The 72,089-nt window shown below is 35.4% G+C and overlaps 5 protein-coding genes across 6 annotated transcripts; 3 read left to right on the forward strand and 2 right to left on the reverse strand.

Moving 5' to 3' along the window:
* The first annotated feature begins 1,128 nt into the window (after positions 1 to 1,128).
* Positions 1,129 to 5,210, forward strand: LOC141676919 (protein Brevis radix-like 4). 2 transcript variants are annotated; one of them, XR_012557226.1, is made up of 6 exons: positions 1,129 to 1,485; positions 1,831 to 2,204; positions 3,837 to 3,975; positions 4,135 to 4,526; positions 4,655 to 4,897; positions 5,093 to 5,210. XR_012557226.1 is itself a non-coding variant. In XM_074482639.1 (5 exons), exons 1-5 carry the CDS (start codon positions 1,333 to 1,335, stop codon positions 4,731 to 4,733), a joined length of 1,137 nt encoding a protein of 378 aa, XP_074338740.1. In that variant the 5' UTR covers positions 1,129 to 1,332; the 3' UTR covers positions 4,734 to 5,086. The 2 variants fall into 2 exon arrangements, 1 of the variants encoding a protein (XP_074338740.1); XM_074482639.1 differs by lacking the exon at positions 5,093 to 5,210 and having other exon boundaries at positions 4,655 to 5,086.
* A 1,647-nt stretch (positions 5,211 to 6,857) lies between these two features.
* Positions 6,858 to 8,200, forward strand: LOC141678067 (protein BIG GRAIN 1-like B). The gene has a single exon (XM_074484273.1). The coding sequence runs from the start codon at positions 7,063 to 7,065 to the stop codon at positions 8,062 to 8,064; it is 1,002 nt and encodes a 333-aa protein (XP_074340374.1). The 5' UTR covers positions 6,858 to 7,062; the 3' UTR covers positions 8,065 to 8,200.
* Positions 8,201 to 10,151: 1,951 nt separating this feature from the next.
* On the forward strand, positions 10,152 to 10,720 carry LOC141679820 (uncharacterized). Its single transcript, XM_074486208.1, has one exon. It carries the CDS (start codon positions 10,252 to 10,254, stop codon positions 10,612 to 10,614), a length of 363 nt encoding a protein of 120 aa, XP_074342309.1. The 5' UTR covers positions 10,152 to 10,251; the 3' UTR covers positions 10,615 to 10,720.
* LOC141679819 (replication protein A 70 kDa DNA-binding subunit A) lies at positions 10,258 to 14,196 on the reverse strand. The gene is made up of 2 exons (XM_074486207.1): positions 13,751 to 14,196; positions 10,258 to 12,709 (listed from the first exon to the last, which is right to left on the reverse strand). Exons 1-2 carry the CDS (start codon positions 14,005 to 14,007, stop codon positions 11,101 to 11,103), a joined length of 1,866 nt encoding a protein of 621 aa, XP_074342308.1. The 5' UTR covers positions 14,008 to 14,196; the 3' UTR covers positions 10,258 to 11,100.
* A 993-nt stretch (positions 14,197 to 15,189) lies between these two features.
* On the reverse strand, positions 15,190 to 18,317 carry LOC141677440 (small ribosomal subunit protein uS3y-like). The gene is made up of 6 exons (XM_074483375.1): positions 18,164 to 18,317; positions 17,772 to 17,919; positions 17,102 to 17,273; positions 15,968 to 16,022; positions 15,754 to 15,885; positions 15,190 to 15,615 (listed from the first exon to the last, which is right to left on the reverse strand). The coding sequence occupies exons 1-6, from the start codon at positions 18,191 to 18,193 to the stop codon at positions 15,412 to 15,414; spliced, it is 741 nt and encodes a 246-aa protein (XP_074339476.1). The 5' UTR covers positions 18,194 to 18,317; the 3' UTR covers positions 15,190 to 15,411.
* Positions 18,318 to 72,089: the final 53,772 nt, after the last annotated feature.

The following is a 72,089-nucleotide window of genomic DNA, read 5'->3' on the forward strand; positions in this document are numbered from 1 at the left end:
AATAGAATTATAGAGTAAGATTTCATAACTGATTTAATTCTTTTTAACCACATATTGATTCGATTCTTTTTAATCACATAACTATTGATTCAGGCCGGACTTTGCCTAAAAATATATGGTCCGTCGAGACCCGAAACCCGAACCGGGATCGGGCCAGGTTTTGACCGGGCCGGGCTTGACCGGATCAGGTCGGGCCAGATTTTCAGGTCCGGGATCTTTGTGCATCTCTATATCCAATGGCACGAACAAATTAAAGAGAGATTTATCATTATATTTTGGCGTGTTGCTTTGTTTGTACATATTTGCATGCACATCTGTTTGTATATCATGCCATATAACTACACTGAACTAATTCTTTACTACAGATATAACACTTTCTTTATTATTTTACCATCGACCAGGTCCTATCTTAGCGGTAAAAGTTGAGGTTTTGTATAAGATATGTCAATATTTTATAGTTTTACTATAATCTAGAGATGAATGTGATATACAATATGTCAATATTTTGTAGTTTTACAAGAGTCTACAGATGAACGTGATTCCTGTTAATCGATTGTTCAACCTATCTATCCGTTATAAATTTCTGTAAATAGGATTGATATTTATAAAAACATTTTTGTGAATGCATGGGTCACACATCTTTGGACTTTTTTGTTTTCCGAGAAAAATTATAGTGGATAGATGACTGTCAACAAGCGATTATTGTGGACAAACTTTCAACTTTCATAGATGAAATGTTGATCATAAACATACAAACGATGATGAAAAATTAAAAAAATCACGCTAATCCAAAATATTGAACCAAAATTTGACTCTCATACCGGACATGTCAGATTACCAAGATGTCATTTTAACGTTCGAGCTGGATAAGTGAATACGTTTTTCCCCTAAAATTAACATGTCAGGTACACTACTAAAACGGTCACCATGAGTCTATGACTATGACTATGACTGCATCAAAACAAAAATGCATACGAACTTTGAAAGTTTATACCTTTGCTATGTGATCTTAAAGTCCATCATAGTAGTACAAACTATAAATACAATGCCATGCTAGTAGTACAGTAGTATTTATAACAAAGATAAAAAATAAAGAGACAAGTTGGCTTTTAGTAGTTTAATGAGGGTAGGAAGAAAGCAAGGGAAAGGAATCTCCTCAGTGTGGCTTAAATTCAGGAACTCAAAACTTCTTTAAAGCAACTTCATTATCTTCACCATTCTGTCATATTAATTTTCTTCACACAAAAACTCCTGTCTTTGTACATGTTTATTATACCTACTCTATGTGGTCACAGTTGAAGAGGTCTAACTGCAGTGTGGTGATCTCAGAAAATGTTGACGTGCATGCCGCGTTCGAAACAGTCTGGTAGTGATGATGATCGTGATCAGAGTGTTGCTGGTGAAATGCAGCTTAAGTTTTCGGATAAAGTCCCGCCTGTTCATCCGAATAGTAAACATTTGTCCAGCAAAAGAATTGCTTCTCAGGTGTGTGTTAGTATAATTCATGTTTATTCCGTACTTGTCACAGTCCCGACTGAATTTCAAAAATCGCCATTCTTTAATATTAGCAAATTTTTTGTTAGAAGTTTTTGTCGAAAATAAATTTAATTAGTTTCCGCTCTGTATTTTAGAATTCTGGTTCTGCCTCTGTTTTAACGAAATTAGTATTTTGTTTGTTATAGTGAAAGTAGTATTTTGTTTCGATAGTTATAGTTTTCTTAATTTTGTTGTTGTGTTAGATTAATTTCCGCTCAATTTTTTATAATTCTGGTTTTGACACTGTTATAACGAAATTGGTATTTCGTTTTTTCAATTTTGTTGTTGTGTTAGATAAGGGAAATGGCACTGAAAGCATCAGGTGCATACAGGAGCTGCACTCCATGTACAGCTCCAGAAACTCAGCCTCAAAAAAGTTTTACGGAGTCTAAGTCGGGATCAGAGAAAATTCGGTGGTCTTACAGTCGAACAACGAGCTCGAATTCGAGCTCTGGCAGGGTATGGGGGAAGGAAATGGAGGCAAGGCTAAAAGGAATATCGACACCAGCGTCGACATTGTTTTCGACTAGCGGAAGGCGAGTAGAAACGGTGGTTTTAGAGGAGGAAAAAGAGCCAAAGGAGTGGGTTGCTCAGGTGGAGCCTGGTGTTCTTATTACTTTTGTCTCGCTTCCTCGTGGCGGTAATGACCTTAAACGTATTCGATTCAGGTATTTTTTTTAATTCGTATATACAGTTAAATCTCGATTAATTGGTATGCAACTTGCCAGATTATACTATAAACAATCACAAATTAACTACATAGACTATGCCTCATTTAAAATAATGGTTGCAGAGGAGCAAGACTAATAAATTTGTGTTTCTGGTTCGTCTAGTTTGTTTTTATATTTTCTTGGATTCCCTTTTCGGTTCACTATATTAGTAACATTAGTGATATTTGACATTTCCATTGTGCTTTGATTTCTAGCCCAAGCAATACTAGATGTTTACTAAGAATTGGTTTCTCATTTTCACAATTTGTCGTTTGTTAAATTTGTAAGCACTGTGTGAACTATCAAGTTTGTGTTGTACCTAAATGTCGAGAATAGTATTGGGTAAACGTTATTGTATGGAACTAACTAGTTCTCGTTTGAGTCATACCCTATATATTGGTAACTGGTATCCAGTAGAGACCGGAGGGAGGGGTCGAGGAGAGTCTCCGGCCCCCTTGTATTTCCAACAACTATTTTATGTTTCTCTTGCTGTAGGTAGGGTTGTTAATCCTCAACATAATGGAACATCATTGGTTTCTAATAGTGCTTAATGATAAAATATAAGGTGAAGACTCACATCTTAGTTGGTAAAATTTGACCTTAAACAGGAAATCATCCTATTCTATTGACTAGCCAGTGCAGAAAATCTGTAACAATTATTGTATAAAGCAAAGAAAAGTGAATTAGCTGCACAAATTCTCAATAACAACAATGGTTTGTATAATTATTTCGAAATGCATAAACATTTTAGAATTTGTGAGCGGGCCTGGTTTGATTGTGTTGGAATTGGCTTTTCCAGAGTGTGTGTTTGTCTTGTCGGGCTGGCTCTTGCTTTCCCTTTGAAAAATCATTACACGCCTTGTCATAGATTTGTCATATTGTTACTATTCTCAGTCATTTCATTTCAAGGCACAGATTTGAACAATATTTGTGGCTTAAATAGCTCAGTGATGACAAACTCTGAACATGAGTTCTGGTCAGTTTACTAGTAACAACAAGTACAGATGTTTTACTTTCCTATTTACCAGGACAGACAGAGCATCTGATACTGTGATTTTCACCATCTTGTTCTACAGGGATGATTAAGTATATTTCAAAAGTGTCGAGAAATTCTAAACATGTTGCGATTTTTTAGCATTAGCTGATGACCGGTGCCTTGAATTGAGTTTTTAAAGAATTCGATAGGTGATTGTTGTTATGATATAATCGCGGTATTTATGACTGAACTGAGACCCAAATTTCCTCTTCCACGAGTTTGATACTTCTAAGCAATGTCAATATACAGATTTGCATAAACGGAGGATCATTTTTAGCTTGTTAAAAACACTTCAAATATGAGAAGTTTGTTCTTTCTTCAGGAGTTGATCAGTTTCAACTTTTTGTATGGTCATTAGTTTAGTCGAGGATGATTGGACTCAATAATGCAAGACTAGTTAATGTTAATGGGGTTTGGTCCCTTCAGCACTAGCTTGTTAATAAGTAGTATTATCATTTAGTAGGTATACTTTCGTGATTACTGTCCCATTATAACTTGATTTAAGTTTTATGATCCGAACTAGACTTATGATTTGTGATCATCTGCCTTTTTAGTCGAGAAATTTTCAACAAATGGCAAGCTCAAAAGTGGTGGGCAGAGAACTGTGAGAAAGTAATCGAACTTTACAATGTCCAGAAGTTGAACAAGCAAGCGTTCCCTCTTCCAACCCCTCCAAGATCTGAAGATGATCAGGTGAGCTTCGGATTTAGCTAGCAAAATATTTTACCTTGAATTTGATTACATGTTGCGTTTGTACATAGCTTGTTTATCATCATGACCTTAACGAGTGTTTTGTACAGGTTCTTTAAGTTATAATACTTTTTCAGTAATGTGATTCTCTTTATTTGACAGACCTTAAAAATCGAATCTGTTCAAGACAGCCCTGTCACGCCACCCTTAGATAAAGAACGCCTTCCCCGCACTTTATTTCCAACGGGGATGGGGTACTCATCCTCAGATTCCTACGAACACCACTCTATGCATTCACGCAATAACAATGACTCGTGTGGACTTAATGCAACACCAAAACTCTCAAGCATTAGCGCCACAAAAACAGAAACATCCTCTATGGATGCTTCTGGAAGGACTAGCTCATCAAGAGATGTGGATGGATCTGGAGAGTTATCTATCAGCAATGCCAGTAATCTGGACACTGAATGGGTTGAGCAGGATGAACCAGGTGTTTACATTACAATCAGAGCCTTGGCTGGTGGTGCAAGGGAACTTAGGCGTGTCAGATTCAGGTTAGCCCTTTTATCATCTTGACGCCACAATTACACAATTATAACGTGATTTTTTAATCGTTAGTGTTATCAGAATAGATTATAACGCGAACTAAGGATCTTGAACTGTACTCACATGTCTTATTCAGCCGAGAAAAGTTTGGGGAGATGCATGCGAGACTGTGGTGGGAGGAAAACCGAGCCAGGGTGCATGAGCAGTATTTATGATCACCTTACAGCCTACAAGTCCAGTTAATTCTGGGTAGAGTAAAGTGAAGCATTGTGCCTGCACAGAGAGCTGTTCTTTCTCAGTATCACAACTTATGTTGTTACAGAAAGTCGCGAAAATGATATTCAACTACCTTTACTGTCTGTAGATTCATGGGGTTGAGGTATACCATATTTAAGTAGGATCCTCTTTTGAAAGAAGTTTAACCTTTGTAACTGCTTCAGATCATATGAATCAGAAAGGTTTTATAAATTTGGACATTCTTCTATAGCTCTCATGCTTAATCAAAAAATTATGGATGAAGCATTTACATGATAGTTTGTAAAACACTGACACTTTGTGTCATTGAAATTCAAAGATGCAGGTGTTCATGAGATAGTGGAGCCTTACTATGTTTTGAAGATATTCCAGAAATCATTAATTGAAGTTAATGTAGAAGGCACTGAAGCTGATGCTGTAACTCGTGTTAGCATGTACTCCCTCCGTGTTGTCGTGTTTGACTTTTCGGTGGTCAAATTGACTAATTTTTTTTCGAAAATTAGACGTCATCGGTTTATTATTTTAAAGTACTCCAGTACTTTAAAATTAGTACTAGGCCGCTTGACATTGTTGCAGATCACCCATTCTTATTTGTGATTACTTCCTCTGTTTTTTTTTATTCGTCGCTTTGACTTTTGCACGTATTTCAATGTGGTTTGACCGGCTAGTTAGAAATATGATTTTAATTTATTTATTTAATCAAAATATAAGTTGTCTACTTTTATTTACAAAAATAAAATTTTATAAATATTAATTTTAACTAGCCGGTCAAAACACATTAAAATGTGTGCAAAATTCAAAGCGACAAATAAAAAAAACAGAGGGAGCCGATAGAGTGCCACCGGAATTGTGCAGTTGATAGGACAGGTGCTTGATCCTGCACAAACTTAAAAGCCTGATAAGCTTAATTATTACTCCCTCCGTCCCTCCCAATTGTTATCGTTTCTGTGAGAGTGTCCGGCACGCATTTTAAGATGAAGAAAAAGTATAGTTCTATAACTTTTTTTAAAAATTTTATTTTTCTGAATAAAAGTTTAAACATTCTATTTTTATTCAGAAAAAGAAATTTTTTAAAAAAAATTATAGAACTATACTTTTTATTCATCTTAAAATGCGTGCCGGACACTCTCCCAGAAACGATAACAATTGGAAGGGACGGAGGGAGTATTATAACTAATGCGGATTAGTTAGGCCTAAGCTTTAGTAGCTACTAGCTAGTACTTGGTCAGATAATCGTTTGCAGCAGTGCTTTATGTTTGCGGTATTTATTCTGGATTAAAAATAGTTAACTGTACATTCAAATCGGCGTGGAAAAAGTCAAACGTCCTATATTTTGAAACAACGGGAATATTATTTGTAACTTTTTTTTGAAAAATATTATTTGTAATTTATTTGATCTTGAAACTGGTATTCTTTGAATTTGCAATTTTACAAAAATTTCTTGCTGTACGGGTCCCGGATAAAAGAATATTTACGAAAATTAAGAAATGAATCATTGATGCAGATTGAATATTCTCGAAAATAAATAATGGTATTTTTTATATTACTTTCTCAATCCCAATTCACTTGTCATTGTTGGATAACTCCATTAATTTTTTTTTTTGTGAATAGTATTTTAAGATTAAATTTTATATTCACAATGATTTTTTTTTTTAAAATTATTAATGAAACTATGCGATAAATGTAACTTAAAATTTGGGATGTACAAGTAATTTGGCCCCTATGAAGTATTTGTTTAGGACAAGCAAATATATATTCCTATTCCCTTAACTTTTTTCATATCCTTTTTTTTAATGTGAAAAAGGGAATAATATATCTCCTTTAAATGGGGTAGTAAAAAACTTGTCTTTTTTCAGATATCAGCTTTTACTTTAAATTACAAAATTGTACAGTGAGTTCATTTACCTTGGACCTAAGAAAAATTTGTACAATTTGAGTGTTGAATATATATCAACAAAAATGTAGACAAAAAATAGATGATCAGCCCCCACCTTACAAGGAATCACACTCACGCGTGGGTCTGCCCCCTTCTTTTATTATTTGTACACACTCCCTCCTTATATTATGTACACTTTCATGTGAACTCATAACTCTCCTTAGTTTGTAATGTGATTTGTCTTAATGTAGTTTGATGGATATGTCTAGCATGTTTCCAAAGTTAACTCGAGTTCTGATATCATGTTAAGTTATCGGTTCTCTGGAATGCAGTTTTCCGAGTTTCATTGTTAGTACAAAATACTATCCTTTCCCCTCTCATTTTTTGCTCAAGATTTTTTCTCTTAGGAAAACATGACTACATTTTCTGGAGAACAGAAGTATTTACGACGAAAAACGCCTTCATTTTCTTCGTCTCTTCTCGACTCGATTTACAGATCGATAGATGAGCCGTTGGGGAATGAAGAAGAGAAGAGAATGAGAAGGAAGCATGAGGTTGAGTATGAAGAAGAGGTTCCAAGTCTTAGACGAGCTATTATGGTAGAGAAATGGATAGAAGATCATGGAAAGAAAAACAGTAAAACTAGTAAACATTCTCTGAGGAATTCGAATGGCTCGAATTCTTCAGATTCCAGCTGCTGTGGCACCTTATTTTCCTCGTCTGATAATGAGTCCTCTGTCACAAGATCTTTGCAAAAATCGTCGTCTGTTCACACAATGCAGACACCAAAGCGCGAAAAGAAGTTCATTACCACGACAAAATCTAAAGCTTTGCGGATCTATAGTGAGTTAAAGAAGGTGAAACAACCTATTTCTCCAGGAGGTCGAATTACGAGGCTTTTGAACTCAATTTTCAGCTCAAAAACCATGAAGAAGCACAAGGAAAATGAGAATTCATGCTCAGTAACAAAATCACGATCACTTAAAGACTTGAGTACAAGTTCTTATGCAGCTTCATCATTATCGACAACTTGCTTGAGCAAAAGGCCTGGTAAAATAGATAGCAATGGCATGAAAAGGGCTGTGAAATTTAGCGCTGTTAGTGTGAATAAAGTCAGTGAAGATTGTAAGAAACAGAATGTTTACAAGGATGATCCGAGGATTGTGTCGTTTCCAGTCATTAGGAACCCGGAGAAGAAAAATTACAATGCAGTAGTCGCAGATGTTCCCAAGTACAGAGAAACATTCGATAAGGCTGATCATGAAGATTTTGAGGATGATAATGCAAGTTGTTCTAGCTCAGATCTGTTTGAGCTAGATAACATCGGGGTGAAAGTTTATGCAGAAGAGCTGCCTGTTTACGGAACTACTAAGCTTAAAATTAACAAGGCCATTGCAAATGGCTATGCTTTCTAGCTCATTCAGCTTAGTAATCTCTTGTCTTATGTTGATTTACTAATACTTGAAATTTTAAAGTTTTGTATGTTTTGAAGACATTCTTGGTTCTAAATGTTCTGGCTCATACCTTAGAATTTCAAGGTTTTTTTTTGCCTATCCCGACAGAAAGAAATAACATCGACATCCTCTTAATTTGATTAACGATACTTAACATGTAGCGTTCCCTGTGTGACTGGACTCTTTCTAGACGCGGAGTCTGTAAAGATGAAATAAGGGCAATGTGATTAACGTTACATGATCCGACAACATAACAGATTAGTAGTGTATCTAACAGTAGAGTTAGAATTTGGGGTTTAGTGGAGGCACAAGAAAGGAGACAGTGACCAGAGTAAGGAATCTCACAAGTCAAAAAATGAAAGATCAGGTATGATAACGCACATTCAAACTACTTTTTTTACCAATGAAAAAGTAGATTTTGCAAAATCACCACTTTTCCGCACAATATAGTTTTTCTAATAATTACTTGTCTATTCATTTTCCACACATCAATTCCCCTTGTTTTCTATGGTTGTTGGAGACTCCTCCCAAAGCAAAGGAGCTCCAACACTCAAAACACAACGGTTTGGGCATAGCTCTGATACCATGTTAAGTAACCGGTCATTCTAAAATCATCATAAGATAACAGAGAAAGACTCAACCTTGCATAAAAATAGCGAGGATGGTACATAGAGAAGAGCTATTTGGTCATTACGATGACATTTGTTAATTGCGAAATGTGATTATAAGAAACTTATTAAAGTGAGAGAGATTTAAATAATTTGGATGTTAAGCTCTTGTTTACTTGTTAACTAACATGATCATGTCGGTTCAATTATAATGTAGGTTGAGAAAGGAATATGGTGGAGATAGCACGTGCATATGAATTCATTTGTGTTATGCCAGAGTTTAAATTTATAATAGTGAAGGTACAATACAAAAGCCAGATGCCTCATCTAACGTACGGATAGAACAGAATAATCTGAGAACATGACAAACACAATGAAGGTTCATGTATGTTACACAATCCGAATAATATATACTTCATATCAGTTTAAGAGAGTATCCACCGCAGCCTCCTATTGAGGGAATGTTCACTCGATTTGGTTGCAAAGAACGAGAACTTGTAGTTTAATGCAGTAGAATTATGCAAGACAAATGACCTTGGTCTAGCTACTAGCGTTTAGCAGTATCTTTCTCGCTCTCTGTATATCTGAAATAGAGGGTTCAAGAGTTGCCTAAAAACAAAATGGGATGTCGGAGTATGTTCAATTAGGAAAAAAATTAGTCAAGTAGTTTATGTAAATGTGATGTGTGAGATTCAAATGCAAAGAGACAAATAGTTCAGATGACCACCTGGTGTTGTCTTTAGCTGTAACTTATATTCTGCAGTCTCTCCTGCTCAGACTTCGTAAAATGCCTTGGGATGAGGATCATATAACGAATGTATTCATCTGTTCGTGTCAAAACTCAAAACCAAAAACTCATTGAACAAATCAGCAGGTTATAAATTACCAGTCATATTAGTAAAAATCACTAAAATGATTGGATTATCATTAATATATGATTGCGATGAATTGTTAGCTGTATAACTGACTTATATTGGAGTGTTTGAGGACAATTCTGAACTGTCCGAGGATGTGCAAGAAAGCAGATAGTAACTGTACAGATTCAAATATAAAAAACAATCTATTGCTGACAGTTACAAGAACTCCTCACTTTTACCTTTGAAGTATTGAGTTTGGAAAACTTGAAAATCGAACAATTAATCTGACAATTTTTCGTTTTATTTTGAAAATGCTGAGACGTTTATACAGTAGTAAATAAATTTACCCTTTGCATTCTTGAAGTACACAAGGTGCACACAGAAAATGAATAACTCAATGGAAAAATCACCAAAAACAATAACAATTATCACATATATTTACACACAGGTAAAAGTATGATGAATGCAGAAATGGCAATGACAAGTGGATAACCTTATCTACCTTAGCAAAGTGGAGAAGTTGCCACCTAGGACAAAGATGCACTTGCAAAATCTTCCCAAATTTTCCACCTCCCATCACAATTGCTCCCTCTAATATCTATTTCCATCTATCAGAAACACTACCATCCATTCAACAAAGCTTAGAAACAAAAAACTGACAAACAGCAAAAGAGAGGATAGTAATGGCCTCTACTTCTGCAGTTTTCATGGCTATGCCAATAACAACTGCAAGCCAGAAGAAGATACCAAGCTCTGAAGCCTTCTTCAAGCCATTGCCGGTGAGGCCTTCAAAGGCAATGGTGGCATCAAAAGCTACCGTAAGTTTTAGAGTTAATGCTTCTTTGAAGGAGAAAGCAATCACAGGATTGACAGCTGCTGCACTTACTGCCTCAATGGTGGTACCAGATGTAGCCGAAGCTGCATCAGGTGTTTCACCATCGCTCAAGAACTTCCTGCTCAGCATCTCTGCTGGCGGAGTTGTACTGGTTGGGATTATAGGTGTTGTAATTGGTGTTTCCAATTTCGATCCTGTCAAGCGGGGCTGAGCTGCACTTCATCCAATGCATTCTTTTCTTTTCCTGTACCTCTTCATGTTGAACTGATAACTTATGTTATATATGTGTAACTAAGAACATTTGTTCATTGTGATTCTGCTGAAACGTGTATTTTTACAGCTCTGTTTAAACATGACTAATGTATACTCAAGGATACGAACTCACAGCATTCAACAGAGTAGAATCACATAGCAGGAATTCAAGTACGGTAAAAAGAGAACTCCAAGCTGTACATAAACAAAAGCAGTAAGAAGTTACAGAGCATGAGATATAAAATTGTAACAAAACCGCAGGCTGCAATCATCCTAAATCAAAATTGCACGTCAAACCAATATAGATAAAGTGGACATATTGTTCAAATTCTGTCTAAATATGACTCAATAGATAGTACAAACAGAACATAATGTCGTAATGAAACCTCATCATTTGTTCAATAACTTTTACTTAGATTGAAGCTAACTACATAGCTATGTAATTTTAGCGAGACTTTGGAATCAAATCAAGAAGGTATCTAGTTTCAGCAACATAATTGACCTTCTCTGCTTTGACAACTGTTATTTTCAACTTCTGCTCATCGCCATATAATTCCTCCTTGATTTTGAGCTTCAACATGAATTGTCTAAAAAGACCCTTCAACATACTTTGTGCAAACCGCTCATCATCCTGCTGTTCATGTTTAAGCAAATACAACTCTTTTGCTGAACAGCCTAAAATTTCTTCACCGGATTCCTGGAAAGCAGTCATCCATGTTAACCCAGAGTGATCCTGAACCTGGAGCTGAAGAAGGTATCTGTAATCACACTCATCAAATTCTTGATTACACCTGTCACATTGCCATCTAGAGCCTGACCGAGTCACTTTCTTATTACACTGTCTGTCCCCAATCATTAATGGGCAAGCTGTGTAGCAGAAATTATCTGTCTTAATAAAAGTGATATATGCCTTCACTGTGACCCAATCTGGCTTATCTGATCTACCGAGACCTTCATCCTTAATCTGTGACACAGTCTTACGTATCTCATTTCTCGATGCACCAGGCACTATGTCTTTAGAAATGGACTGAGAAGCAAGATCTTTTCCACCTCGATCAAACCACTGTCTCAAGTTGATAGCTTCTGGAGAATCTGGATTTATAAAGAGCTGGCTAGAAGAAATAGTCCCAATGGACTTGCCACTGAAGTCACTAACTTTCCCAGCCTTTATTGCTACAACAGGAAAAAATCCAGAATCAATCATTTCTTGCAGCTTTTGACCTTCCTTGTTGCAAAATTCACCCCACATAGTCAACTCCACACTCCTTCCAGATTGGTCCTTCAACTTCAGAATTCTTCTTTGAGTTTCCATGCCATTCTTTCTCAAGATTGGCACAGAAGGGTTCACAGATACCACAACACCTATAACATCTAAAATAGAATCATTCTCAGCATTTTCAATTTCACTAATAGGTCTAAAGGAGAACTGCTGTTGTGGTATTGAAGCATCTTCATCAGGACAAAGATCCACAGTAGAAGTGGCCTCCAAAAATATCTCCCATTCATTTTTAAGGTGGTTGAAGTTCTTTTTTGCAGGTTTTAAGCTGCCTTTTGATATCACATATACTTTTCCCACCTCAATGATATCATAAAACCGGTCAACAACGGCATTAAAGCAGGTCACGCGTATTTCTCCCCCATCAGAGTCAAGCAGATCAAAAGAAAAGACTTTCCCATCCCCCTTTGAATTGTTGTAGCGTCTAAGGTCTCCTTTAGCAGTAACTCTTGCTTTGATAGCCCATCGACCCTGGTAAGGATTTAAAGCAGCGATAGGAATAATGCGGGCAGGTGCTTCATTTTTCATGACTGTCCCTTGGTTCCTGTAATTTGGAGGTGGCTGATATGCAGGCTGAACAGTTGGACGGTAGCCCTGTGTATTACTATTTGGTGCACTCAGGCCACTATAGTTATTTCGCATACTTGGAATTGTGCTTCCAGAGGTTACATTAGGCATCGGTTTTTGAGCTGCTGAATCAGGTTCAGGAACATATTTTGGGTTCCCGATTATCTCACATTCTGGTATAATCGTTTCCATGGTCAGAACAACTATAATCCTGCAACAACGCATAAATCACCACAAACTGTAAAAGCATTGTCGACTATTATCAACTTTCAATAAGACATCGAGAACTTAGCCCAAGTCAAAGTAGGTTTCAAATATCTAGAAATCTAGGTAAGTTCAATAAACTCGATTTCAAATTAAATATTACAGATATGAAAAAAAAATCTTCACAATATAATTACTACGATATAAGCTAAAACCAAAAAACTAGATGTGGTAAAAGCTTTCTTATATATTCAAATCAAGTGATGAAACTACCAGCAATTTTAGAGTTTGTTATGCAAGTCTATGTTATACAAAAAAAATCTCAGCCAGTAGTGATGGTCTAGATACTAGAAAAGTCGTTCAAGTATTGAATCAACACCTCACTAGAAGAAACTGAATATTGCAGAGATTCCACAAACAGATACATATAATACGTCTACATTATGTACAATTGTATCACATTGTATCATAAACATTACTGCAATAATTAGTTGACTTGTTTTCAATCAAAACAGATACATACACGTGTATAATCGCGAACATAAAAGCATCATATGCAGTATATTCTATCATCATGTATAACTGTATCACATCGTATCACAAACATAACCACAACAATAACTACACTCGCATATATACTATAACAAAAAACATCAAAATAAACTATGACACAGAAGTCAAAGGTAATATTTCAGCTTAAAATACATACTGAGTACATTTATCAACCTATCGAGATTATTTACTTATCGAGGTTACTGTTTCTCGAAATTCTTTTACCATAGGTACATAAATTCGAGTGAGCAATGATAAACAACAAAGTAAAATAAATACAAAAATCATAGCTAACATTTCAAATTAACACACATATACCGTAAACCCTAGCCTCGAAACAGGAGAATTCTATTAATCTATCGCGATTATACATTTATCGAGGTTACTAATTTCTCGAGATTGTACCTTACATACAAAATTTCAATTAACAAAAACAAACATATATTCAATACAGAGAACGTTTTAATTTATGGAAGCGAGGTTTAGAAAAACGTACTTTCGATTATTAATGGTGTTACAGTTATAATTGATTAACTGAACAACAGATCCAACTACAACTCGACCGGTTGTGACTTGTTCATTGAGCTGACTTGCCAGCATTGCGTGCTGAGTCATCACGCCATCGGATATTATTAAACGGTAACGCCGCTGAGTACCGATGGGCCTGATCTCTAAGACTTGAACGAGTGGCTTGGCGTTCAAATCTCCGGCGTTAATCGCCGAGATTGCGTTCGGTGTCAGATTCACAGGCATCGCGAGAGAGAGAGAGAGATTGAGCGAGAGAGAGGGAGATGATGGAGAGAGAGAGAGAGAGATTGTGTGTGTGATTTGGGGGAAAATTCTAGGGCAAGTTTAGTGAAAAGTAATGAAGATGGCGCGGATTGTATCTATCCAAAAGGAAAAAATAACCATATTTCAAATGGATTACATCACGACCATTGAATGGGATGTGAAGAAAACAAAATAGTACTACTATGAAATAACAAAAAATATTTTTTCTTGGGAAAAAAATTAGGTTAGGATTTTTCTTGAATTTTATTTATTTTTAGTTTCAAACAACACCCAATCAATTGCTCACTAAGTTAAACTTTTAATTTAAGTTGAAAAATGTAGAGTTAAATGGATAAGCTTCGCATAGATTTCATTAGATTTTAAATTTTATTCATCGATAGATATGTTTAACGGAACCTACGATAATAATTGTATACTATCAGTGCATATATGTTATTAGATTTTAAATTTTATTCATCGGAATACATGTTTAACTGAACATACGATAATAATTGAATTTTCATCGATGACATTCTTTGTTCTGGCAAGAAAATCAAAATACAATGTACCAATTAAATGGCATAAATCTTATCGAGTTGCAAAAATAAGAACTATTGTATTTGCTATTTGGCAAATGTAGCTGACTTCTTTGCTTCGCTAGTCTGAATTCGAAAAAATCTTGTCGAGTTGTAAAAATGAGAACTACTGTATTTGCTATTTGGCAAACGTAGCTGGCCTCTTTGCTTCACCAGTCTGAATTCGAGATTCATGCGAGAGCTGGCCTTGCATAATTAACCAAGGTCACGAGATTCATGCACCACCTGCATACTTTCAGAAACAAATCATAGTCGAGTGATGGTAGTTGAAACTAATGTCTACAACCAAACAGCCAAGTTACATGGCTACTTTTTTTCCCTCATATTTTTAAAAAATATAAGTCAACCGCAAGTTCAATAGTTGCAGTGAACACAAAAATGTGAAAACTGAAGTTTTGATAATTTTGTAAATGGTCCAAAATATATAAATAATGTTACAGAGCTATGTAAAATCTTAACAATCCGCAACATACAGTTCAATAGATTCTTATACTAAATATCAGCAGGCCAATATTGGATTGTTGCCGCTAATTGCTATGCTGTTTCATTACTTTAAAACACAGCCAAATTTCAATCTCAACAATAAAAATGAAATATAAGTTGTAATAATAGGGGAAGAAAATAAAGTAAAAAAAAAAAACTTAACTCCTGGCTGAGTACTAGGTCCGAGATATCAAACACAATATTCCCACAAAATTAACAAAACTGGCTGACAAAAGAACACTTAGTATCCGCTGCTACAAGTAAATAACATTATATCAAAGATTCACAGCTTCCATGATAAAATGTTTTAAGCAACTGGGATCTGGCCGGGAATGGGTGAAGCACCGAGATCGATATCTGCTGGCACTATAGTGGTGGCAATAGGCTGACGATATTCTTCTTCCTCCTTTGGTGGATGAATGGTCACCAGATCTGGAAGAGGAGTCATTGGTCCCTGCTTTCCTTTAGGATCCCATGCAAGCATAATCTTAACCTTGATGCCGAGGACTCCCTGCATTAAAATATCCAAAGCAATTACAAAAAAATCATTACAACACTCAAGTATTAAAACTTCACTCAGTTGATACTGTATACTGCATGAGTATGTTTTCAGAAAAAAGCAACAAGTTTTAATGAAACACACACACACCTGTCTGAGAAGCACATGTCGAACGGCTGAGTCGATGTACTCTTTGACTGGCTGACCGGAAGAGATCATGTACCCATCCTTGAACTTCATGGACTTGGCACGTTGAGCCCTCAACTTTCCACTAACAATGACCTAGCAAATATAATAAAACATATAAATGCACAACACCAAAAATAGAATTCGTATGTAATTATCGGCAATTGCAAAAACACACCTCACAGCCCTTTGCTCCACTCTCCATGATGAATCTCAAAACACCATAACAAGCCCTGAAATAAATTATTACAATATGGTTATATAACATATGTAATTTGAATAGAAACAAAATAAAACTGCAAAATTTTTGAAGACAGATAAAAAAACTTGATTTCAGGGGACTGCAAAATTCACTAGTCACATAGAAGATTCTTGAATCATTTGTAACTATTTTTCAGTTAAAAAACTCACACTTCAAAGCAAAGAATTAATGAAAACAATTTTAAAAATGTAGCAAACCCAAGAATGAGTTAGTAAGCAAATTGCAAACTATCAAAAAAGAAATGGGTATGCTTTAGTTATAGTCATCTTCCGACACAAAGTCAAGGCACAAAAATAGCCAATCTGCTTTATAGATGACAAGACAGGTCCGATAAAAAGCACTTAATACTAAAAAAATAATTTAACAGAAGAATTGATAAACTGTACATAGCCCTGCCAAGACCCTATCTGCAATAAGCACGTGTCTAGTGAGAGGATCAAGGCAGGAAGGAAGGAGATTAATGTTGCCACCTTCCGACACAAGATTGGTACCAAAATATTCCAATTTGCTATGTAGGTGGTCATGCCCAGTACTTGTTTTGGATCAAGTTCCTCTAAATGTCTCAATAAAACAGCATAAATGATGTATTCAAGCTGTGCTAGCAGAATCTAGAAAAAGCAAGGCATTATGGTAACAAATTTGTAATGTTAAAGAGAAATTAGATATCTGAAGAAAGCAAGCCCAACAAGAGAGGCTGTCACGGAGCACTGGAAACTGATTAAACATATCCAAACAGAGAGATATAGAAACATGAAAATTAGTGTGAAACCCCTTGCCATAACACTCACTACGAATAATATTAATGTCATCCGCTTTGGACACAAAACTGTTAACTAATTGTTCAGATTTTCTTTATAGGTGACTATGCACATGCCATAAATTAACAGATTACTAAATCACAGCTCAACCAAATTTGTAAAAATAATCGCCAAGCTGTGCATTTTGCAGAGTTAAAATTAACATAAAGGCAAGATGTGCATTACCAATTAAAAATTATTATAGATAAAAGCATTTTAATTTTAACACAAGTCAAAGTCAAATTCAGGATACCTTCTGACAGCCAATCCTCCGAGAAGCTTGTATCGGAGAGACTCAGCCTGAGCAATAGCACATAGACCCCTGTTGTTCACCTTCTCAGCATAAAGCTCAACACTGTTCTCCGGGAACTTGAATCTTTTCTGTACAACAGATGTCAGCTCCCTGATCCTCCTTCCCTTCTCACCTACAATTACATTTCAATCAATTGAATAAATTCCTACCAATAAACAATCAGAAAAACCTAAAAACAATTACCAATCAATAAAATACAAATCATAACTCGACCAGCTTAATCCAGATACTATAATTACACTATGATACAATTACCAATCTAGCCTATATACTATGATTACACTATGATTTTCAAATAATTACAACATCAAAAATCAGAAATCAATTGGCACATACAAACTTGTAAACTAAATACACTGATTTAAAAAAACACAGCCTCCGAAAGTCAGAAATCAATTGGTGCATACATATTTGTATACTAAATACACTAATATTAAAAAAATACAGCATATAATCTGTTAGTACTGCACAAATACATTAAATTACGAGATATATTAGCATTAGACTATTAGTACAATGTTAAAAAATGCATTACACCTATTTTGTACCAACAAATAACATATTAATTTATCGAGATTTTACGATTACCGATTAAGAAATGAATACATACCGAGAACATTCTGAGTACGAGTAGCACGGATGATAATCTCAGTGCGCATCGGAGTAACTCTAACTTCCACACCAGAGTATCCATCCTCAGCTAGCTCTCTTGTCAATACTTCGTTCAATTCAGCGAAAAACACTCCGTCAGCGACGAACTACAATCAAATCAATCCACAATTCAATCAACAAAAACAATCAATAAAACTAATTAATTGTGATTTCTCCATTTTTACTGCAATTCACCATTTTAATTAATCAAAAACTAACTTATAACTATACAATTGATAATTTTCGTCTTTTTAATATCAATCTCTCTCTCTCTGGCTCTCTCTCGGTCTCTCTCTCTCTCTCTCTGTGAAAATGATGTGCGAAAAATATTGGATACGAGAAGAAACTGACCTTTCGCTTTTTGCTCAACTGAGTCGCCATGTTGAAACGAGTTACTGAGTTAGATCGGAACGAGATGCTTTAGCTTTGATGTTGCTCTGCAAATGAACGCCTCTAAATTGTGCTAGGGTTTTGTTTATGTCTATCCTGTGAATATATATGTTGTAAGCTTCTAGGGTTTGTGATCTACGGCTGAGATTGAGTTTGGATTTTTTGGGCTTTTTTACTCATTTTGGGCTCCGGGATGGATATAGTTGGTGATTTTAGTTTTGGTCCACTGAAGTTCGATATGGAGCCCAAATGTGGGGTTTTACTTTTTAATGTAGATGAATGATAAGAAACTTACAAGCTATTTACAGGCCCATGAGCCCATGACCCAAATGTTTTCCGTACATATTGCTTTTTACTAGCAAGTTACACGGAAATTTTTGACATATACTTACAAAATTACTTGAAAAAAAAATCTGTCAATTTTTAATATACTGACAATTTATAAAATTATTTAAGCAGCAAATGTAACATGTTTTCATATAATTATATTAAAAATTAAATATATATTGTGATCAAAGAATGTAAAAATCTATCATATTTAAAAGTTAACTAATATCCAAATTTTGACTTTATTTATAATAGGAAAAATTATAAAACTTTAATGTACCAAATATTTGTAAAAGGGAAAATCAATTTAAACATTAACTAAGATAGCTAAAAAATCGAAACGGATAAAACAAATATACATATCACAAATTATAAATCCAACCTAAACAAATCAAAAACCTTAATTACCAGATTAATAAGCCCTAAACAGTTTTTTTTTTTTAAAAAAAACTAACATTTTTCTTTACATTCTTACTCGAACATTATAGTTATTCTGGAATATATTTAGTTTTATCCAAAATAGGTGTATATTTTTATTAGTTATGTTGCAAGTGACTTATGTAACATATTCAAAGCCTCACTTAGGTTTTATGGCACATTCTACATTTTACATACTTGTAATTTTGTGAAATAATGTACTTGTTGATCTCTATAAGCCCATCAAGGTAGGTTTATAGGACTTATTTTAATTCTAGATTGTATTACGAGTTGACCTCAAATATTATCACTAGCACTTAATAATAGCTTGCATTATTTACTATATATTAAATTATGATAATACATGTGGTAAAGAATACTTAAACATATATATGGTTAAGTATATATCATGATATGTCAGCAGGAAAATAAGTATTACATCTCCAAAATTTGAGGTCTCTATATTAGTCATTGTGGTTGCGGACATGGATGGAGTTGCACCATCAAAATCAAATGCATCAATTGCATAAAAAATAATATTATTTAGAAGGATGTTATCATCATTAAGCTCAATTCTTAGTGTAATTTCCTTTCATGCAAAAGCAATTATTTGCGGAGGATATATTCATGGATCCTGCGTATTAAATTAGTACATATAAATTTAAGTTTTAAATGTAAAAGAATAAAATATTTATAACAAATAACATGTATACATATATGTGACAATACCCCAAAACCTCACATCCCTCTGCAATTAGTTTAGTTGTTGTTTTCCCCACCAAACGCTTAGCAGCACGATCAAAAAGAACAAAATTAAAAGTTTTCATACAATCTTCTGCAAGAAGTACTATCTTATACCTGCATTCATAAATTCAGAAGTTATGGAATTAACTTAATAAATATTAAGCATTAACCTGTTTTATTTTATAAATACTGTTATAAAATTGGTACAACCTTTTCTGCGAAATAAAGTAGTTTCTGCTACACTTTGAGCATCTGTATTTTCTTTGCAGCTTTGTAACTTCCCCAAAACAATCATTTTTGCTGCAGGTAAGATACCACCAACCATCATTGTCCTCCACATTCTTCACTTTCACTTTGCACAAGAAATTCATCTGCACAAATGGAATTTAATAGAACATACAAATTTTATAACAAATAATTGTGTTCATACGCTTGAAATTTCAAATTATAATATGAGAAACATTGTACGCATTCTTTATAAGTTAAAAAAATTACGGGCATGAAAGGACTAAAAAGAAACCTTAAGATAATCTGTTGCAGTCTTCTCACTCAGTTCCTTAAGCGTGACCATCTCAATCAAAGGCGCGTTGGAGATTTAAGATTTAGTCGATGATGATATTTTATTATCTGACAGAACATAACCTTCTTCGCAGAGCCTTAAATACATATTAAATTACATATTACATCTCCACACGTATACAAAATAATACAAGAAACTTAATTATTTTTTATCATAAAAGAAATCTAACCTCTGCATCATCTTATGTACAACATCGAAATCAAGATTTAGATATATCTTTGAGGCTGGCACGATGCTAATTTGAACAGAAGCTGAGACAAAATATATAGTACATATGAGATATGTGTTAAATTACAATATTCTATAAGTCTCTAATATAATAGGACTTACTGTGAAATATCTTGAGCTTGGTGGTTGTCAAAATAACTGTTATTCCCAAAATATCTAACAAGTAGAATTACAGAAGGGGGGTTGAATATAATTTTTGTTTTTTTTCAATATTTAGAACTTCTTACAAATATAAATATAACTGTGAATGAATATGCTTAGTGTCGATAAAAAATATTCACGTATTCAAACATAAAGTAAATAAATAAGGATGTTTAAAAACTTTCCGGTGGATTGTTATTTCCACCATATATATATATAAATGTAGAAGATCTCTGTGATGCAAGAAACACACAACTGCTTACAAGTGAATTTACAGAGAGAGAACTAAGAAATTCTTAACATATTATGCTTGATCTATTTCTCAGTTTTTTCAATCGATATTTTTCTATTTGCTACTCTTGGTTTATATATTACTAAGTTACATGTGAAAAAGATAAACTAATAAAACAAACTTGTCTAAGTCTAATCACATGTTTCTTGATTTCTCCATCCAGCATCTTTGTATTTCTTCAATTTAGCATGGAAATTGATATGCTTCTTGATCTTCATAATCCTGATTACAGACTGCCACATTCCTTTATGTATAATCAACCCATGTGAATGTCAAGTCACTATCAACTCTTATTTGAATTTGTTATCCGTCGAGACTCTGTTGGATCATCCGTCGAGACTCTATTTGATCATCCGTTGAATGAGACTTGGTCATCCGTCGAAGCCTTGTAGAAATATTCGTTGAATGTATTTCCATAGCAGTTGACTCAATTTCACTTATGTAAAATTACAAGGCATCTAATATATACAATTAGCCAACCTATTTTACATATCATTCTTGCAGTCAACATGACTTAGAATATCCTACAACTTCTAATTCTCTAAGATATTACAGTATACATGAATGTACTATAAAAACTTATTTAAACATAAGCTACTCTCTCAACGGATGACAGGTAAGATTATCCGTTGAGAGCTACAAACTCACTTAATTAAATCTACTAAGGTGTTTTGGTAGAATATCATCAAGCCTACAACATATTCCTAACAATCTCCCCCAATTTATGTCTACTAGAATTATAGGAAAAAATTTAGAGGGACTTGATGATAACAAAACACCCAAAAAAATAATTCAATAGCAAATAAAATGATAAGTGCTACAATTTTATTGAAAGTTGACAAAAGGAAGTTCACACAAGTCTTACAGGCTTTGTTCAAGGTGCTCCTCTAGTCTGAGCAAACTAATCTTTTCTCCTTGATTGTCTAGTATTTTTTCCCAGTATTTCACTGTTCTCTTCAACCTGGTGTTGGAGTTGTCTATAGAACTCAGATTCATCTTCATTTGATTGATCCAGCATCTCCTGCATTTTCTTGAGAGTTTCATTGCTTGATATATTTAGCTGTCTTCTAATCTGAAGAATCTTCTTGTGTTCTTTTCATATTTGAACTCCATTAACCAGTATGGCCTCAAGTGCACTCTATTTCCAGTGTAAGGAATAGTTAAGACTCTTGGTAGTGCACTTGGGTCTCTCCAGTTTTGTCTTATACTTTCAATTTTGTTGAGTATCTCCTTTTTAGCAACCACGGTGAATTCAAAGTTTTTCTTAATTGCAGAGAATACTTTCACCAAGACAGAGTAGCCTTCATTGAGAATCCTATGAAGAGGCCAAGTAAATTCCTTTCCACCCTTGTATCTGAACATTGGTCTTTCTGGGAGTCTTTTGTAAGCTTCAATAGCTCTCACTTCATCCAGCTCATCTAAGTAAAGATTTATGTCTGAAAACTCCTTTATGTCACAAATAAAGAGCTGATCTCCTTTATTGACTGTTGGCTTGGGTTTAGATAGGGTTTTGGATTTGAATGGGATAGACTTGACTGACTTGCTTGGTATGTTCCTTCTTCTTTTAGAGGTGATTGCACTACGGCATAGATTGTATTTTGCAACCCCAAGAAACCGTTATTAAAGGCCAAATAAGGCTTTTGTGACTCTTTTTCAGGGTTACAATTTTAGGCGTTGCAATAGAGTTTTTTGCAACCCCGGGGACACCCTATTGCAACCCTTGGTTATTCGTTACAGAAACATGCTATTGCAACACCAATGGGGTTGCAATAGGACTTGAAAAGTGTTACAACAGGTTTTGGGCTATCAGTACAATATTTGTGGGCCCCACATGTGGGGTATTGATGCAACCCTTTTGCAACATTTTTAAATATTTTTTGCAACATTTTTAGTGTTTTTTGCAACGTTTTTAGTGTTTTTTGCAACATTTTACACTGATTATTAGCAACACTATAAAGACCTATTGCAACGCTTTTACAAAAAAAATGCAAGGAATTATTTGTAAATTGGCATGCCCATAAATAAGACCATAGTCTTAAAACCAACACAATCAAGCAATCCACCAACCATAACATCAGTTATCACAAATAAACACAACTACCTTCACCATCACCATACTACCATCCCATATTACATGTTCATCTCATGAATTCCAAAAAATATAATACAAATTGAATTTACAAAAATAAATAATCTTGAACTATCAATTCTAGTAGCAGGGTCATGCGCCACATTCAATAGCTTCTTGTGGATAATAAAATCTTTTGCTCTCTCAACATTCTCGTCTAACGCATACTTGCAATCAAAATTTATCACATTCTACTCAATACTATTACAACATAAGCTAATTAAATAAATGCTAAGTTTATAAAAGATTAAGAAAAAGGTTTTAGATAAGGGGTCAGTGCTTTGCATAATCTTTCACTATGGAAGATTTACTTGCCTGATGAAAAGAATCAAACACATAAAAAAATATAACAGAGAAAACAAATTGCACAACTCAACTATGGAAGAAAAATGTCAGAACAAGAGCAGGTACACACAAGTACAGAAGGTTGTACAAAATGGAACACATTTAGTATTCTTATATTGCCTTAACATAAACCTGCCCACGACAAGTAACCAAGTTGTGTGTTTTACCGTTAACCATAAGCCAGACTATGCATTTTACCAAGTATAACCGGTACATGTACATAACTGGTACATATACATAATTGTGCATTTTACATGGTACACTTTACCAAGTACGAAGTTAAAATAGCATAAAGGATATAAAATATAATAACAAACCTTGAAAATCCTTTAGAACCAGCACCAATATTGTGAGCTATAATTCTTGAATCAACCTGGACAACTTTCAGTTCATCTTTAGGTAAAGATATTATCCTTTCAAGAACCAGTCCTCCACCAACATCACCTTCTAATGAAAGAGACTCCACCTTTTAAGTTAATTTTATGTCCCTGACTAAACTTCAGTACTTGGAGGTCATGTGATGTGGAGAAGGCATAGAGAGTAAAAGTGGAAATAAGTAGATAAGATGCTTTTTTTTGTAGATCATGACATAGAAACATCAGCCAAGATGTGTGTACAAGTGTGTCTCACAATGTTATTAATTTGTGATTTATAATAACTAGTTGTTCAGTGAAAAATGAAAATATTATTAATTTGTGATTTCTCCACCTCCTTAGGCAAATATTGCAGATCAGGAATCTATTATATCCAAAATTATAATGTTACACCAATTATTAACCCCCACTGAGATGTTTGATTGACCAAGATGATTCTGCACATGTTTCCTGAAAGATCAAAATCGTAAAAACCTATCCCGTAGATAATCTAATAATTGCAGAACTTCATCTCAGCAAGAGATATAACAAAGGGAAGGAGGGAATCAACCAGTCACAAAATAGATACTAGTACCAAGTGGAAGACAGAGGAAGAAATACCAGGGATAAATGAAGAAGGATGCATAATTAGTATGTTACACATTCAAAAAAAAGAAAGAGAATGCAATTAGTCAAGAATATTTTATCCCTTTTAGTTGTAACACGTCATTATCTAGGATTCAAAATAAATATTAAAAAAAAATAAACTCTTTTCTTTTTGTGTAGAACGAAAAAAGTGATATGTGTAATATTTTATGTTGCAAAGTAACTATGACATTTCAATCTCAACTTGACATAAATATAATGTTAGTCTTTTTTTCTTGTTTATATATTCTTACAATGTCAGCTAAGGTTTACCAGATACTCAAAGAATTATAATTTGGTCCAACAACATAGCTTACTAGCATCACTCATCACTAAGAAAACCAACACCATCAACTCAGTTTTGACAGCATTAACATTTACTCTAGGATTCAATGGATTTCACATCTAACAATATAATCAACAGACACAATATGACAGAAGATATTCCTAAAATTTAGTAGGGAAGATATATGTGCAGTTAAATATTTATAATTGGTAATAATTATAGAGAACGTCAAACAAATTTCCTGACCTTTTCAAGCAAATTTGTCAGGTATTGGATCTCATTCTTCTTCACTTTTGACAAAGAGCGAGCTACATCTCCAACATTGGTCCTGACACAAAGTCGTTATCTTCCTCAGTACCATATAGATGGCTGACAAATGTACATCTTTACAGAGCTTACTATACATTAATTTAACATGTATGCATTTTATCATTTTATAGCTATGATGTTCCCTTGATATAAGTTCTCAGAAGCCATAACTTGTCCCTTAAGATGACATTAGTAGTATGTTTGAGGAACAATTATTTACTTAATAAATTAGTAAATTATAATTAATTGCATAAAAATCAAATATTTATAATAAAAATCAAATCTTTATGTTAAAAATCAAGAAAAAAGGGGTCTTACATCAAGAAACTTGAGCAATTCCTTAGTTGAAAAGGGGGGTTTAAGCAGCTTGTTCCCCACATCTGTAAGCTCCTCTTCTAGCTCTTCTACAGATATGCAAGGGGGGAGAGTAATAGTAGGTGACGAGGCCATTTTATCAGCAAAACAAGACACCCAAGAAACCCTTGTCGGAATTAAGATTTAGAGATACGAGGTAAGAACAGAACAAGAAGAGAACTAATGTACCTCAAATTGAAGCCCCAAACATCCTACAAACTCAAGACAAAGATGAAATCCAAGAGTGAAAATAATAACAAACCATACCTCAAATTGAAGCCCCAATCGATCGAAAAATCACAAATCTTGAAGAACCCTCTTTAATTCAAGCCCCAATCAAAAAAAATTAATTAGAGAAGCTAGAGAATCTTCAACTCCAGTTAGAGAAGCCCCTAATTGGAACCCCCAATCGAAACCCCAAAATCTTGAAATGTGAAATCAACAATTTGAAAATCCCAAATATTCAAAAGGAGAGTTTTAGTTTTGTGAGTTTGAAACGTGAGTGTAAGAATTTGAGTTTGAGATTTAGTTCTTTCCTTTTGTTAAAATCCTCAGCACAGGCGGCAAAATTGCCGCTTCTCAATTTTCAAGCCTCAATCCCTAATTTTTAACCCATCCCAACTATTTTTTGTCAGGCGGCCCAAGTATTTTGGCTAAAATTTATATTATTAATTTTTTTAATATATTTGTTTTTTAACATTTAATTATGAAAAATAAATTAATTCATAAATTTGTTGTACTACACCAGTGACTTATTAATTTTTAGAACTTTGAAATTTTAATTCCACCGCATATTCATTTGTTGCATATAATAATTTATGTATTTGATATCTTTGGAATAAATATATTATTTTTGATTTTATAATAAAATTTTATTTACTTTTCAAATTATCATTAAATTTATTATTTTATAAAAATATTATTATCAACTTTAAAATCATATTATTAACTTTTCAAATTATCATTAATATATATTTCAATTATTAATTCATTTCTATGTAAATAATTAGTTAGTTAAATTAAAAGAAATAAAAATCCATCTTTATATTATGCTATGGTAACACATTATAACTATACGACAACATCAAAAAAGAAGGGTTGCGATAGACATTTGTTTTTAAGGACACTATAACGTTTTTCTTTGCAACGCCAAGAGAAAGGGTTGCAGTAGGCCATTTATGGCGTAGTGTTGGTATAGGAATGTTCAGCTCAGGAATAGGTAGGATTTCCAAGTCTAGTGGTTCATCCTTAGGAATGATTGGTTCATCATGAAAATTTACCTCAGGATTGGCCTTGATTTCAGCTTGCTCCATTATGGACAAGGTTGGTTGATTTGTAGTTGTAGACTAGGTTGGCTTAGGTTCTTTCTATTCTTCTTCAACTACCAGCTTTCTCTTTCCTTTCTATACCCCCTTTCCTGATTTCTGCTTTGGTTCCTCCAGCTTCTCAGTTTCAGTTATTGCGGTGGGCTTCTCAAATTCTGATTTGGTGGTAAGCTTTTCAGCTTGCTTCTTAGCTTCTAAGGCATCCTGCCTTTTCTGATTCTTGAGTTTCAATTTTTCTTCTTTCTTGGCTTCTCCAAATTGAGGATGTCCAGCTATCACACAAATCAGTTTGCCATTTATGTAGATTTTAACAATTCTTTTCTTCAAGATTGAGTCTCTTGGATATTTATGATTGGCAATGGAGTGACCAAGCAGCTTCCTTTCATCAGGTTGAGGAGTTGCATAGACTAGGTCCAAAGGATTCTTGTCAGAATGTTTAGATGAATGATTCTTGGGCTTCAAGATCACAAAGGCCTTTTGATGTCTTCTAGCTGAGGTCTGACCTCTCTCCATATTTCTCAAGCTCATTTCACTTATTGGAATTTGTCTCAATTGTATGAAGTGCTTCACAAATTTGTCTTGATTTTCAATTGGACCAAAAACCTTTTCAATTTTCTCATCAATTTTCTCCATTTGTTCTTTCAGCTTGAGTTCAGCTGATTCCATGTTGATCAAGTCAATATTGTCTAGTACCGGTGGCTTTGAGAAAGTAATGGCTGGAACAATTACTTTGCTGACTTGAATGTACACATCCTTCTCCCCCCTACTAACTTGGACAATTGCATCTTTCTTCCCCTTTTTGTTATCATCAAGTTGAGCAGGGTTGGAAGTTTGAGCAGCCACTAGTTGCTATAGCAGATGAGTTTGAGTTTCTTGATTGGAAAGAAATTGAGCAACTGAATTCTCCACTTTTGTCAGCCTTGAACCCAAGTTCTCAACTTTCCAATTCAAGTCATGTTCTTTTCTGAGATTCTGATTTAAGTAGGTCATGGTAGAATCAGGCAGTTTGGCATCCAATATCTTAAAGATATTCTCCTTGACTTGCTCAATCTCATGCTTCAGTTCACACTACAAGAAATTTGTAATCAGACAACGGTTAAAAAAAACCGTCGTCCTAAAAAATCATACAACGGTGAATTGATTTTGCAGAAAAAACAGTTGTGTGAGCTCCAGAACAAACAACGGAAATCCATCTTTTTTAAACTATTGTACAAGTTATATCCTCTCATCGAGTCAGACAATGGTTTTTTAAATATAGTGTTGTTGTAGATCTTTAACACAACAATTACAAACTGTTGTTACTATGTTAACATATAGGATATAAGATAACAGTTTTGACATTACATTGTGTAATTCAGACAACGGTTTTTCAGAAAGGTTGTCATCTAAACCATCAAACAACGGGATGAAAACAGTTTTCTGAGGAATTTCAATAGGAACCACGTATTGAGGTGGCAGCACGTGATATGTGGTAAATCATTCACAAGGATTATTGAGGTGGCGAAATGAGAGCCCTTCATTGAAATGAGATTTGATATCGGCCGTTAGATCGAAAAATATCTGATATTATTATACAACAGTTTTATGTTAAAACAAAAGTGTTGTCTTAGTTGGTCTCATACAAGCTTTTAAATATTACGTTGTGTAATTCACACAACAGTTTTTAGAAGGGTTGTCTTAGAAACCTTCATATAACGAAATAAAAAAGTTGTCTGAAATAGTTATTTTATAATTTCGATGGGCACCACTTGATGAGGTGGCACCCCATGATAGGCTGTAACCATGTTACTCGGATTGCTGAAGTGTCGGAATGACAGCCCTTGATTGAAATGAGATTATATATTAGCTGTTAGATTGCAAAAAGATGATATGCTTACACAACAGTTTTATAATAAAAAAAGCGTTGTCTTAGTTTATCTTTACACAATGGTGTTTCAAGGAAACCATTGTAAAAGTATTATTGTATAAAATGAGATTCCCGGTTAACAAGTTAAATTTTTAAAATAATTTTTTCGAAGATCCAACCGTACGGATGCCAAGATATATCAATTTTAGTCATATAAAAAAATTATTAAAAAATTAAAATTCATCTTGCGTCAGGATTAGAAAAATCTAGTAAAAGTACCGCTCCCGGCAACGAGACTCGTTCCTAATTTACAAGATTATTGTTTAAAATGTTTTTTTCGACGATCCAACCGTACGGATGTTAAGATATATCAATTTTAGTTATATGAAAAAAATATTAAAAAATTAAAATTCATCTTGCATGTCAAGATTAGAAAAATCTAGTAAAAGTACCACTCCTAACAATGAGACTCGTTCCTGATTTACAAGATTAATTTTTAAAATGATTTTTTCGACGATCCAACCGTACGGATGTTAAGATATATCAATTTTAGTCATATGAAAAAAATATTAATAAATTTGAAATTCATCTTGCATGTAAAGATTAGAAAAATCTAGTAAAAGTACCACTCTCAACAACGAGACTCGTTCCCGATTTGAAATATTAATTTTTAAAATGATTTTTTCGATGATCCAACCGTACAGATATTAATATATATCAATTTTAGTCATATGAAAAAATTATTAAAAAATTTAAAATTTATCTTGCATGTCAGGATTAGAAAATTCTAGTAAAAGTACCTCTCCCGACAACGAAACTCGTTCCTGATTTACAAGATTAATTTGTAAAATGATTTTTTTGACGATCCAACCGTATAGATGTTAAGATATATCAATTTTAGTCATATAAAAAAATTATTAAAAAATTTGAATTTCATCTTGCATGTAAGGATTAGAAAAATCCAGTAAAAGTACCACTCCCGACAACGAGACTCGTTCCTAATTTGAAAGATTAAATTTTAAAATGATTTTTTCGACTATCCTACCATATGGATGTTAAGATATATCAATTTTAGTCATATGAAAAAATTATTAAAAAATTTGAAATTCATCTTGCATGTCAAGATTAGAAAAATACAGTAAAAGTACCACTCCCGACAACGAGACTCGTTCCCGATTAATTTTTAAAATAATTTTTTCGATGATCGAACCATACGAATGTTAAGATATATCAATTTTATTAATATGAAAAAATTATTAACAAATTTCAAATACATCTTGCATGTCAAGATTAGAAAAATCTAATAAAAGTACAACTCCCCACAACGAGACTCGTTCCCGATTTACAAGATAAATTTTTAAAATGGTTTTTTGATGATCCAACCGTACGGATGTTAAGATATATCAATTTTAGTCATATGAAAAAATTATTAACAAATTTGAAATTTATCTTGCATGTCAGGATTAGAAAAATCCAGTAAAAGTACCATTTCCAACAACGAGATTCGTTCCCGATTTACAAGATTAATTTTTAAAATGATTTTTTTGACGATCGAACCGTACAGATGTTAAGATATATCAATTTTAGTCATATGAAAAAATTATTTAAAAAATCTCAAATTCATCTTGCATGTCAGGATTAGAAAAATCTAGTAAAAGTACAACTCCCGACAACGAGACTCGTTCCCGATTTACTAGATAAATTTTTAAAATGATTTCTTCGACGATCCAACCGTACAGATATTAAGATATATCAATTTTAGTCATATGAAAAAATTATTAAAAAAATTCAAATTCATCCCGCATGTCAGGATTAGAAAAATCTAGTAAAAGTACAACCCCTAACTACGAGATTCGTTCCCAATTTACTAGATAAATTTTTAAAATAATTTTTTCGATGATCCAACCGTACGGATGTTAAGATATATCAATTTTAGTCATATGAAAAAATTATTAAAAAATTTCAAATTTATCTTGCATTAAAAATTCAAATTATAAAAAAATTTCAAATTTATCAACCGTAATGTAAAATATTTACTTAGATTTTCAAATATTTTTTGTAAAAAATATTTTCTCTTTCCTGGCCAATAATTAAAATACTATTATTATTTTCTTTCCCCGACCAATAATTTATTTCCCCCTTGTGAAAATTTGGTTTCCCCTTCATTTCTGGATCCCCTTTACTACTTCATTAGCCCCCTTTACTGTTCAATCTCAGTTGAAATCGTCTCTCTCTCTCTCTCTCTCTCTCTCTCTCTCTCTCTCTCTCTCTCTCTCTCTCTCTCTCTCTCTCTCTCTCTCTCTCTCTCTCTCTCTCTCTCTCTCCCCCCCTCTCGCTGCTGAACCAATGCATCACTCTTTTCCTCTCTTCAGAACCGATGCATCTTTTTCAACCTAGATAAAGTAATTGATTTTCCGGTTGGGAGGATTTCTAGATTTTTAAAGAATGGGAGGTATGCTCAGCGTGTTGGATCTGGTTCCCCTGTGTATTTGTCTGCTGTTCTTGGGTATCTCGCTGTTGAAGTGAGTAATCTCTATCTCTCTGTAATATCGAGGATTTTATATAATAATAATAAATAATAATAATAATTATTATTATTGGGTGAGAATTAAAATAAATAATTACATATATTAATCGATAAAACTATATTAATAATAAGTATTTTGTTTAATTAGTTAGATTCTAGTATTGGTTGGATATCAAGAGAAATATATATATAAACACACTTATAACCTCAAATACACGGAGATAATAATAAAACCCTAGACTAAGAGCCGCCAGGGAGAAGTAAAGAATACAAAAGAAAACAGAGTGGGTTGGTCCGGGTTATCGATTCAAGGTCTGGAATTCAAGGTTTTGGCATTCAATTTCCTAATCACTAAGTACGTGCGTAAACCTACATTAGTGAGAGTAAATAAACTAGTACATCTATGATGATAAGGCATGATATAATTTATATTACATTCATAATATAGCTAATATATTTAATACTTTTAACTGCGATTCATGTCAGACACAACAACTTTAAATTATGAAAAGTTGAATTATCCTTGCCTAGTTATATGTTAGTTAATTATTTTAATTTGATTTCTATTGCATGCATGTACAATATCTAGTCTTATTATAAATTTAAGAGAGAATGACTCGTGAAGTTTTGTATAAAAACAACAACATAAATTAGAATCATCACTTGTATTAGTATAGGTAATATATTAGTATTTAGATCTGATATAGTATAACTAATGATACATGTATTTTACCAATATAAAAATATTATTACGAGTAGTTCAAAATCACGTAAAGGTCAAGGGGTTTTAGTGTATATTGGATTAAATTTATCTTTATGTGTCAGGGTGCACCTAATTAATATTAATAAAGAATGATGCATGCATTGATAATTAAATTAGTTCGTTATTGTTAGATATATTTGATAATGTCATGGCTAATATGTTTTATGTTTAGATTTCAGATCTTATTTGAACAGAACAAATCAGTACTTAACTGATCAGTACTTATACTGGAAGTCAGAACTTAAGGGATATCAGTACTTATGTTATCAGGAGATAGATATCAGAACTTAAGTGCTGAAGGACGATCAGATAAGGACAGTAGCTGATTAAAGTTAAGAAGATCAAGATAAACATAAGAAGAGATATGCATGAAGAAGGAATTCCGTGAAGAATGGAATACTTGGAATAGAAGATATCTGATTGATATATTTTAGGAAGCAGAATTATATTCCATATCAATTAGCGAATATCTTGTAACTGTGTAGTATATAAACACAGACATAGGGTTTACACTATAAGTGTTATCATTATCGAGAATATTATTTATTATAACCCTAGCAGCTCTCGTGATATTTTGTTCATCACTGAGAGATAACAGTTCCAGATTGTAACAGAGTTTATTGTTTAAATAAAGTTTGTTTTCTGTTACATAAGTTCTTGAAGTTTGATTTGATTGTAATAAACACTGTATTCACCCCCTCTACAGTGAAAGTGTGACCTAACAAGTGGTATCAGAGCTATCTGTTAACACACATACAGTTAAAGATCCAAACACAATCATGTCTGACACAGAAACTCCAACTAAGCCTACCAAAACTGAGGAATCATCAAAGACATCAACTCAGAGTCGATATGAGACTATCAGAGTTCCCATATTGAGACCATCTGAATATCCCATATGGAAGGTAAGGATGACCATGTTTCTGGAAGCAACAGATCCAGAATACCTTGATAGAATCAAGGAAGGGCCTCACAAACCTACCAAGCTCGCTGTTGTAGTTGCAGGTGAAGCAGCAATGACCGTACCAAAGGAAAAGAATGATTACACTGCTGAAGATATAGCATCTATTGCTAAGGATGCCAAGGTACGTCACTTATTGCATAGTGCCATTGATAATGTAATGTCAAACAGGGTAATCAACTGCAAGACTGCTAAGGAGATATGGGATGCACTGGAGACAAGGTGTCAAGGAACTGAAACAGTTAAGAAGAACAGGAAGACAATACTCACTCAAGAGTATGAACACTTTGACTCTAGGACTAATGAGTCATTGACTGATGTATATGATAGATTTGTCAAACTCTTGAATGACTTGTCATTAGTAAATAAGGAGTATGATCTTGAAGATACAAACCTCAAATTCCTGTTAGCTCTTCCTGAATATTGGGATTTGAAGGCAACAACAATAAGAGACAACTACAATCTTGATGAAATAACTCTTGATGAAATCTATGGAATGCTCAAGACTCATGAACTTGAGATGGAACAAAGAAGCAAGAGGAAAGGAGGAAAGTCAAGGACAGTTGCTCTCAAGGTTGAAGAGGAATCCCCCAAACCACCTTCCTCAAAGAAAGATAAGGGTAAAGCTCTTATCATAAAATCTGATACTGAGTCATCAAGTTCTGAGAGTGATGATGACTCAGATTCTGAAAGCTTGCCTGAAACTGATGCTGATGAGGAGATGAAGAAGCTGTGTGCTCTTATGGTGAAAGGAATCACAAAGATTGCATACAGGAAGTTCAGGAAGGGAAAGAAGTTTTCCAGGAAAGGCATAAGTTCTGATAAGAAAAATTTCAGAAGATCTGAAGGAAGAGGAGGAAAGTCTGACAGAGGAGATTACGCTAATGTTAAATGTTATAATTGTGGTGAGAAAGGCCACATATCTCCTGATTGCAAGAAGACCAAGAATGACAAAGGCAAAGCTCTTGTCACAAAGCAGAAAAGCTGGACAGACACCTCAGACTCTGAAAGTGAGGAGAACTATGCATTGATGGCAAATGCTGATAAATCAAGTTCTGAGAGCAGTTCTGAAGCTGCTGAAACAAAGGTACCTCAGACTACTTATGCTTTTCATACTGATGATATTAATGAGTTGAGAAGATATCTTAAAACCATGTTTGTTAGTTACAGAGATCAAACTTTAACATGTGAAAGATTAACTTCTGAAAATCTTGCTTTTAGGAAAAGAAATGATTTCTTAGAAAAAGAGTTAGTCATGTTTCATCAAACTCAGAAGGATAGAGATGATGCTTTTTATGTTAGGGATGAAGTGCTAAAAATGAATGAATCTCTAAAAACTGAGTTAGAAAAGGAGAGAGAGCTTAGGCTATGGAGAAAATAAAAAAGGAACTGTAGAAATTAAGCCTGTTGATAAGCAAAAGCCGAAGTTAAAACCTGTTAAGTTTGTAACTGAAAAATCCGAAAATGAGAAATCAGAAGTTAAAAAGGAATTAGCTTCTGACAAACTAAAACAGGAAAAGACAGCTGAAGTTAACATAGGCTTAATGACAAAGAAGCAGCTTAAGCATAAGCTGAAAGATGTTAAGAATGCAAACAAGGTAAAATCACCTAGGAAAAACAGGAATGGAAAGGAAGGAGTGAATAAAAGCAATAACTATAAATCTGTTCCTGATGCTCCTAGGAAAGCATGTCATAACTGTGGAAGTTCTAACCATCTGGCTTCTTTTTGCAGGAAGAATAAGAATATTAACTCCTTATCTACAAAGTCAGGAGTTAAGAGTCAGTCTGTTAGATACAAACCACAAAATCCTTGTTTTCATTGTGGTAGTTTATGGCATTCCATTTATACTTGTAAGGAATATCATAGTTTGTACTATGATTATTATCAAATAAAACCTTCTTTAAAGAAAGTTTCTGTTGTTCCTTCTAGTATAAGTTCTGATAAGAAAACTGTTAACATAAAATCTGATGTTAAATCCGCTGCAAATGTTAACAAACCTAAAAAGGCCAAAGGATCCAAGCAAGTCTGGGTCCTTAAAACTAATAATTAGTGGTCTTTTTGATTGCAGGGCAACAGGAAAAATATTTTAGTTCTGGACAGTGGATGTTCAGGACATATGACTGGAAATAAGGCCCTGCTATCAGACTTTATGGAGAAAGCTGGCCCAAGTGTTTCTTATGGAGATGGCAACATTGGAAAAACTTTGGGATATGGCAATATCAATCTTGGGAATGTCATTATTAAAGATGTAGCTCTGGTCTCAGGACTTAAACACAACTTACTGAGTATAAGTCAAATCTGTGACAGAGGTTATCATGTTGATTTCTTTGCAGAACATTGTGAAATAGTTAGTAAATCTAAAGGACAAATTGTTCTGAAGGGATTCAGGCGTGGTAACATTTATGAAGCTAAGCTTTCAACAAGTTCTGATGGTTCTGCAATCTGTTTAGTGAGTAGAGCCTCAACTGAAGAAAGCTGGAATTGGCACAAGAAACTCTCTCATTTAAACTTCAACAAGATAAATGAACTGATCAAGAAAGATCTTGTGAGAGGACTGCCAAAATCAGTGTTTGTTCCTGATGGTCTTTGTGACTCATGTCAGAAGGCTAAACAAAGAAAATCTTCGTTCAAGAGCAAGACTGAATCATCAATTCTTGAGCCTTATTATCTACTTCATGTTGATCTATTTGGTCCAGTGAATGTCATGTCTATTGCAAAGAAGAAATATGCGTTGGTCATAGTAGATGAGTTCACCAGATACACATGGGTGTATTTCTTGCACACAAAAAGTGAAACTGCATCTATCCTGATTGATCATGTCAAACATCTGGATAAATTGATCAAAGATTCTGTGAAAATTTTGAGGAGTGATAATGGCACTGAATTCAAGAATTCGATAATGGAAGAGTTCTGCAAAAATCATGGAATAAAGCAGGAATTTTCTGCTCCTGGAACTCCACAGCAAAATGGAGTTGTTGAAAGGAAGCATAGAACTCTAATTGAAGCTGCACGAACAATGCTTGAAGAAGCAAAGCTTCCAACCTATTTCTGGGCTGAAGCTGTGTAGACTGCTTGTTTTACTCAAAATGCAACACTCATTAACAAGCATGGAAAAACACCATATGAGATGGTGAAGAACAAAAAGCCAAATCTCAAATACTTTCATGTATTTGGATGTAAGTGTTTTGTTCTCAAAACTCATCCTGAACAGCTATCCAAGTTTGATCTAAAAGCTGATGAAGGAATCTTTGTAGGATATCCACTTTCTACAAAAGCCTTCAGAGTCTATAATTTGAGAACAAAAGTGGTCATGGAATCTATCAATGTCTCTTTTGATGACAAGAAGATCACTGGACTTGAAGATTGCATTGATCATGATAAGCTGAGATTTGAAAATGAAGATTCATATTCTGATACCTCAAGTCCTGACAGTCTAAGTCCTGATACTGTAAATTCTGATGGATTAAACTCTGATGTTATTGAAACTGTGGTGACTACGTCAAAGGAAGATGCACCAATGCAGGGGAAGCATTCTCAAGATATTATCACATCTCAAGAAGCATCAGAACATACATCTGGCTCTTCAAATTCTGATTCGTCAAGTTCTGATAAGCCAAGTACTGACAGTGCTGAAAATCTAAATACTGAAGGATCCAACTCAGAGAGCATAGTTTCAGGGGGAGCATCAGAAAATGAAACCGAAGACAGCATGAATCATGGGGGAGCATCCAGTTCTAGAGAAAATCTTCCATCTGCAAGGAAGTGGACAAAATCACATACACCTGATTTAATAATTGGAAATCCTGAGGCAGGTGTCAGAACTAGAACAGGTACTTCGAATGAATGTCTTTACAATTCTTTTCTCTCTCAGTCTGAGCCAAAGAAAGTGGAAGAAGCTCTTCAAGATGCTGATTGGGTGCAAGCAATGCAGGAAGAGTTGAATGAATTTGAAAGAAACAAAGTCTGGACCTTAGTACCAAGACCCAAGAATAGATCAGTTGTTGGTACAAAGTGGGTATTCAGAAACAAAACTGACAGTGATGGCATAATTGTAAGGAACAAGGCAAGGCTGGTTGCAAAAGGATATTCTCAGCAGGAGGGAATTGACTATGATGAAACATTTGCTCCAGTTGCTAGGTTAGAAGCCATAAGGATATTCATGGCTTATGCTGCTCACAAAAAGTTTACTGTCTTTCAAATGGATGTGAAAAGTGCTTTTCTCAATGGAGAATTGGAAGAGGAAGTATATGTTGAACAACCTCCAGGCTTTGTAGATTCCAAACATCCAGATTATGTCTACAGGCTTGATAAAGCACTTTATGGACTTAAGCAAGCTCCTAGAGCATGGTATGAGACTTTAGCTCAGTTTCTTCTGGAAAGTGGATTCAACAGAGGAACTATTGACAAAACATTGTTCTATCTCAACCATGGCAAGGACTTACTTTTGATCCAGATTTATGTTGATGATATTATTTTTGGGTCTCCAAATGACAAACTTTGCAAAAAGTTTGCCAACCTAATGCAGTCAAGATATCAGATGAGTATGATGGGAGAACTTAGTTATTTTCTGGGCCTTCAAGTCAAGCAGAGTGAAGAAGGAACTTTTATTTGTCAATCTAAGTACACCAGAAACTTGCTGAAAAAATTTGGAATGCAAGACTGTTCAAGTGCATCCACTCCCATGGCCACTGCAACAAAACTGGATAAGGATACTGGTAATTCAGTAGATATTACTGATTACAGAGGTATGATTGGCTCACTTCTCTATCTAACTGCTAGTAGACCAGATATCATGTTTGCTACCTGTCTTTGTGCAAGATTTCAAGCAGATCCAAGAGAACCTCACTTAACAGCTGTAAAAAGAATCTTTAAGTATCTTAAAGGAACAGCTGATCTAGGATTATGGTATCCTAGAGAATCAGATTTTAAATTAATAGGTTACTCAGATGCAGATTTTGCAGGTTGCAAAATTGACAGGAAAAGCACAAGTGGTAGCTGCCAATTTCTTGGAGGCAGGTTGGTTTCTTGGTATAGCAAGAAACAAAAGTCAATTTCCACATCAACTGCAGAAGCAGAGTATATTGCTGCAGGAAGCTGCTGTGCACAGATTCTCTGGATGAAGAATCAGTTACTAGATTATGGGTTAACGTATTTCAAAATCCCTATTTACTGTGATAATCAAAGTGCTATTGCTATGACAGGTAATCCAGTTCAACACTCTATGACAAAGCACATCAGCATCAGGTACCATTTCATCAGGGAACATGTGGATGAAGGTACAGTGGAATTGCATTTTGTTCCCACAGATCAACAAGTAGCAGATATCTTCACAAAACCACTGTGTGAAGCTACCTTTTCAAAATTGGTAAATGAACTTGGAATGATTTCAGGTTCTTTCTCTAAATCTGCTTAAACTTGTTCTATGTTATCAGACTTTATGATCAGTATTTACAGAATTAATCTCTTTGTATATTCTGTGCATTAATTGATAAATGTCTTTAAGTACTGACTGTTGTCTGATATATGTTTCTAAACTCTGATAAGTGATATGTCTGTTTCAGTAACTATTCTATCCTATGAGGATAACTGTGCTAGATACTGACCTACTAGTCTTCAATAAACAAATGATCCCATGAAAGAAGAAATTATTTCTGTGGAAATCTTATGACACAAGCAAATTCTGATAACTGAGCTTAGTTAAGTTTACTTTGTATATCTTATTACTAAGTCACAAATTAGAATAATGCTACTCATCTGTTTAAGTTCTGATTCTAGTAAAACTGCTGAATGTACTAAGTGCTGATAAACCTCACTTATCAAAAGAAGAAGAACAATAATCAAAGAATAATATCAGGTACTCCTTTGAGATCTAGAGTAAAAATGTGAAAGGGACGACCCAAGTGCATTGCTGGTATTAAGTAAATATGCATTAGAAAAGCAAAATATTTTCTTGGTGACTTTTCACACTCTATGATTACTGGAGAAATACTCTGATAATAGCATAAATTCTGATAAACAGTCGTGACTCACTTACACTGAGAAGCCTCTGTAAAATAGAATTTCAAAAGATGCATAAAATTAGCACAAAAACAGTAGAGGTGAACTCATGCATGAACTCATTTATCAGTAGGTTTCAGGATAATGACAGATCTTTAGTAAAATTTTAATTATGACTTATTTCTAAGATGTACTGAAGTAGATCAGACTTTACTCTTTGTCTGTTATTTAGCTTAATGCACACACACATCACTCCATATGAATGATGAAATTTCTGTGGTGGTCTATGTTATTTTAGATCAACAGTCATTGTGTCACTTTTGCACAAATTCTGAGGACAAGTTCTAGTTACACGTTCTGATGATTAAGTTCTGACGTTCATAACTAAGAACTTGTATGAGTATTTACTAAGATAGATATTCCTTGTTCGAGTTAAGACATTATGTTCTGATGACTGTTAAGTTCTGGTATAGGTCTAAGTTCTGATTTTTCAGTCTAACCCTTTACTTGACTTATTTGTGAATAAAATTTGGTAACAGTCTCAGATTAATTTCGAAATGTTGAAGTGGAAGATTAATAGTCTATGGTTAAAACATAATGGCACTCGTCCTTGAACAGTTCACTCTTGTTACATGTGCACATTCCTTTTCCAATGACTGTTATTCTTTTTCAAAGTCTAGGGAGACGAGGTAGAATTAATTCTACCTGTCTGCATTCAATATCTTTGTGTCTCTTGGCATTCTCATGCCTATATATGCAACCACTTCACATTAGTCTTCTCATCACACTTGTATCACAAATTCAGTCTTGTTTTTCATTTACTATCACAAATGGCTGAATTTGGCTGGTTCTACAATTACGGTGATGAGACTGTGCATGTCTTTTTGAATGGAATTTCAACTCCCTACCCTATCACCAACATCCCTCACAATCTCTGGATTCAATTTCCAGAGGTTATCAAACGTGATCTGGTGGCCGTTCGAAGAGACCTTCACCTTCGTCGTATCCGTCAGCAAGAGCGAATCATTCGACTCGCTATCTTGTTTGTCGAAGATAGGAAGAGGAGGATGACTTAATCTCGTCTTCTTCCTGTTCTTCCTTATCCTCAGCTTTGTCAGGCTTCTTAGCTAGGACTAAAGCTGTTGACGTTAGGATTAGAAGCTGAGGGAAAATCTTGTATTGATGTAATTTCTATTTCATATATGTATTGACTTGATATATTAATGAAAACTGTTTTTACTTCAAGATTTTGTCTCTGAGTTATTTTATCTGTGTTGTTAAATCCTGCTTGATATTCTGATGACCATTTACATTTTGTCTTTATTTAAGTTCTGATTCTTTGTCAGCACTTATTCATCGAAATTATCTCGGTCATTTTTAACATGATTCATTTTCAGAATATTAATGTTGCAGTGAAAAACAATTCAATCAGTGCTAACGGTTTCAATTTTGAATTAAACCTGTGTCTCTTGATAACTGAAATGGTTTTTCCTTGAATCAAGGCAACTGGATAAGTAATCATTCCTGTTTTCCTCGAGCCCAGTAACTATTCGTTATTACTGCATGTCTGACAGGTGTCCAACGGTAACATTTTTCTTCGAGTATAAGAACAACAGAGAGAAGATTTCTTTAATCTTTTACTTTCTTTATACTTTATCTCTCTTCTTACTTTTACTCTCTTTCTCATTCTTTCTTACGTTGGTTTTTCATACAGACATTATCTCACACACCTAACAGGCATACTTGAATTTCAATATTTTTTCACATGGCACCAAAGGATTTAATCATTGATGGAGCAAAGTTTGTTCCAAACAACTATGCTGCAATTCTTGATCATGCTGAAGCTCCATCTGAATTGCATTTTGTGCAAGATCTTCTTGCACATAGTGAGGTTGGGTACGCCTTAACTCAGCCTGAATTATTTTCAAGTCAACAAGTTCTGCGGTTCTGGAGGACTGGAGTTTATGATGATGGTGGTAAACGAGGAACTCCCAGTATTATCTTCCAAGTGGGTGATTCTTCCTATGTAGTCACTCCTGGTACAGTACGAAGAGCATTACATCTTTCAGAAGATTGTACCTTCTCTATACCAGAGGAATCAGACCTTCGGGGGTTAATGACTGCTTTGGGATATGAAAAGAGTCTGACGAAACTTGGACAGTTGAAACGGGCTAATATCAGAAGAGAATGGAGTTTCTTCTTCGATTGCATCACCAAGGCTTTTGGCAACAAGTGTTCAAATTTTGATGCCATCCCAATTCTGAGTCAGCACATCGGGTATGCTATTATCCATCAAACTCATTTTGATTTTGCAACTGGAATAATTGGTTTTATTGGGGATAGGATGACAGAGGATCGAGATGTTGTTTATTTTGCTAGATTCTGTCAACTTATTTATACGTATTGTACTGCTGAACCCCAGTTAGTCAGCACTCAAACCCCACCTTTTAAGGTTGCAAAAAGGTACTTTAACGACCTGATAAATGCTGACACAAAGAAATCAATGGTGAGACAATTACAGATTCCTCAGTCTGTGAAACAGATTCTGGTAAATGCTGATCCTGCTACTTACAAATCTGTTTACTCAAATGTTCAACCAACTCACCATAACCAAAATCCATCAACCTCAGTCCCTACCTCTCATTCTACTCAACCTACCCTCAGAACTTATCTCAAATCCTATCTCTCCACTTCACAGACTGCTCAACCTTCTTCTTCAGCACCTACTGTGAAGCCTACATCCTCTAAGCCAAAGAGAACAAAGACTGTTCCTCAAACATCTCAGAAAAAAGAGGAGGATTACTTTGAGAGATGAATCAGATTCTGAGGATCAGATTCCCTCTTCAGAACCTATGATAGATGAAGCTGAGAAGGCAACTTCTCAGAAGGATTCTGCAATTGGGGGTTCTAGGCTTCTCAAGAGGCTTAGACGTATGACGGTTCCTGCAACTCCCAAGGAATCCAAATCAACAAGGAAGTACAAGAAACAGAGGGCACAGAGGCCAGTTTCAGATGATGAGGAGGAAGCAGCTAAGGAAGGGGATCAGGAATCTCTGATCTCACAAGACAAGGAATTTGCTCCAGTCACTTCTTCTCCATCAACTCCATCTCAGGAACCTGTATCTGACAAGGCTAATTCACCTTCTATATCTCTTGTTGATCCAGGCACAAGTGCTGAAATTGATATTCAGAACTTGGTTGTGCCTAAAATACTTTTCTTAGAAGCTCCAACAGCAAATAATCCTTCCACAACACCTGTTACTGATGCTGTTCAAACTCCTGAGTTATCACTAACACCTTCTCTGCATCAAGATGATGATCAGATTTTAGGTGAGCATCAGGATATGGCTGTTGATCAGAACTTAGTATCAGATCAGCAATTAGAGGATGTTGAAGCCTCCATTGCTACTCATACAGTTGTCTTATCAGAAGATACTGATTCTTTAAGTTCTGATGCTGCAAATGTTGGAGATACTGGTGAAGCTGCTACAACTGTAGATGCTGATGAAGCAGGTCCTTCAGGACATACTCCTCCACTGACTCTTCCTAAGTCTGAACTGCTAAAGGAGTTTGTTATCAGGGATGCACCAGTACCTTGGAGTGAAACTCCTGCAGGTCAGGAGTGGACTAAGGAATGGAACTCAGTTTCATGTGTTCCAAATGCTTTACATCTTGCTGAGCACTTGACTAAAGCTGATGAAATGTTACATTCTGATGATTTTAAAATCCAGCTTAGAGTCACTGCATTGAGTACTAAACATCTACAAGGTCTTCATTCCAACACTCATGCAGAGCTACACAAGATTCAGGAGAACTTTATTAAACAGGAACAAGTTTGGAAACTTGATAAGAAAAAGTTCTTCCAACCTACCATTGACAGGGTTGCTTATATTGAGAAAACTCAAGAGAAGCAACAAGCTCAGATTGATCAAATTCTGACAAATCAAGCTTCTCAGCAATCGCAACTTACTGAAATCCAGACCTCAGTGGAGCTACTTATCTCTCTTTTATTACCTGCTGATGCCAAAAAAGGGGAGAAGGTAATTAAGTCCAAATGCAAAACCAACAAGTCACTGCAAGGAAAGGATGATGGAAAAGATGACCAAGGAAACTCTGGAATGGGTGGTGGTCATAGTCAAGGTAGAAGGTTTACATCAAGACAAGCTAGTTACAGAACAAGTTCTGTTACTGGGAAAAGAATAAGTTCTGCTGCTGGTAAAAGGATAAGTTCTGATGAACTTCTAGATCTTGATGAGGAAATGTCAAGACAGTTATTTCTTCAAGAAAATCCAGGGATGGACTTGGAAAGTTTAAAGGAAGAAGAAGCCAGACTTAAATCAGAGAAAGTCACATCTAAATCTGAAGCTTCTGGTAAAAAGTTACTTCCAAAACCTAAAGGCATTGTGATCAAAGAAAGGATACATACTGAAGAAACTTTGGCTAGATCACAACCACAGATAGATCCAAGATCCAAGGGTAAAGAAAAGGTTGGTGAACCTATCAAGCCTTATGTACCTCCTGAGGAAGAAGAAATTACTGATGGAAAAGATAATCTTGCTCTGACTTCAAGAAAAGTTCTTAAAACAACCTCTGACATGGCTCAAGTTGTTCAGAGTCAAGAAATTGTAAGTTCTGATATTCAGAAGAAGCAAGTAACCTCTGACAGTGCTCAAGTTAACTTGATATCAGAAAATAAATCTAAAACACTCCTACCAGGATTCACTAAAGCAAAACAGACTCAATCTTTGAAGACTACTTCAAGTGGTTTTGAAGCAAGAGTAGTTACTGGAAAGGAAGCTAGAGATAAAACTGGATTGGGAAGTGCTGATGAGAGAAGAGTACACAACACTACCGATGATCCAACTTCCTTGAGTGAACCAGGTATTGGAGCAACTCCTGAGAGATTGAATCAACTAGAATCTGTACAGATGGTTTACCATACCTTCTTGAAAGAATACATCATGTTGTATTTCATGACAGATGGTAGGGTTTATCATATAAGACAAAATGCCATTCCATTGAAGTATTTTGAAGAATTGGAGCATGTATTATTCTTACTTCGAGTGGATGACAGAATAACAGAGACTGCTGCAAACTACTTAAAGGAACAGATTCAGAGACAGAAAAGACTTTATTCTGTTAAGTCTGACAGCAGATATGTTCCAAAGTACAGAAATCACAATGGTGATATTGTTGATATGAAGCCTAATACTGCACAGACAAGAACATGTCTTGGTATTAAGGGGCTTGAATTCAATCTAGAGTCTAACAAAGCTTATGTCATAAGACTAGATCGGGAGTTGAGAAAAGCAAAGATTAATGATCTCAGAGCTGCAATATTTCAAACTGGTGAAGATACTGCAGAGCTTAAAGATGTCAAACGGAGAATGATTGATGAACTCAGATATGCTGAGAAATGTTTGTTGAAGAATTATCTCAGAACAACTCCTGACATCAGAGAGATCAGAAAATGATGAAGCCAAGTCGAAGATCTACAACTGCTTAAATTCTGATATTTATACAGATTGAAGTTGTTATCAGAAGTTGAATTGGTAAAAACTTTAAGGACTGTAAGTTGTAGTTATCTTGTCTATTTCTCATGCATTTGTACTTAATGTTTTTGACATCATCAAATATCTGTTAAACTTGTATATTTTGTTAATTTACAAGTTGGGGGAGATTGTTAGATATATTTGATAATGTCATGGCTAATATGTTTTATGTTTAGATTTCAGATCTTATTTGAACAGAACAAATCAGTACTTAACTGATCAGTACTTATACTGGAAGTCAGAACTTAAGGGATATCAGTACTTATGTTATCAGGAGATAGATATCAGAACTTAAGTGCTGAAGGACGATCAGATAAGGACAGTAGCTGATTAAAGTTAAGAAGATCAAGATAAACATAAGAAGAGATATGCATGAAGAAGGAATTCCGTGAAGAATGGAATACTTGGAATAGAAGATATCTGATTGATATATTTTAGGAAGCAGAATTATATTCCATATCAATTAGCGAATATCTTGTAACTGTGTAGTATATAAACACAGACATAGGGTTTACACTATAAGTGTTATCATTATCGAGAATATTATTTATTATAACCCTAGCAGCTCTCGTGATATTTTGTTCATCACTGAGAGATAATAGTTCCAGATTGTAACAGAGTTTATTGTTTAAATAAAGTTTGTTTTCTGTTACATAAGTTCTTGAAGTTTGATTTGATTGTAATAAACACTGTATTCACCCCCTCTACAGTGAAAGTGTGACCTAACAGTTATGGTGTAGAATATTTGAGACAATGACAATAATAAATTTCATTTTATAATAACTCATTAATTTCATTAGGTGATAATTATACTTGATATGAAATAAATACTAAACATTATTTTATATCGATAGATTGAGGTCAAGAATCTTGCGGTTCATTTGCTCAATTTATTAGTGTTTGAGATTACGATTTCGAGGTACGGATTCTGTCCTCTTTTTATTCAGCGCTACTTTTCTTGCCCATTATATTTATTTGATTCGTTCCGTTCTACTTTATGTTCATTCCGTTAATTTTGCTTTGACCGTTTTAATTTTCAAAAAAAATATTTTAAAAATTGATTTTGAAAATTTTAGATATCTGTTATGCGGTCTTCAAAAATTATTTATGACACCCTTTGCCTGTGGAAATCTGAATTATCTTTATAAAGTGATTTTAAATTTTGCAAGAATATTTTATTTGAACCCTTAAAGATATAGGGTATACCGAGTTTACCAACTGTAGGGGTACTATAACCATGTCATTGCGGCACCAGTGACATGACACTTCCGTGACAGTGTGATTGGTCACGGCGTATCCTTTTGTAATTCATTAATTTTATTAGGTGATAATTATACTTGATATGAAATAAATACTAAACATTGTTTTATATCGATAGATTGAGGTCAAGAATCTTGCGGTTCGTTTGCTCATTTTATTAGTGTTTGAGATTACGATTTCGAGGTACGGATTCTGTCCTCTTTTATTTAGCGCTACTCTTTTTGTCCATTATATTTATTTGATTCGTTCCGTTCTACTTTCTGTTCATTCCGTTAATTTTGCTTTGACCGTTTTAACTTTTAAAAAATTTGTTTTAAAAATTAATTTTGAAAATTTTAGATATCTGTTATGCGGTCTTCAAAAATTATTTATGACACCCTCTGCTTGTGGAAATCTGAATTATCTTTATCAAGTGATTTTAAATTTTGCTACAATATTTTATTTAAACCCTTAAAGATATAGGGTATACCGAGTGAACCAGCTGCAGGGGTACTATATCCATGCCATTGCGGCGCCAGTGACATGACATTTCCGTGAAAGTGTGATTGGTCACGGCGTATCCTTCTGTTAGCTCTTGGGAGGAGCTTTTGGCCATTTGATATTTGTTCAGGATACGTTGGTGCACCCAGTATTTGATTTATGATTTGATTTATGGTGACGTTGTATATGCCGTACACGTTATCCATTCTGTTGCACGCATTAGGTACCCTATGATGTATGTATTTGTATCTGTTCTGATCTCGGTATGAAATATCCTAACCCGTCGTTGCTGCAGCCTTACTTATTTTTAAAATTGTTGTTTTATTATAAATTGCAGATTATTTATTTCTGATCTCTTTGTTTTATAAACTGTATTCCAAATCCGTACTGGGCGTTTGGCTCATGCCGTATTCTCTTTCTGGCACGTGCTTAGGGGAATCTGGGATTGTGTGATGGAGAGCTACCCCAATTCGTTGATTAGGATTTCAGAATTTTATCATTAATTAGACTTAATTATTTATTTAGAGAATTCAGAATTTATATTATTGGTTTAGACAGTTTGGAGATTTAATATTATTTTGAAGATTTTAGATTGTTTAATTTTTGTTTAGAAATATATTAGTGCTCTGTTTGTAGGTTTATGGATTATAGGTAATATCTCCTTATATTTTAAGAAGGGGGTGTTAAGTTTGAGGGTCAGGATTTTAGAAGATGGCAGAAGAAGATGCATTTTCTGTTGACCATGCTGAAGGTTGTGTATGTTCTGAGTACCCCCATGCCAGAAGTGATTGAGAACGAAACTATTGAAAAAACAAGGAAGCGCTGCAAATGGGAAAATGATGATTACATATGTCGCGGTCACATCTTGAACGGTATGTCTGATTCCCTTTTCGATGTATACCAAAATATTGATTAAGCGAAAGAATTGTAGGATTCTCTTGAATCCAAGTACATGGCAGAAGATGCTTCTAGTAAGAAATTTCTGGTCAGTAATTTTATGAACTATAAAATGGTCGATTCTAGACCGGTGATGGAACAATACAATGAATAGTAAAGGATCCTGGGACAGTTTGTTCAACACAATTTGAAGATGTATGAATCTATCTCTGTTTATGGTGTTATAAACAAACTGCCACCATCATGGAAGGATTTTAAACACACCTTGAAACATAATAAAGATGATATGACGCTGGTTGAACTTGGAAGTCACTTCAGAATTGAAGAGGCTTTGAGAACTCAAGAAATTGAGAATAATACTAAGGGCAAGAACCAAGTCGGTGATTTTTCTGTAAATATGGTTGAAGATGGTGGACCTTCTAAGAATTCTAAGGATGGCGAGGGTAATAAACGGAAGTTTAAAGGAAACCACAACTCTTCCAACAAAAAGCCTAAGATGGCATGTTGGAAGTGTGGCAAACCTGGACATTTCAAGAAGGATTGTCGGGTTGGTAAAGGCAAGCAGGAAAAGCAAAATGCTGGTCCAAGTGGATCCAAGGATCCAGAAAATCAACAAGGTCAGATTTTATCTTCTCAATATAATGAGATTAAGAAATTGAAATACCATTGTTCTCACGCTTGATCTTTATACCAAGAATCACCTCAGCCTCCCCCATGTCTTTCATATCAAAATAAATGACAAGAACCCTTTTGTTTTATTCACTTGATTTTGGTCAGTACCAAAAATCAACATGTCATCCACATATAAACAAATTATAACTCCTTTACCAGAAGCATCAAATTTTCTATATACACACTTGTCTGCTTGGTTAAGAAAATAATCATTAGACAAGATCACATTATCAAATTTATCATGCCAATCTTTCGGTGCTTGTTTTAGACCATAAAGTGATTTTTTCAACTTACACACCTTGTTCTCATAACCAGGCATAACAAACCCTTCGGGTTGTTTCATATAAATCTCTTCATCTAACTCACCATTGAAGAATGCAGTTTTCACATCCATTTGATGAATGACAAGGCTGTGTATAGCAGCAAGTGCTATTAACAACCTAATAGTGGAAGTCCTAGCAACAAGAGCATAAGTATCAAAATAATCAATCCCTTCTTTTTGTCTAAAGCCTTGGATAACCAATCTAGCATTAAACTTATCTATTGTACCGTCCACATTCATTTTTCTTTTGAAGATCCATTTGTTTCCCAATGCTTTACAGCCAGGGGGCAGATCACTCAATTCCCATGTATTATTATTCATGATAGAATCCATCTCATCCTGAATAACTTCTTTCCAGAGTGCAACATCCCTTGATGTCCTAGCTTCACTAAAAGTTTTTGGATCATCCTCAATAATAAAACAATATTGGTATTGATATTCAATTTCATCTCCAGAACCTTCAACTAGATAAAGATGAAAATCATCTCCAAAAGACTTCACTTTTCTAGCTCTAGTGCTTCTCCTTGATTCAGACGGTCCATGAACATCTTCAGTAGAAACTGAGTTCCTACTATAAGAATTCTGAAGCATGTCCCTTGGCCTAGGCATAGACGTAAATCTGTTTTCATCAAAGATAACATCTCTTGACTCAATAATCGAGTTCAAAGATACATAGTCATTTGATTCTAATACATAAAATCTATATGCGATGGAATTCTCAGCATAACCAACAAAAATACAATCTATACCTCGTTCACCCAAGTTTCTTCTTTTTTGTTCAGTGAGTCTTACAACTGCTCTACATCCTTAAGCTCTCAGAAAACTCAATTTTGGTGACTCTTTGTTAGCTCTTTATACATTAAGTAAATTATCAAATGAGAATTATATTCGATCTCTTACAAAATAATATAATGGTAGATGCACTTATTTATTTTTCTTAAATAAGTTGGACTCATTATGTAGTCTTTTCTTTTCATTATACTAAAGATTATTTTATTTCACCAACTAATGGTATTTTTTTTTCTCGTTGAGTGTGCTTATATGGTATAAGGTCCGAATTTATGGGCCTCATGTAATAGTTATCAATATTATTATATAGACTGTTGTAGATCATCAATTTTTTTTTAAAACTAATTAAATTTATTGTACTGTGACTTGCTATTTAATACATGATTTTAAATTCCTTTCTCTTTTAAATCGAGATAAGTACAATTAGTGATGAGCCTAATTAAAGATATTTTAAAGTTAACTTACTAAATATTTAATGCCTAATGCCTGAATTCTTTGTTTTATGTCTGTTGTACCTCTCTATTTAAATAGTAAATATTCATCAAGATATTCTCAATTCTTTTTATAAAATTGTGGTTATTTTATACATTATGTGTACCATGATGTATCGAAAGATTTTGGTTTAAGAATTTGGAGTTATAATTTATAGGTGGAAAGACCGGTGATATTTAAATTGGTCAAACTGGTAATATGGAGTAACAAACAAAATAAGAGAAAATCTTAACCCCATAATTTTGTATTCTTGAAATTATCATTTTTATTTAGTGCTATAAATATCTTTTTCATAGGGCAATTTGAGTTGTGATAAATTGGTTCCTTCGATAATATAAAAAAAATGCTTTTTGTGTCACTGCAATCAAAATTATGTAATGTGCAAATTTACTCAAATATTATATTTTGAGAGGTTGCGAGCATCATGTGCAACAATTAGTTTAACAATAATAGAACAAGATTAGATACGATATGAGGAAATAGTTTTGGATGACTCGTGACAAATAGTTAACTTCAATACTTTAGGGCCTTAATTCTTGTTAGTCCTTTCTTTTTATATTTTAATTGTCCAGGTTACATGTCTTTGCAGTGGTATGAGGCATTTGCATTTAACTGTATATGTATTGCTGCTGATTTTAAAAACAACTTATATGATTTTCATGAAGTGGTTTTTCTTTGGGTTATATTTTGGGAAGGATTAATTTTTTTCCCAGAGATATTCTATCAAAATTATGTGGTAAGAGCATTTCCAATAATACATAAATTTTATCTAAATTATCTATGTATAATTTATGTGACATCTAGATGACAATATTTAGAGATTATAAATTTTAAACCACTCCGATCATAATTGCTCTTAGCAAAAAAAAATTGGTTATATTTGTGGAACCACTAAATCGCTTAGATTTAATTTTGTTATCATAATTATACATAATAACATTGGAGAGTTTACCCTTTTCCTTAGGTAAAATTTTACATAATTCTTGATTTATAATATTTTAGCTAACAGTTCTTCTAATTACCATCAGAGCTGCTCTAAGGTCATTAAGATTGTACAACAATTTCAAGACGGCGGTTTTGAGAGTCTCTCGTGCAAAACGCTCTCTTCTCTCTCCTCTTTTCTCTTTTCTTTTTCAAATTTTAAATACGTTTTTTCAAATTCAAGTTCTGTTCTTGGATTTCTCTTTGATTCGTTGCTTACCCAACAATGTTTGAAGCTTTCACTTCATGTTTCCGATTTTTTGCAACCGATTTATAGCTATTTTCACTTGTTTTGGGGCATCAAAAGGTTGTTTTGGGGATTCCCGTAACACTGTTCATTAGTCTTGAACAACCTAGATTTGTTCTTACTTCTTGGTTTTTCTTGGGTTCTTTTGCTTACCCATTGCTGTTTATAGCTTGTAGTCGGTTTCTATCATTTTGGTTTTGGGTTTTCACCCATTGTTGCTGAGTTTTTAGCTTCATAAAGCTATAACTCGGTTCTTGACTTAGCCATGGCTGCTGGGCTCTTATGAGTCGCTGGGCAGTTTCTTGATGCTTCTTCAACATCTCTTTGTTGTCATTGTGGTCTGGTTGGGTTTATCCCTGTATTTTGCTTGCTTTTGTGCTAGATCTGCTCAGTTTGCGAGCTGACTCGCTGAGTTGACTGGGTCCTGGCGCCTTTGCTTCTGCTGGGTTTTGTTGAGCTCAAGCTCGCCTTGTCTTGTGGTTTGATTGATTTGCTATGGGGTTCCTGCTCTAGTTCGCTGCCGGCTGTGTATTTTTGTTTGGGCACACCATCTGCTTGATGGTTTGTTGGAGTGAGCTGGAAGGGTTTGCTATAGTGCTTGGCAGTGTGACCATAATGTGTTGATTTGGAGTGTTGGGCGACATTGGCACGCTGCTTGTCGCAGCTTCTCTGCTCTGGGAACAGTTGATCCCATCTAGTTTCGACCTCTATGTAGCCGCAAGCCTGGGCCACTTGGGTGCATTTGCAGGTTGTTGTCTTAGTTGGTTGAAGATGCTGTTTAATGATGCGGTTCTCGGTCGCTGGAACAGATGAAATTGTGGCGATGGCGCTGCTCCTTGTTGCTTTGTCCTGCAGTCGGCACATTGTGGTGCCTTAATCATAGCCACGGGGTTTCCAGCCTAACTTCTAGCTGTTTGATGTTTTCAAGCTTCAACCATGATTCTCGCCTCCTATTTGTATGCCATCTTTCTCCTTGTCATCTCCTTTAGGCTCGAAATGAAGAGTGCTTGGATGCTTAGTAGTTCTCGCACCTCTGGGTTTTATTTTTGGCTGAAATTTGGTTGTGCAGATTGGTAAGGATACTTTCATGTTTGCAGTTCTTGTTTCGTAGCATTAATATCCACTTGCTAGGTTTGGTTGTTCGTTTGGACGTTTTCTGGTTGTTGGTTGGTTTTGTGTGCTTGCGGCCCTTGCCTCCTAGTCTACCTCATGACAGCCTTGTTAAAACCTCCTGGAGGCATGGAAGAGTGCTTGAATGCTTAGTACTGCTGTACCACTAGGCTGAAACTTGGTGGGTCTGCTGGTTTGCTTTGAGTGCTAAGGTGTTGGCGAGCTTGGGGGGTACTTGCTATAGGGCGGATATGCAACACTCTTGTAAGTTTGGGGATAGCTCACTTCAATAACGCTGTTTCCCGTGTAAATGCAAGCTTGAGCAACTTGGTTGATAGGGAAGGCTAGTGACATTGTTGTTGAGTTTTCTAGTGACGCGGTTCTCGGTCGCCAAATTGCTTGTTGTGTGCGCTGCTTAAACACCCAATCTGCTTAGCTATGGATTTCCACTCTGGCAGCTTTGCTTACTTAGTTCAAGACTTGCCACCTTGTTTAAGTAGGCATAGCTTGCTAGGATGATGTTGCATGCCGGACGGTCAATTTCATTTGGATATAACTGTTTTATTGCTAGCCTTGATTGGCCCTCATTGAAGAGTGCATGGATGCCTAGTAGATGTTGATTGGTTGGGATTAGCCTTATTCTGTTTTATTCACTTGGTTTTGGCTGTAGATGTGGTGGTTGCATTGCTCCCTCTCATTTCATAATCGGCTCCTCGGAAATTTGGTATCATAACAGAACATCTTAGCTTTTGACTTGTTCGCGATTGTTCTCCACATTCATGCTAACATGGGAAGCTGCATTCCAGGGAGATGCCCCGGGCTTTGTCAAACTGCAGGCTACTATGTTTAGCTCCGTTGGTTAACTCGAAGTGTTTGGAATCTAGCATACCAAGGAGATGCCTTGGTCATTGTTTAATTGTTAGTGTTCCCAAGTTTAAGCTGGAGAGGTTATGTTATTATGCAGTCCAATTGTATTTTCTTTATTGTATTGTTCTCATAGATTTGTCATCCCCTGCGTGGGATTGAGTGTGTCTTTAGTTTCTTTCCTTTAGATTGATTCTATGGTCTTCACCTTGGCTTGCCAAGGCGCAGAGGGTAAATCCCTCACTTGTACTTTTTATTTTATATATACAACACAACAACTTAGCAAAAAAAAAGATTGTACAACAACTTTGAAAATATGATACAATAGAGAGTGAATGTTTGAGAAATTATTCATTTTAATTTACTATGATTCCGGGAATGAATCTTTTTTAAGGATGTATATATGTAATATCGAGGATTTTATATAATAATAATAAAATTTATAATAATTATTGGGTGAGAATTAAAATAAATAATTACATATATTTATCGATAAAACTATATTAATAATAAGTATTTTGTTTAATTAGTTAGATTCTAGTATTGGTTGGATATCAAGAGCAACATATATATAAACACACTTATAACCTCAAATACACAGAAATAATAATAAAACCCTAGACTAAGAGCCGCAGGGAGAAGTAAAGAAAACAAAGGAAAATAGAGTGGGTTGGTCCGGGTTATCGATTCAAGGTCTGGAATTCAAGGTTTTGGCATTCAATTTCCTAATCACTAGGTACGTGCGTAAACCTACATTAGTGAGAGTAAATAAATTAGTACATCTATGATGATAAGGCATGATATAATTTATATTGCATTCATAATATAGCTCATGTATTTCAATACTTTTAAGTGCGATTCATGTCAGTCACAACAACTTCAAATTATGAAAAGTTGAATTATCTTTGCCTAGTTATATGTTAGTTAATTATTTTAATTTGATTTCTATTGCATGCATGTACAATATCTAGTCTTATTATAAATTCAAGAGAGAATGACTCGTGAAGTTTTGTGTAAAAACAGCAACATAAATTAGAATCATCACTTGTATTAGTATAGGTAATATATTAGTATTTAGATATGATATAGTATAACTAATGATACATGTATTTTACCAATATTAAAATATTATTACGGGTAGTTCAAAATCACGTAAAGGTCAAGGGGTTTTAGTGTATATTTGATTAAATTTATCTTTATGTGTCAGGGTGAACCTAATTCATATTAATAAAGAATGATGCATGCATTGATAATTAAATTAGTTCGTTATGGTGTAGAATATTTGAGACAATGATAATAATAAATTTTATTTAATAATAACTCATTAATTTCATTAGGTGATAATTATACTTGATATGAAATAAATACTAAACATTATTTTATATCGATAGATTGAGGTCAAGAATCTTGCGGTTCGTTTGCTCATTTTATTAGTGTTTGAGATTACGATTTTGAGGTACGGATTCTGTCCTCTTTTTATTCAGCGCTACTCTTCTTGTCCATTATATTTATTTGATTCGTTCCGTTCTACTTTCTGTTCATTCCGTTAATTTTGCTTTGACCATTTTAACTTTCAAAAAAATTGTTTTAAAAATTGATTTTGAAAATTTTAGTTATCTGTTATGCCGTCTTCAAAAATTATTTATGACACCCTGTTAGGAATATGTGTATTAGTTTGATGATAAGTTCAGCAAAACACTTAAGTAGAAATCTAGTGTTTGTAGCCTCAACGGATAAGACCATCTTGTCTATCCGTTGAAGGAGTAGCCTTTCTTAGCAATAAGTTTGGTATTGTAGCACATCTCACTCTCTGGTTTCAAGCTGTAATTCTTAGATGTTGTTAGGAGATAATCAGTCATGTTGACTACTAATGGATGTACAAGTAGGAGGGCTAATTGTAAATATTTCATGCCTTGTAATTTTGTATAAGTGAAGAAGTGTCAACGGATATTGAAGACCTTCAACGGATAAGAAACTAAGCTTCAACGGATGTCTCTAACGCTTCAACGGATAATATCCATCAACGGATAAGTGCTTCAACGGATAAAGCTTCAACTGCTAGAGCATCAACGGATAAAGCCATCAACGGATGAAAGCTTCAACGGATGCACTGCTAGAGCATCAACGGATAAAGTCATCAACGGATGAAAGCTTCAACGGATGCTCAGTCTCATAGCAGTTGATAGTGACAGTTAACAAAGCTGACAGAGGCACATGGATTGACAGAGATGTGGTAGCCTATTTCAGGAATAGCAGAAAAAGCAGCCGTTTTTAGTCTGGTTCATAATGGAAAGTCAACAGATAATTCCATATTACACTGGATAAAAATGGAACAGAAACAAGTGGAGAACTATTGTCTTATTGTACTTTATCTTTGTCTTCACTTGTAAACTTGGTGATATATAAACCAAGTAGTAGCTAGTAATTAGGTGTGAATTTTCCCTGAGCTGTTTAGAAATATCAAGAGAGAAAATCATCTAGTTTGTACTAGGAAGCAGCTGTGATTTAATTTTGAATCACAGATTTTCTGAAATAACACATCTCTGGTGGAACAACAAATCCACCAGAAAAGTTTTTAAATTCTTTGTGTTCATTTTATTTGTGTTTAAATATATATCTGTCTGCATCAGCTCCAAGCAATTCACACACATTTGATCACTCAAACACTTAGTCTTACAAATTGCTCAAAACTTGAAAAAGTTTTGAGATTTACATTCAACCCCCCCTTCTGTAAATCTCATTGTTAGTCCACTGGGAATAACAATTGGTATCAGAGCAAGCTCTTAACATACAGAGAGTTTAAAGATCTATTCTGCTAACAGCATGAGTAAGAAGGATATTGGTGTAAAGATTCCAATCCTGGAAAGAGATAACTATCATCACTGGAAGGTGAAGATGCATTTACATCTTCTCTCTCAAGATGAAAGCTACATCAACTGCATTGAGAATGGTCCTCACATCCCACACAAGGTGGCCACAGCTGCTACTGCTACAGTTGCTGTTGGACAGTCTATTCCCAAGCCAAAGGCAGAATGGACTGTTGAAGATATTGAAGAGGTCCACAAGGACAAGAAAGCCATGAACATTTTGTTTAATGGCCTGGATCAAGATATGTTTGACAATGTCATCAATAGCCAAACTGCTAAGGAAATTTGGGATACTGTGCAGCTTATCTGTGAAGGCACTGAGCAAGTTAGAGAAAACAAAATGCAGCTTCTCATTCAACAATATGAATATTTCCACTTTGAAGAAGGAGAATCATTGAATGATACATTCAATATATTTCAGAAACTATTGAATGGATTAAAGCTGTATGGGAGAGTGTACCAAGTCAAGGACTCCAATCTAAAATTTCTAAGATCTCTACCAAAGGAATGGAAGCCTATGACTGTTTCTCTAAGAAATTCTCAAGATTATAAGGACTTCACACTTGAAAGATTATATGGAATTTTGAAGACTTATGAACTTGAGATGGAGCAAGATGAGCTGTTGGAAAAGGGAAAGAGAAAAGGAGGATCAGTTGCACTTAAGCTGACAGTGAAAAAGTTAAAGCCAGAAATGAGGAAAAGACAATGCCAAGTCTCAAAATTGGCACAAGCAAATCAGAATCAAGCAAGGGTAAAGAGCAAGTTGCTGAGGATGAAGACAATTCCAGTCAGGATGAATCTGATGATATTGATGAACATCTGGCCTTTCTGTCCAGGAGGTTTGCAAAGATGAAGTTTAGGAAAAACACAAAGTTCACTAAGCCAAACAAAAACATGGTGGACAAATCAAAGTTCAAATGTTACAACTGTGGCATTAGTGGACACTTTGCAAGTGAGTGTAGGAAGCCAAATTCTGAGAAAAAGAAATTTGAGCAAGTTGATTACAAAAGGAAGTATTTTGATTTGCTCAAACAAAAGGAAAGAGCTTTTCTCACTCAAGATGATTGGGCAGCAGATGGGGTAAATGAAGATGATGATGTGGAATATGTCAACCTAACCCTGATGGCTAATTCTGATGAAAATGAAACTAGTTCATCAAGCAACCAGGTAATTACTACTGATCTCTCTCAGCTTTCTAAACATGAATGCAATGAAGCCATAAATGATATGTCCAATGAATTATATCATTTGCGTGTTTCTCTTAAATCACTAGCTAAAGAAAACACTAGGATCAAAGAAAATAATGTGTTTTTAAGTGATATGAATGCTGTGTTAGAGAGTCAGGTAATTGAGCTTGAAAAGATTAAACTTAAATGCTTGACTGTCGAGAGTGAACTAGAAGAAGCTGTTAAGAAAGTAGAAATTCTTTCTAAATAGTTAGAAAGTGAGCAAGAGGTAATCAAGGCCTGGAAAATATCTAGGGATGTTGGTGTTCAAATTGCCAAGGTTCAGGGAATTGAATCATTCTGCGAGGATGCCTGGAAGAAAAACAAAAAGAAGTTAGAATTAATTGATGGATTGTCAACGGATGTGGAATCAACGGATGATGAAAGTTATCCGTTGAAGAAAGAAAAGGAGCATCCGTTGAAGGCTCATCAATTAAAACAGGCAAGCTCTTTTAAAAATAAAAAGAATGATTCAACTCTCAAGAACTTTGTCAAAGAAGGAGCTAGCACATCCAGAGATGTCAGTAAGGTGAATATAGGACACATGACTTTAGATCAGTTGAAAGATAGGCTTAAGTTGGTTGAGGATAAGAAGGAAACTAAAAGAAAATCTAAAAGAAATGGGAAGGTAGGGATTAATAAACATAACAATTACACACCTGATAGGTATGCTCCTAGAAAAAGCTGTGTACATTGTAAAAGTGTTAATCACCTATCTGATAATTGTAAATCTGTTAAAAATGCTCCCATGCCTTCAAATCCCTCCATGCCTAACATGTCTATGTCACCTCTGCATGCTATGCCTGTTATGTCTCACCAGAATCCCCATGCACATTTTGCAAACATGCCATACATTAACAATCCTTACTTTACTGCATTTAGTATGCCTCAAATGCCATACAATATGCCTATGTGGAATAACATGTTTGCACAACCTATGCCTTATCAAATTCAATCAAATGTGTTAAATGATTCTGTGACTAACCCTACACTTCAACCAATTACATCTGAGACCAAGGTTGACCCAAAGTTACCTAAGTCAAAAGATGCAGGAGGAATGAAGTCTAGGAAAAAGACTAACAAGGCTGGACCCAAGGAAACTTGGGTACCAAAATCAACTTGATTGATTTTGTTGTGTGCAGGGACAAAGAAGGAATCTATGGTACTTGGACAGTGGTTGTTCAAGATACATGACAGGAGATTTCACCCTGCTCACAGAATTTAAGGAGAGAGCTGGCCCTAGCATAACCTTTGGAGATGACAGCAAAGGATTCACTATGGGATATGGCTTGATTTTAAAAGAAAATGTCATCATTGATGAAATTGCATTGGTTGATGGTCTCAAACACAATTTATTGAGCATCAGTCAACTATGTGACAGAGGGAACACTGTTTCCTTCAATTCTGAAGCCTGTATTGTCACAAGTAAAAAGGACAATAAAGTGGTTCTAACTGGAGTTAGAAAAGGAAATGTGTACTTAGCTGATTTCAACTCTACAGATGCAGAATCCATTACTTGTCTTCTCAGCAAAGCAAGTCCAGTTGAAAGTTGGCTATGGCACAAGAAGCTGTCCCATTTGAATTTCAAGACAATGAATGATCTAGTCAAAAAGGACTTAGTTAGAGGAATGCCTCTAGTGGAATTCACAAGGGATGGACTGTGTGATGCTTGTCAGAAAGGAAAGCAAAAGAAAGTATCATTCAGTAAGAAGCTTGAATCTGCAATTGATGAACCACTGCAACTTCTACACATGGATCTTTTTGAACCAGTCAATGTATTGTCAATTTCAAGGAAAAGATACTACCTAGTGATTGTAGATGATTTCTCAAAGTTTTCATGGGTTTATTTTCTTGGATCAAAGGATGAAGCTAGTGAAATCATCATCAATCATATCAAGCAAGTCAACAATCATCCTGATTTCAAAGTAAGGAATATTAGGAGTGACAATGGAACTGAGTTCAAGAATTCAACCATGAAGATGTTCTGTGGAGTAAATGGGATCATGCATGAGTTCTCAGCTCCAAGAACTCCACAACAAAATGGTGTGGTGGAAAGGAAGAACAGATCACTAATTGAAGCTGCAAGGACAATGCTTTAGGAGTCAAAGCTCCCAACTTATTTTTGGGCTGAGGCTGTTAACTGTACATGTTACACTCAGAATATTTCTCTAATCAATCAAGCAAAATGCATGACTCCCTATCAATTATTCAAGAGAAGAAAACCAACTTTAAACTTTCTACATGTCTTTGGTTGCAAATGTTACATCTTAAGGAATCAATCTGATCACAAAGGAAAGTTTGATGCAAAGGCTGATGAAGGAATATTTGTTGGTTATTCTGCTGGAAAATCATATAGGGTCTATAATCTAAGAACCAACATTGTCATGGAATCTGTACATGTTGTGTTTGATGATAAAAAGATTGATGGACTAACAGATGAGGGACATTATGAGGGACTCAAATTTGACAATATTGAGATATATTGTGATGATAGTGAAGATGAGAATGATGAAGAAGGCATCTCAAGAAGAAACCAGAGTCTGCCTTTGGATAATGCACAAAATGCTGCATCCGTTGAAAGTCAAAATTCAGCTTCCGTTGAAAGAAGCAATGCAACATCCGTTGAAAGACAAAGTGCATCATTCGTTGAAGTTCATAACGAAGCATCCGTTGATCACAGTCTGTCAATGGATAATCACTTCACCTCATCAGTTGATAGAACTCCCAATTCCTTTCAAAGGATCAGCAACTCAGGGGGAGTTTCAACAAATCAACATTCTATCTCACATCATGACAATACTGAGGCAACCTCATCAAGGGCTAATCTACCACCTCAAAGGAAATGGACCAAGAATCACCCTTTTGAACTGATCATTGGTGATGCTACATCTAAAGTACAAACTAGAAGGGCTACTCAAGATGAATGTCTGTATAGTAGCTTTCTATCACAGGAGGAACCTAAGCGAGTGGAAGAAGCTCTTTTGGATCCAGATTGGATTTTAGCTATGCAAGAGGAGCTAAACCAATTTGAGAGGAACAAAGTGTGGAAGCTGGTACCCAAGCCAAAGAACAAGAGTTCTATTGACACAAAATGGGTATTCAGAAACAAGATAGATGAAAATGGCATTGTCATAAGGAATAAAGCCAGATTGTTGCCAAAGGCTATTCTCAACAAGAGGGAATAGATTTTGATGAAACATTTGCTCCAGTTGCAAGACTTGAAGCCATCAGAATCTTTCTAGCCTATGCAGCTAATGCCAATTTCAAAGTCTATCAGATGGATGTCAAGAGTGCATTTCTAAATGGGGAATTGGAGGAAGAAGTTTATGTAAGCCAACCTCCAGGTTTTGAAGATCCAAATTTTCCAGACCATGTGTATTATCTGTTGAAAGCACTCTATGGACTAAAGCAAGCACCTAGAGCCTGGTATGAGACTTTATCAAAGTTCCTTCTAGATAATCACTTCACAAGAGGTACTGTTGACAAAACTCTCTTCTTTAGAAATGTTAATGGCTCTAAGATACTTGTACAAATTTATGTAGATGATATTATATTTGGATCTACAGATGATAAACTTTGTAAAAAGTTTGCTAAATTAATGCAAAGTAAATATGAAATGAGCATGATGGGAGAGCTAACTTACTTTCTTGGTTTACAAGTTAAACAAGTTAGTGGTGGAATTTTCATTAGTCAAACTAAATATATTTATGATCTTTTAAAGAAGTTTGACTTAATGGATTGTTCACCTGCAAAAACTCCCATGGCCACTGCCACCAAGCTTGAATTAAACAAGGCTGAAAAGTCTGTGGATATTACAAGTTATAGAGGCATGGTTGGCTCACTTTTATATTTAACTGTCAGTAGACCTGATATTATGTTTTCTACATGTCTCTGTGCTAGATTTCAAGCTGACCCTAAAGAATCTCACTTAGTGGCTATTAAAAGAATTTTCAGATATCTCAAAGGGACTCCAAATCTAGGAATTTGGTACCCTAGAGAGTCTGGTTTTGATCTAATTGGCTACTCAGATGCAGATTATGCAGGTTGCAAATTAGACAGGAAAAGCACAACAGGCACCTATCAATTTCTAGAAAACAAGCTTGTATCATGGTTCAGCAAGAAGCAGAATTCTGTTTCCACATCAACAGCTGAAGCTGAATACATTGCAGCTGGTAGTTGCTGTGCACAAATACTGTGGATGAGGAATCAGTTATTTGACTATGGTATAACTGTTGACAAAATTCCAATATTTTGTGACAACACAAGTGCCATTGCCATTACTGAAAATCCAGTGCAGCACTCAAGAACCAAGCACATTGATATCAAGTACCACTTCATTAGGGAACATGTGATGAAAGGTACAGTGGAACTTCATTTTGTTCCAAGTGAAAAGCAGACTGCAGACATATTTACCAAGCCACTTGATGAATCAAAATTCACAAGATTAGTAAGTGAGTTAGGTATGCTTAACTATTCATAATCTATGTCATCTATATAATCTGTCTTGTAGCCTGAAATGAATTTGCTGCAAGAACAAAGTTGGCTTTAATCAAGACTTATCCTATCAACGGATATTCCCTATCCATTGAAAGCCAAAATTGTTCTATCAACGGATATTCATTATCCGTTGAAAGACAAATACATTTCTGGTAATTTTATCCTTCAACGTATAAAATAGTGTTGTTCATCAACGGATAACTATTTACCTTATCCGTTGATGTGTCACGTTAGTGAGTCACAGCCGTTGATTCTTTTACTCAACCGTTGATACAGATATACAGTGTTGTATGTATTTATATTTACGGTAGTTTTCAGAATTTCTACAGTTTCATTTATTCCTGAACGGCTTTCACTTACTTAAAAGTATCATTTAATTATTTTAATTTGTGTTTTAATTCAAGAAAGTATAAAAGCCCAATTGAATTCTTATTTTCACTTTACGCTTTCTTGCAATTATCATTCTCTTTCTCTCTCAATTCTCAAGTTCTTCTCTGCAACCTCTACTCACAACAATGGCACCAGTAGTCAAAATTATGTCTCAAACAGGATTTGTTTATGAAAAGAATAATTTCATAGTCTTGGTTGAAAAGAAGGAAGCCCATTCTGATTATCACAAGATGATGGACTTCATCAAGAACTGCAAACTGAGCTATGCAATGCTGGAAGCCCCAACCATCTACTGTGAAGTGATTGAGGAGATTTAGACAACTGCAGAGTTCAACTCCACAGATATGACTATTGCCTTCTCTCTCAAAGGTTTGGTTATATCCAATGAGAATAATAAACTCAAATGCTGGGCACAAGAGAAAAGGGTCCTTGCAGACCTTTTGAGAATGAACCTCAACAGCCAGGTGCCATTGGTATACTTGCCAATCATGAATGCACCACAGGTAAGTGAGGTAAATGTTTCTATAACTCCTACTATTTCCAACCCCAATGTTTCTTTGCCTTCTAGTGTGGCTATGGAACCTGTGTCATTGTCCAAACAGGCTCCTACCAAAGCCACCAAATCTAAAATCTCCAAAGTCAAGTCAAAGAAACCTACCTCTGTTGTTTCTCAAAAGACAACAGTTGTAACAACTACCATAAACCCTGAAGGGAGTGCACAGGGTGTGAGTGGTGAGGGGAGGGGTGAACATCAAAAAGCCCCCCAGGATAAGGTGGGAGAGGTGAGTGGTACCCATTCCAGCCAAGCCACAGTCTCTCAAAAGACTGTAGTGGTTCAAAAGGAGTCCAGCACATCCCTAGTTGCATCCTCCCAAAAGGATGTAACTATTGAAAATAGTCCCCATCCAGGGACACAGAACAAAAGAGGGAGGGACACTGAAGCTACACATTCACCAATTCAAGCCTTTTCAAGGAAGAAGAAGGCCAAAACCCTAGTTTCCACACAAGGGACACACACAGCACAGATACACCCACCAGTATCTGTGCCTTCTCAAATTCAGCTTGATGTGATTCCAGCAAATGTGGAATCACAGCCCCATTCTCTCAATATAGACACACACCATTCCTCAAACTCTCCTACACCCTCTCTGGATGTGGATATGATATTCACATCAATTCCTGATTCTCCCTCATTAAAACTCAGGGAGGAGCCCCACTCAAAACCTGGTGATCATCATCTTTTAGATGATTTGTTGGATCATCAGCCAATTCTTTCAGATGTAGTTGCAGAATCTGTGTCACCTCACTTAAAATCAATCCACACAGATTCAACAATTATATCACTTTCTATCTCTACATCATTTCCTTCTTCAACGGATATCTCTCATCCGTTGACAAGTGGTTGTTCTTCAACGGATAAGCTTAACAACAGTTATCCGTTGATACCATCAGTTTCCACTTCAACGGATACTCCCTATCCGTTGATGGCCTCTACACACTTCACAGAAACAACTCCAACTGTAGAGGACATGGCAACTGTACAATCACTTTTAGGCTTGAGGGAAGGGAGTGATTTTTGAGTGAGAGGCTGGGTTTCTCCCAGGCAAAAGAAGAGGTTGAGAGTCACCAAATGCATGCTATTTCTTCCAGCATGGCAAAAGTAAGTGAGAGGAGTGCCACCTTAGAAGGTGAAGGTGAGGGTGTGAGGGTGTGTGTGAGCCAGAGGGAGCCCCTGATGCAAGAAAAGAGAGAAATTGAGAGAAAGGCAGGTATAGAAGCTATAAGGGTGGATCCAGCCATTGCTAGTGAGTTAATGAAAGTGGATGATGCAGATAAGGGAAGACAATTTCAGCAACACTACAAAGCTGTCATTGATAACATTTCCTTGGATGCTGACACTTTTACTCACCCTGTTTCAGCCTATCAATTATTGGCTGCACAGGGCAATGTGGAGGCAGAACATACACTACACATTGTACACACTTCAGAATCTCTTCTCAGAGACAAAGCTGCTGTCAACAGGCTGCCTTCTCAAGCTGGTGAGCCATCTGAAGAATTTGGACTAAATTCTAATGATGATGACTCTAATTCTTTGAATGAGAGCATGAACTTAGGGGGAGTAGCAGGCCCAAGTTCTGTTCCTAATCTTCCTGCATGGGCATGAGCAAAACCATCAACACCAGGAGAGTTTGGTGTCACTTTGGTCAAACAAGTCATGACAATTCAGCAGGCCATTCAGGAGACTCAGGATGCTGGTACCAAGGCAATTCTTCAAGCTCATCTGGAATCTCTGCATCTCTTGCAGTTGCAGCATTACCAGCAAAATCTAAGTGTGGATGAGCTCAAGCTAGACATTGCTGATCTGAAATCCTACAATGCTGAGAAATTGGATTCAGTTATACCCTATGGTACTATGCAAGATTTGTTGGGGAGACTAAGGAAGGCCTCTGATGCTGACAAGAGGCTGGCCAGATTGGAAGATAGGGTTCAAATCATTGAAGACTCTATGGTCACCATTCTTCAGAATTAACAAACTCAAACAAATCTACTCATGCAGCTGGCACAAGCACAAGGCTTGACCCCTACCCTTGATGATAACAAAAAGGGGGAGAATAAAGGGGAAGGGGAAGGAGATCCATCTACAATAGTTCAGATTTCTCAAGTGCTAGTTCCTGTCATCACAACTTCTCCACCAATTCAAGTCAAAGGAAAGCTAGATGGAATTGATCTAATCCAGATAGCAGCAGCTGAATTGCAAGTCAAAGAGCAAAGGAAGAAGATTGATGAAAAGATGCAACTAATATTTGGTTCTACAACTTCTCAATCACAATCTGTGAAGCATAGCATAAAAGTGGAATCAATTATTATGGAACTCAAGCCAGTAGGGAGGCATAAGGATGGAGAAACTTCTTCCAAAGATCTGCAACCTATGGTTCTCAAGCCCAACAACAGATCCAATAAGGACTCTACAAAGAATCCTCTAAAAGAGGTGGATTTTCCTCTTCTAAAAGCAGATGAGGACAAGCTTTTAGGAAGAAGTATTGCATATCTCAAAGAGACCATGGATGAGGCTGTAAGGAGAAACATGGCTATTATTTTCAGAGAGGGAAAGAACATATGTGTGATGCAAGGACATCCCAAATTCTCAATAGCTAAGAAGGAAGAAACTAAAAGGTTGAAGGAAGAAGCCAAACAGTTAAAGGCTGACAAAAGAGCACAAGCAAAGCTTGAAAAACAGCTAGAGTCAAGTCAGGCTGAAGATCAGAAAGAAATTGAAGACAAAGGTGAAGATGAAGCTATGGGGGACATGGTTGGTACTGAGATGGAGGAAAGAAGTAAGGAAGAATGGCAGAAAGGGAAAAGAAAGAAGGTCAATGCAAAGAGAAAGAAGGTAGATAAGACTGAAGAAACCCAATCAATATCCAAACCACTACCCTCTATTCCTGAACCCATTGTACCTGACCCCTTCATGAACATTCATGGTGAAACAATCATTCCCAAGGAGGAACCAATTGATTGGGACACCATCAAATTGCCCACCTTCCTAACCTCTTCTCCACCATCAAAGAAGCAGAAAAGAAGAATCAAATCAACACCCTCTAAAGCCTCAATCAAATTCACACAGAAGCCTAAGTCCAAACCTCAAACCTCTAAAGATGATTATGTTCACATCTGTGACATAAAAGAATTTTCAGACATTGAACTCTATCTAGATGAGCTGGAGGATGTAAGGGGAATAGCTGCCTACAGACAGCTACCAGAAAGACTAGTGTTCAAATACAAATGAGCTGGGGAAAGAACATGGCCTCTTCACAGAATTCTGAATGAAGGCTACACTACCTTGATTAGAGTCTACTCAGCCATACATAAGGATTCTGGCTTTACCAGAACTGCCAGGACTGAGATTCTCAACAAGATTGCCAACATAAGGAAAACTTGGAGGGAGCCCAATGCTTTGCCTAGAACTTTACTCATTCCAGAGAGAGGTATTACAATTCACAAATCACCTCATTGGTTGATGGAGTTCAGAGACAACAAAGGAGTCAGAAGATTTTTCAGAATTGAAGATCAGCTAAAGATTGCCAGTAATGAAACTCTCAAGGATATGCAATCTAAGTTAGATATCAATGAAGAAGATGAAGCTGAATTCTACAGACAACTTCAACTTCAAATAGAGGAGAATGACAGGAGGCTAGGAAAGAAAACCAGGGATCAAAGGAAAAGAAAGTAATTTGCTCAGGCTAAAGGAGCACCCTTGGAAATAATGTATTTCTTCAATTTTATCTCAGCATATACACTTTTGCATCACTTTTGAATTTCTGCTTTGTTACAGTTAATATATTTGTTAAGTGTTTTGTTATCATCAGGCTAAACCCAAATTTATGCCTACAGTTTTAGTAGACATAAATAGGGGGAGATTGTTAGGAATATGTGTATTAGTTTGATGATAAGTTCAGCAAAACACTTAAGTAGAAATCTAGTGTTTGTAGCCTCAACGGATAAGACCATCTTGTCTATCCGTTGAAGGAGTAGCTTTTCTTAGCAATAAGTTTGGTATTGTAGCACATCTCACTTTCTGGTTTCAAGCTGTAATTCTTAGATGTTGTTAGGAGATAATCAGTCATGTTGACTACTAATGGATGTACAAGTAGGAGGGCTAATTGTAAATATTTCATGCCTTGTAATTTTGTATAAGTGAAGAAGTGTCAACGGATATTGAAGACCTTCAACGGATAAGAAACTAAGCTTCAACGGATGTCTCTAACGCTTCAACGGATAATATCCATCAACGTAAGTGCTTCAACAGATAAAGCTTCAACTGCTAGAGCATCAACGGATAAAGCCATCAACGGATGAAAGCTTCAACGGATGCACTGCTAGAGCATCAACGGATAAAGTCATCAACGGATGAAAGCTTCAACGGATGCTCAGTTTCATAGCAGTTGATAGTGACAGTTAACAAAGCTGACAGAGGCACATGGATTGACAGAGATGTGGTAGCCTATTTCAGGAATAACAGAAAAAGCAGCCGTTTTTAGTCTGGTTCATAATGGAAAGTCAACAGATAATTCCATATTACACTGGATAAAAATGGAACAGAAATAAGTGGAGAACTATTGTCTTATTGTACTTTATCTTTGTCTTCACTTGTAAACTTGGTGATATATAAATCAAGTAGTAGCTAGTAATTAGGTGTGAATTTTCCCTGAGCTGTTTAGAAATATCAAGAGAGAAAATCATCTAGTTTGTACTAGGAAGTAGCTGTGATTTAATTTTGAATCACAGATTTTCTGAAATAACACATCTCTGGTGGAACAACAAATCCACCAGAAAAGTTTTTAAGTTCTTTGTGTTCATTTCATTTGCGTTTAAATATATATCTGTCTGCATCAGCTCCAAGCAATTCACACACATTTGATCACTCAAACACTTAGTCTTACAAATTGCTCAAAACTTGAAAAAGTTTTGAGATTTACATTCAACCCCCCTTTTGTAAATCTCATTGTTAGTCCACTGGGAATAACACACCCTCTGCTTGTGGAAATCTAAATTATCTTTATCAAGTGATTTTAAATTTTACGAGAATATTTTATTTGAACCCTTAAAGATATAGGTTATACCGAGTTAACCAGCTGTAGGGGTACTACAACCATGTCATTGCGGCACCAGTGATATGACACTTCCGTGACAGTGTGATTGGTCACGGCGTATCCTTCTGTTAGCTCTTGGGATGAGCTTTTGGCTATTTGATATTTGTTCAGGATACGTGGATGCACCCAGTGTTTGATTTATGATTTGATTTATGGTGACGTTGTATATGCCGTACACATTATCCATTCTGTTGCACGCATTAGGTACCCTATGATGTGTGTATTTGTATCTGTTCTGATCTCGGTATGAAATATCTTAACCCCTCGTTGCGGCAGCCTTACTTATTTTTAAAATTGTTGTTTTATTATAAATTGCAGATTATTTATTTCTGATCTCTTTGTTTTATAAACTGTATTCCAAATTCGTACTGGGCGTTTGGCTCATGCCGTATTCTCTTTCTGGCACGTGCTTAGGGGAATCTGGGATTGTGTGATGGAGAGCTACCCCAATTCGTTGATTAGGATTTCAAAATTTTATCATTAATTAGACTTAATTATTTATTTAGAGAATTCGGAATTTATATTATTGTTTAGACAATTTGGAGATTTAATATTATTTTGAAGATTTTAGACTATTTAATTTTTGTTTAGAAATATATTAGTGCTCTGTTTGTAGGTTTATAGCTTATAGGTAATATCTCCTTCTATTTTAAGAAGGGATGTTACACACTCTCTCTCTCTCCCCCCCTCTCTCTTTCTCTCTCCCCCCTCTCTCTCGTAATTAGTCTCTCTCTCTCACTCTCTCTTTCTGTTTGAGTCCAGAACCCTTGAGCCCCTAGTACCAAGAGAAGTGGTTTACCTGTTGGGCTAAGCCTTGCAGATTTTGATTGGCTATATGTTTATGCAAGCGTGTGTTCATTGGTGCCTTTTAGGTAAAAGTGAAATATTATATTTGTCTTCTTCATCATTCTCACGAGTCTGCTGTTGGGTTTCGAAAGCATAAAACGCAGCGGATAAACATAAATAAAACAAAAATTCGAAACCCAAAAATAGGATCCATGTATAATTATGGGCAGATTATGGAGATAACGAATCATACCTTTCAAGAGCTTAACTTTCACGAACTCAACGGAGATCCTAGCTATCACGCTTTGTGTCTACCTCTCGGAGAAACACCTCTATGGTATCCACACGAGCACCTTCAAGAACGTCTCACGAACTTGACTACGGAATGGATGTACTAGCCTCCTTCTTGACGATCTGAATTGCCTCTGCCTCTCTTTGCTGCTAGGGTTTTCTCAAAAACGTACAAGCCTCTTTAACCTATCATTATGTATTTATAATGGCTGATTAAAAAGGCCCATAACAGCAAAGCCCAACCCTAGTAGGTATTGGATTAAATAATAAAAATGAATTTCTATTATTTAATTAATAACTAAGTTATACTTAATTATTATGGGCAAAAACATTTCTTTTAATTCGAATTTATATTATCTCAATTAAGTCTTACTTAATTATAATAAAATTCAAATAATCATCAATTAATTTAAATCCATAATTTAAATTAACTATTCCATTAAGTGCTCTATTTGTGCGACCCTATAGGCTATTATTTAATTGGAAATAATTTTATTCTCTAATAAAAGTATAAACAATGAGCGGTATCTAGTAATAAATTATTGTTACCCAATTAAACAATAATTAAATCGTGATTAGATAAAACCTTTCATGATTAATATTTTTCGTGTAATATAATCCCTTTAACCATACATATTATAGATTAAACTCGAGGCATGTATTTAGTCATCCTCTTCAACATTTAATCCGGGTTTACTTGATCTATGAGTAGATTATCGAGACAAATCATTATTTGAGCATAACCATGCTTTTATAATCTCACTCAATCAAGAGGCCAATAATATCTCTCCTAATTATAGGAGGGTTAAATCCTTTATCTATCATTCATAATTCTCATACGACTCATGATATACCCGATGTCCACTTTTATCATCACCCGATCAAAAGTAACTTTTAATGTAGTCAAAGTATATTAATCCTCGTATAGAAATATAATGATTTCAAGTCAAAGGATCGTTACACCATTATCACTGTGAGTCTTTCTTATGACTTTATTAAACATGAAGAATCTCACTGTGGGTCTGTCCAGTACCATGTACTCTCACATGTACCTATGTATTGACTTTAGTATCCCCATACTTATAACCAATGAGATGTGGTTATTTTGTCAAACAACATACTAGTCTATCTATGTATTATTATTGTCCTATATAATAATACTCGACTAGGGACCTTTAAGAATATGATATATTATATAATCTCAAGTTCAAGTCATGTACTTAAACTATACAATTTGTATCATGATTCTAAGGACATTTATTATGCTAACAAAATATCGCAGTAATTAAGGTCGTAATAAATACATTTATTGAATGATCAACTGACATTATAAAAGAATAATGTATTGCCTCTAGGGCACCTATACTAACAATCTCCCACTTCTGCTGCGACAAGCCTTTGGTCAGTGGGTCTGCAATGTTATCATTTGTGTGCACTTTACATATGTGTATATCACCCCTTTCATTAATCTCTCGAATAAGGTGAAATCTCCTGAGTATATGTTTAGCCCGGGAGTGTGATCTAGGTTCTTTAGCCTGTGCAATGGCTCCATTATTATCGCAGTATAGATCAATGGGATATGCGATCGATGGAACCACTCCCAAATCAGAAATGAACTTTCGAATCCAAACGACCTCCTTAGCTGCTTCACAAGCTGCAATGTACTCAACCTCCATCGTAGAATCAGCTACTGTTTCTTGCTTTAAACTCTTCCAGCTTACAGCACCTCCGTTTAGACAAAACACAAAACCAGACTATGATACAGTATCATCTCTGTCTGTTTGGAAACTTGCATCGGTGTAACCTTTTACAACGAGTTTCTCTTCTCCTCCATACACCAAGAATGAATCTTTAGTTCTTTTCAGGTACTTAAGAATATTCTTAACTACTGTCCAGTGACCTTCACCCGGATTAGACTGGTATCTGCTCATCATGCTCAAAGCATACGAGACATCTGGGCGAGTACATACCATTGCATACATGATAGATCCAATTGCTGAAGCATATGAAACTTTATTCATGTGGTCCTTCTCATCCAATGATTTCGGACACCGGTCCTTAGAGATCGTTATCCCTTGAGACACGGGGACATATCCCCTTTTTGCATTTTGCATTCCAAAACGATGCAAAACCTTATCAATGTATGTGCTCTGACTTAGACCGATCATCCTTCTAGATCTTTCTCTATAGATCCTCATTCCTAGAATGTAGGATGCCTCTCCTAAGTCTTTAATGGAGAAATTGCTCCCTAACCAAGTCTTAACAGCCTTTAGAGAAGGTATGCCATTCCCCATTAGTAGTATATCATCAACATATAGTACTATGAATGCCACATAGCTCCCACTAACCTTCTTGTAAACACACGGTTCATCTTCGTTTTGAACAAAGCCATACTCTGTGACTATTTCATCAAAACAGATATTCCATCTCCTAGAGGATTGCTTCAATCCATAAATGGATCGACGCAATTTACATACCTTGCCAGCATTCCTTGGATCGACAAAACCCTCAGGTTGTGTCATGTACACATCCTCTTCAAGGCTTCCATTAAGGAAGGCTGTTTTGACATCCATTTGCCAGATTTCATAATCATGAAATGCTGCAATGGCAAGTAAAATCCTTATAGACTTGACCATAGCCACTGGTGAGAAAGTTTCATCATAGTCAATATCATGAATTTGTTTGAAACCGTTTGCAACCAGCCTAGCTTTATAGGTCTGAACATTTCCATCCATGCCCTTTTTCTTCTTAAAAACCCATTTGCACCCTATGGGTTTTACCCCTTCAGGTGGATCAACCAAAGTCCATACTTGGTTTTCGTACATGGAATCTATCTCGGATTTCATGGCTTCAAGCCATCTCTTAGAGTCTGGACTGTTCATAGCATCTTGGTATGTGAGAGGCTCATCTTCATCTATGAGCATCAAATCACCACACTGAGTCATGAGAAATCCATATCTCTCTGGCTCATGGCGAAATCTACCAGATCTACGAACAACCTGTGTTTGTTGAGCATTATCATTATTTTGCTCTTGTTCCACTTCAGGTTCAATGCTATTTTACGGTTCTCGATCTTCATCGAGATCTATAGTTCTCCCACTATTTCTTTTGGAAACAAAATCTCTTTTCATGAAGACAACATCTTGAGCAATAAACACGTTCTACTCAGAAGGACTATAAAAAAAATACGCCTTTGTTTCATTAGGGTATCCTACAAAAATGCACTCTTCGGATTTAGGTCCAAGCTTGTCAGATTCTTGACGTTTCACAAACGCCTTACATCCCCAAACTTTCATAAAGTTCATTCCTGACCGTTTCTCCTTCCATATCTCATATGGAGTCTTTTGAACCTTCTTAGTAGGAACACGGTTAAGTATGAAAGCCGTTGTTTCTAGAGCGTAACCCCAGAAACTAATTAGAAGATCTGCATGACTCATCATTGATCGCACCATGTCCAACAAGGTGCGATTTCTCCTCTCTGAAACTCCATTCCATTGAGGTGTTCCTGGCGGAGTGAGTTGTGATACAATACCACACTCTTTCAAATACTCTCTAAATTCGGTGCTTAAGTATTCACCCCCACGATCGGATCGTAAGATCTTAATACTTGCATCTCCGCCAATTTGCTTCTCTACTTCAACCTTGTATTCTTTAAATTTTTCAAAAGAATCGGATTTGTTCTTCATAAGATATACATATCCATATCTACTGAAATCATCAGTAAATGTTATGAAGTAGTAGTAGCCTCCTCTAGTCATTACACGCATTGGACCACATACATCACTATATATTAGCTCCAGACGTTTAGCGGCCCTTTGACCCTTACCAGTGAAAGGGGCTTTAGTCATCTTACCAAGCAAACAAGATTCGCATTCTTGGTATGATTCAAAATCAAACTTATCCAAGTATCCATCCTTATGTAATTTGGATATGCGTTTCTCATT

The sequence above is a fragment of the Apium graveolens genome, chromosome 8 (assembly GCF_009905375.1).
Source record: "Apium graveolens cultivar Ventura chromosome 8, ASM990537v1, whole genome shotgun sequence".
Lineage (NCBI taxonomy): Eukaryota > Viridiplantae > Streptophyta > Magnoliopsida > Apiales > Apiaceae > Apium > Apium graveolens.

Coding starts and splice junctions, on each gene's coding strand:
- LOC141676919 (XM_074482639.1), top strand. CDS start 1,333: ATGTTGACGTGCATGCCGCGTTCGAAACAGTCTGGTAGTGATGATGAT. Junction 2,205..3,836: donor CTTAAACGTATTCGATTCAG/GTATTTTTTTTA, acceptor CTGCCTTTTTAG/TCGAGAAATTTTCAACAAAT. Junction 4,527..4,654: donor CTTAGGCGTGTCAGATTCAG/GTTAGCCCTTTT, acceptor TGTCTTATTCAG/CCGAGAAAAGTTTGGGGAGA.
- LOC141678067 (XM_074484273.1), top strand. CDS start 7,063: ATGACTACATTTTCTGGAGAACAGAAGTATTTACGACGAAAAACGCCT.
- LOC141679820 (XM_074486208.1), top strand. CDS start 10,252: ATGGCCTCTACTTCTGCAGTTTTCATGGCTATGCCAATAACAACTGCA.
- LOC141679819 (XM_074486207.1), bottom strand. CDS start 14,007: ATGCCTGTGAATCTGACACCGAACGCAATCTCGGCGATTAACGCCGGA. Junction 12,710..13,750: donor AACACCATTAATAATCGAAA/GTACGTTTTTCT, acceptor GCGTTGTTGCAG/GATTATAGTTGTTCTGACCA.
- LOC141677440 (XM_074483375.1), bottom strand. CDS start 18,193: ATGGCGACTCAGTTGAGCAAAAAGCGAAAG. Junction 17,920..18,163: donor AGTTGAGCAAAAAGCGAAAG/GTCAGTTTCTTC, acceptor ATTTGATTGTAG/TTCGTCGCTGACGGAGTGTT. Junction 15,886..15,967: donor GTGGAGCAAAGGGCTGTGAG/GTGTGTTTTTGC, acceptor TATATTTGCTAG/GTCATTGTTAGTGGAAAGTT.